Raw genomic sequence first — 72,089 nt, forward strand, 5'->3', positions numbered from 1 at the left:
GTGGTCATTTAGGTGTGTAGATAGGAAATATTTTATTTAATTATTTGAATGTACCTTTCTAGTTTTATATGCAATGCTTATTCAATCCCCAAATGCTCTGAATGAACTGGATCTTTCCCACTATCAGTTTTCAGACTCAAGGTAAAATCTGTGTAAGTGGTTTTCATGAGAATAACTGTTATCTGTTAGCTACTTTTGTATAGTTTTTATAAATACTGTAACCTGTTTAGTATTAGATTTTTAGGAAGCTATTGACGTATTTTAACAGTATACAAAACATTGCAAGAACAGGTTATATGACTTTTAAAGTAACATCAAGATAAATGATGTAATGAGAAAAAGATTCCACTTTACAACAACCATTGAACTGTATATCTTGTATTAAACATTTTTTTAGGTAGTAGCAAATTGCAATACACAGATATAATCAAATAAATATTGGGTGAATTGGAAACAAATGGCACATCCACATTGCAAAGTAAAATGGGACAAAAAACAAGCTTGGTCACTGATAGTCCACTGATACTTTACACAGCAGAATAGATACTATTTTCTCTGTTACAGGCTTTTTCCATAATCACAGTAGTCAGAATAAAACTAAATATGGTCTGGGGGATAACACATATATTGTCCATGCTCCCAATAAACTTTCGTCCTGGTTTCAGCTAGGACAGAGAAAATATTCTTCCTGGTATAGTGCTATGTTTCAGGTTTGTGAATACTGTTGATAGCACATCAGTGGTTTAGTTATTGTTGAGAACTGCTTACAATAAATCAAGGACTTTTCATCTTCAAAGTTTTCCCTACCTAGTTTTAGCAAGGTGGATGGAGGTGCACAGGAAGCTGGAAGGGGACATAGCCAGATCAGCTAACTGGCTTGTTATGGCTTAACCCAGCATATGTACCAAATAGTCATTCAATCATTCTCTCCTCCTAAAGGCATAGGGAATAAAATCAGAAAACAAACAGCAAAGTAAAATGTGTGGATTGAGATAAAGAAGATTTACTAAAGCAGGAAAAGGAAAATAATAATAGTAATGTTAATACTGTATTTTAAAAACACATGAAGCACAATGCAATTTCTAGCCACTCACAAGCTGATACTCAGTCCGTTCCCAGGAAGGGACTGCCCCCTCCCCTCCACAAACTCTTCACAGTTTTTAAAGGTTTTTTTCACATGATATCATATGGCATGAAATATCCCTTTTGCCAGGTTAGGTCAGCTGTCTCCTCCCAGCTCCTTGTAGCCCTTCAGACCCTCACTGGTAGGACAGTACAAGAAGTTGAAACATCCTAACAACTAGAAATATTGTTGTGTTATTAACATTATTTTTCTCCCAAAGAAAAACATAGCACCGTACCAGTCAATACAAAGCTAATCAACTCTGTTGCAGCCAAAACCAGAACATGGCCAAAGGGGCGTTTCACACCATATGACATTATGCTGAACAATAAATCTAAGGGGGGTTGGCCACGTGGGACAAGGATTAGCTGAGAATCACTTGACAGGTGATGAGGAATACATTGTATATAATTTGTTTTTTAATTCTTCTTCTTATTATTTTTCTTACTATCATCACTATTATTACTTATTGAACTGTTTTTATCTCATTCCATGAGTTCTTGCACTTTTCAGTTTTATTTCTGTCATGGTTTTGTGATTTTTGTTTTTTTCAGAGGGACCTCAACAGGCTGGAGGGCTGGGCTCGGGTGAATCTAATGAGGTTCAACATGGCAAAGTGCAAGGTTTTGCACTTGGGCCGGAAGAACCCCAGGCACCCGTACAGGCTGGGAGGAGTGGTCCTTGAGAGCAGCTCGGCAGAGAAGGACCTGGGGGTCCTGATGGACGAGAGACTCAACATGAGCCAGCAGTGCACTCTGGCAACTCGAAAGGCAAATGGGATCCTGGGCTCCATCAGGAGAGGGGTGGTCAGCAGGGAGAGGGAGGTGATTGTCCCTCTCTACTCGGCTCTTGTGAGGCCCCATCTGGAGTACTGTGTCCAGTTGTGAAGCCCTCATTACAAGAAAGACATAGAGATTTTGGAAAGGGTCCAGAGGAGGGCGACTAAGATGATCAGGGGGCTGGAGCACCTCCCCTATGAGGACAGGCTGAGGGAGTTGGGCTTGTTCAGCCTGGAGAAGAGAAGGCTGCGGGGTGACCTCATTGCAGCCTATCAATACCTGAAGGGAACCTACACCCAGGAGGGGAGTAAACTCTTCCAAAGGGCAGACAACAGCAGGACTAGGGGAAATGGTTTTAAGTTGAGGGAGGGAAGATTTAGGTTGGATGTTAGGGGGAAGTTCTTTACAAGGAGAGTGGTTAGGCCCTGGAACGGGCTGCCCAGGGAGGTTGTGGATGCCCCGTCCTTGGACATGTTCAAGGCCAGGTTGGACGGGGTCCTGGGCAACCTGATCTGAATGTGTATGTTTGGTGGCCCTGCTAGGCAGGGGGGTTGGAACTACATGATCCTTGAGGTCCCTTCCAACCCGGGGGATTCTGTGATTCTGTGATTCTGTGATTGGTATTCCACATCATAACATCATGTGGGGCACTGGGACTTTAACTGTTAATGCTGAAGCTCTGGGTGCCTGCACAGAAGAGAAGAACTACATTCCCCAGGGGATTTTGCGGTCACAGAGAGGAGATATAACTCTTGGCAAGGTCACCTGATGCGCTCTTTTTCGTCCCCTCTTCTCCATCAGCTCTCCTCCTGTCTCCCTGCTGCTTAACTGGACTGCGCATCTCACTTCAGCGTTGTGTTGAGACCTATGCACCTTTCGGACGTTCTCTCATTGTATTTGATTTATTAGTTTCAATTCTGATTATATTGTATTATGGTGTGTTATCTTGCATTCTGATACTATATATTTGTTTCTCCTCAGATCATCGCCACTGTTTTTAATTATTTTGGGGTTCCCCTGTTCCCTTTTTCCAGAGGTGTGGATTTTGCGAAATCCCTCTGCTTCGCTGATCACGGAACTGGGCCGAACCAGCCCATAAACCATTGACAATTTCTCATCCCACTCTGGATTATGGGAGTGAGTGAGCAGCTGTGTGGCATTTGACTGGCAGATGTGATACACCACAACAGCAGTACAGACAGATTTGGTCTGTTTTGACTTCCTGTTCTTCCAAAATTATTCCATCATTTTGCTCACTCAGGCATCACTCAGTACTCCAATTCCATACACATCCTAGGCCATATCTTTGGTATCAGGCTATTAAAACAACAACAACAAAGCCTGCAGATACTACAGATATTTTCAATCTGTAAAATAATAGGATATACGCGTATGTATGTGTACATACATATGAAATACAGAGGAGACCCAGAAACAATGCTGTGCCACTTAACTAAAACCAAACTTTTTCTCTTGGCCTCAAAGTTGAATAGCAGACGCTATCCCTCTTCATTTAACAATATTGACTTCATGGCACTGCACTCTTTATTTGAGAAGCTTACTGAAATCAATGGAACTATTTGTACTACTAACTGGCTATGTGAGCAGAGTTTGTAAAAAATTTCCTGAGCCATTTCTGAATTTAGTATTTTTAAAACCACATGCCAGAAGTAGAATAATTTCCATGTTCCAGTATGTTTTCCAAAATTATTTTAATGTTTGACAGACTGAAAATTGTTTTACCATATTGATGAAATCTGCTATTAACAAGAGAAATAATCAACTACTGAATAAAAGCAAGCCCAAAATTGTCTTTCTTTTATTCTTTTATTTAGAAATAAACTTTTTGCTATTCAGTCTATGCTGTCTTAAATGACAGTAAAACCATGAGACAATGACAAATCTGGTGAGTAGGCAAGAAAAAGTCACTTTAAAAAAATGAAATAGTATTCCTGTACTCAGAAGCCTGGAGGGAAACATCCTACTACAAAAATAAAGAAAAAGGCTGTGGAGAAAAGCCAGTGCCCAGGAGGAGTTTCTGACTAATAAACATTTATTGTTTTTGTGACCAGACTGAATCCTCACTTTGAAAGGAGGGCAGTAAAAAGAGAAAAATGTGTTCTTGTAGAAAAAGAATATGGTATGAACTGTTTTCCTGAAATGTAATGATCTTTGTTCCCATCCAGATGCTGAATTGAATTTACTGTAGGGACAACTATGTATCACATCTGTCTTACCTAAATATATCAAAAACCAAGATGTTTTCACATTTTTATTTCAGCAAGAAAAATATCTCATAATGTATTAAACCTGACATATAGATACACATACCAATTCAGAAGATCATTTTCTTTTGAATTAGCACAAAATATATAACTATTCTTGTAAGAAATAATATTCAGAGTAATCTTACCACTTTATATTTTAAAAGTCTTTCTCTTTTCCAAATGTCATACAGATATAAAATTTATCAGCTGCAAAAAATATAAATACTTCATTTAAATTAATAAGTGACTGACACTTTCACTTCCACCTCATTATAAATCTTTGAACTGACATCAGTCAGTTCAGTCATTCAAGGAAGAATTTTATCTCAAACAGGGCTGAGCTTCTGTACAAAAAAAAATATATATATAAATAAAAATTAAAAAAAAAAAAAGAAAAAAGAAAAAAAAGACATAGTTTTTGAATTTATTTATTTATGATTTATATTGCTTTTGTTCAGTTTTCTTATGAAAATCTATTCCACTAAAAAAAGAAAAATGAAATGAAGCATTGCTTGTTCTAAAATAATAACAAAAACTCATAGTTTACACAACCAGCCACTTGCACTAATTAATCGTCTTGGGAAAAGACCTTATCTCCTACACATAATACATAAGTTAATGAAAGTGCAGAGCTCCTAAGAGAAGGATTTTCTTCTTCCTCTGTTTTGAGCATTTAGATCATTTATTGATTCTTGATGGTTATTTTTAAAATAGGTTATTTAGACAGTGTATTTTTTATTCCAGTGTGTGTTTGTTTTTTTGTTTTTGTTTTTTTTTCCTTTTTTCTTTTTTCTTTCTTTTTCTGCAAATAGATCAAAATTGGATGCACATAAGATGGAAACAGACTATTTTCAGTTGTGCCCATCAAAAGAGGTGATAGGTACAAATTGAACACCAGTAAGCACTTTAATGTGCAGATGAATGAGTACTGACTGGAACAGGTTACCTGGAAAGGTGAAGGAATATCGTCCTTGGAGATCTTTTTTTATTATTATTTCCTTGAGCAGGACTCCAGGAGCCCCTTTCAACCTTAAACATTCTGTGAAAAATACAGAATTTCAACCTGAGAAAAATTTCCATTTAAACCAAACAATCTACAGTGTAATAGCAAGTAATAAAAGAAGAAATGTATAAAAAACATCATACATGCTGAGATGAAACCAAAAGGTGCTAGAACACTCTTAGATGTTTTCTTCACACTTCCCTATGTACTCTTGACATCACTGTAATACAACAGAATGTAACTTTGTTCTATCACTAGCTTAGATTGTAAATATGGGATTCAAATATACATTGTTTCACTAAAAGGATTAAAACTGTGAATTGAATAGCTAAAAAAAGACGCAATCAGAATCCTTCTGATCTAGACTTTTTTTTTTTTTTTTTTTTTTTTTTTTTTAATGAGTCTGTTAGACTTTGATTATGAAAAGGAGAGACTTTCACACAAATAATAGCTGCACACATTGCAGAGTCAGTTTTGGATGCAGAATAGGCTCCTAAAGTGGTCAACTTTGATTCCTCTGAGTGCTTTGAAGACAAGTTGCATTGAGTCCTTTACCAGATATAAGACCTTCCTCAATTCATAAGGAAGATAGAATGATACCTAGTTAGATTTACTGCTATACAATCAACTAGAAAATATTCTGTCAGTAGGAAACTCTTTCAAAAACTGAAGTTTGCCAATGTTACTACGTTTCATGTTAGTTTCCATCAGAATTTTGCTCTACCCTTCAATTCCCCGTTTATAATTCGCAATAAAGAGAATAAAAGTACTATTTAAGGAAAAAAAAAAAAAAAAAAAAAAAAAAAAAAAAAGAAAGAAAAAAAGGCAAAGAGAAAGAAAGATCTCATTTTCTATGTTTCTTTCCATACAACTCTCTAATGTTGCTTGAACCATGTTTTTTAGGAGTGGCAGCAAGTTTCAGGGCTTATGCTTACAGTCTACTTTTCAATATTTGATTAAATTGCCTGGAGCACATTGCTAGTACTTCTGTATCATTTCCTTTTAAATTGTAGGACTCAGAATAAATAAATAAAGAAATACACACATAAACAAATTGTAAAATAATCTTCAAGCTTTGCTTTAAATTTACTCATTGAAATATACGAAAAAATATAATTTATAAGCAAAGTGCAAGTACAAATATTTTCAGAAGTTAAATTTGCTCGATAGAGTCTAGAGGATATGTAGAAATTGTAAAGGCTATTTATACCACTGACAATTTCTCTTAGCAATAGAGCTAACTGATTTATCACAGCTATGTCAGCATTCATCTATTTCCAGTTTTTCTAACACAGTCAGGGAAGGCATAAGAGACAGAGTGGATTTTTGTAACAGAATTCAGAGTACATATATTTTGCAGCATCAGTGATAAATAGTTACAGATCCACACTTACAGCACCATTCTACATCTGCAAAAATGCAAATTATAGTGAAGTAGTTAAGATATTTTGTAGATTTTAATTTATAAACTAAAAAATTTCTGAAGACTCACAGTCCTGGCCTTTTAATCTGTTTGCTCCTCAGAATATGCATCATCTTCAGGCACACCTTCCTGAATTAAAGTTTTTATGCCGTGAACAAGGAATGGCCAAAAAAAAAAAAAAAAAAAAGAGAGAGAAGGGGAAAAAAAAAGATCTATTTTTTTGGTCACTGTACTTCAAGGATTTGATTTAGCAGCACCTACAGAAACAGTAGACCATGAAACAACTAATGTGTTCTGAAAAATAAATAAATAAATAAAATAATAATGAAAACTATTCCTAAAAAATAATATGTATATACAGACTGTACATAGAAATATAATACAAAATTTTCAATAGAAATGAAAGCAAACTAGATGACAGTCTTGAATTTTTGACACTCATGTCACAAATACTATTGAGTCTTCATTCAGCCAGAATCATTTGGATCAAGAAGTTGATACCTGTCAGAACCCATCAAACCAATGGACAGGTTTAAATTTTAAAGTAAAATAATTCCAACAGAACTCTCAGATAATGAGAAGCTTGAAAACATATTCTTCATCTTCTCTGAGTGTCCTAAATAATGGAAGATTATCTGCTCTTTATTTTTATTTTTTAAAATTTAACATGAGTCTGTGAAATCTTAACTATCATTTTGGAAATAGTATGACTTATAACTGGAGATGCAGCATCGCCCTGATGTCTTCACATTAAAAAAAGAAAGAAAGAAAAAAAAAAAAAGTGTTCTTCCAATCCAAATTCTACACTCTTGGTCCAGATTTGTTTCAGATTTAAATACTTGCATTTTCAAACTCTGAAGGAACCATTCAGTACAGATCAATGCTTTCATTTCAACCTTTTCTTACCTTTTCTTCCATTCTTCTAATGTACCAATTATACAAGAAAAAAACTTTCTTCAGTTCTAGTCCGCTCAAGTATTCCCTGACCTGATACTCTTCCATCAAGACCACATCTTCCTTGCTCCAGACTTTACTGGTAGTCTTTGGTATCTGGGACTCCTGAAGATTTGTCTGGCCAGTAAAGACAGAAGAAAAGAAGACATTCAGAACCTCAGCATTTTCCCTGTTCTGTGTAAACAGTTCCCAGGTCTTGTTTAGCAATGGGTCCATATTTTTCCTAGTATTCCATTTGTTTTTGATCTTGTTTTTGGTTACTGATGGTAGCCCTTCTTATTTTCTTTGACATCCCTGGCCAGATGCATTTTCAGTTGGGCTTCAGCTTTCCTTTATCCCTGGGTGATCAGACAAGGTCTCTGTATTCCTCCAAGGTAACCAGTCTTTGCTTCCACCCTGTGGATGCCTACTTTTTGAGCTTCTTATTCATTCAGACAGCTCTCCTGGTATTTTTTTTTTTTATTTTCTGTTCACTAGATTGAAACATTCTTTATCTTGGAAGAGTGATTCTTGAATATGAACCAGGTTTCTTGGGTTGTTATTCTCGCCTGGGCCTTATCTCAATGAGCTGCTCCCATTAGACATTAAAAGAGGCCAGAGTCTGCCTTCTGAAATCAAGGGTTGCTAGCTTGTTTACCATTCCTCCACATAAGAACCTAACCTCTATCATTTCATGAAGACTATAGCAAAGGCTGACTTTGGCCTACACATTTCCAGTTAGATCTTTGCCACTGTTGAGAATGAGACCCAACAGAACACATCTCTCTATTGGATCCTCTATCAATTGGAATGAGAAGTTAATGTCAATGAACTCCAGAAATCTACTGCATTGCTTACACCTGTTTTTCCCTCCACCAGATATTAGTATACTTGAAGTTTCCATGCAGATCAGGACCTATGAAAGTGAGGCAGCTCCTAACTGTCTGTAGAGGTTCTCATCCACTTGTTCTTCTTAGTTATGTGTCCTGTGGCAGATACTAGGTATAACATTTTATTAACCCATCCGCTCTTTAACACTAACCTAAAATCTCTCAGCTGCTCATCCATCCCCAAACCATTCTCCAGGCATTTCAGCTAGTCTGTCATCTAAAGAACAAAGCTCACTTCTCTTCACAGCCTGTCCATTCTAAAGAGCCTATAACACTCCAGTGCATCATTTCATCCATGAGAGTCTGCACAGCATGCCTCTGTGATCTTGACAATGTGTATAAGTACATGATAGAAAGGAATGAATGGCCATTCTCTTACTGTTGCTCAGCAGCAATAAGGGGAGATTCCATTTATATGTGTAAATACTTTTGTGTGTATGTGGGGTGGAGGAGGTAGAGAGAGAGAGAGGGATAGAGAAAACAACCCTGCAGACACTTCTAGGTGCTTTAAGTGCTGGAATATCTGTAGCTTTCAAGGGAATAGGTTGCAGAGTTGCAGCCTTGTACGCTTTCATATGCCCTGATATGACATCAAGGAATGATTAAATTAGTCATCAATACAATGCAATTAAATTTTTTTTTTCTTGTTTGAAATACAGTTTTTGTCTAATTTCAAACTCCGCTAAATGAAAAACTCATAAAGCAATGATACCATTTGATAGGATCTGCAGTCCAGAGTGGGTGTAATCATAAAAAACCAAGTGTTTGTGTTTTCATCCTGCTGTAGCAGGTGCTAGCTTTATGCATCATAGATGCGACAAACTGGTTGAATTCAGAATCAGAGACCATTTATGAACTTTTGTTCAGCCTTATAGGCAAAGTGATGTGAAATGAAGCATATAATCCACAAATGAAGCATATATGTCCACAACTGAATTAGAAAAGTGTAACTCAGAGATAAGACGTGTTTTTGCAGACTGGTCGTTAGGCAAATTTGAGTCTGATGGCCCTTCTGTCAAAAGAACTCTGATTGCTTACACTACACTACCACTAAATTTTCCCTTAGTTCAATTTTTGGCTGTTTTACCTGGTAATCTTCAAGGGGAGGCCAGGGTTGAAAGGAAAGATCCATTCTAATGGATGGTAAGGTTAATACATTTGGCTCCTTTCACTTCTACAATTCTCCATATTAATACGCTCAAGTCATGCAGCACATTTTCACATTCTAGCACACAATTTGCACAGTTCATGGTGGCCCTACATGTCCAGTAAGAGTTTTAGACCAGGATGGCAAGAGCATTGCAACAGCATAGGTGTAGATAATCTTAAAAGGTCTTACTCTCAGCAACGTGTACCAATCAGTATCCCTTCACTTTTGCAGAAAAGGACTCTCTTTTGGATTGATAAGTACAGGAGACTTTGTGAAGGAGAAAAGTTGAATTGTAGAGCTATACTACTTTGCATTCTAAATCACTTAGCAGAACCATATTTCTCAATAATTGGAAACAGTGTTCAATTTCTTAGATATATTTGCCAAGAGAACAACTAGCTGGATTTTTATTAGTTAAAAGTTTTTCCCTACTGACAAATGGGTAGATTTAAACAAACTCAAAGGCATCTTCTTCCACAAATCTAGTACAGAAGTAAATTTGATCCTTGCCCAAAGGATTAAATGTTATCCAAGATTACTTAAAAGCTGCACTTTTCTTTCAACTCTACTCAGTTCTACATTTCTCATCTCACAGAATAAATATGATTTTTCACTAGCTACTAAATGCACCTGCACTGTCTTTAAAAAGGGATTGAAGATCCATTTGGAATTCAGAATGTGTATTATAAGAATGGAGTGATATATACAGTTATGAAGGTGACATGTTATGCCCTGAAGCACAAATGCCCACTGAGATAGCTCAGAAAGGGATAGACCATCTCTAACCTTATCTAACTGTGAAAAGAGACCACTTTCCTTTTCTCAGATATAATCTTTAATGATCTTTGGCAATTTTTGAGAAATAGATGACAAGAAGGCAAGGTAACTGTGACAAATATAGAAAACATGGGAAGGTGACTTTGCAAACTATATCAATCATTCTTGCTGTAGAAACTGTAACAAACTTGTTCTTTTGTTATCTCATTTTCAACGTTTTGTGTTTTTTTGTGCTTATTTTAATTTTTATTTTTGAACATTTGCTTGAAAGCAAGGAAAAGGCTAATGTCAGGAAGTACAACTTAGTCAAATTAAGCAAAATTTGTTGTGCATTTACATTTGTTTTGTTATATATTTCATTTCAAAGTCTAAAGTGCAGACCACTCACATGTTTTATTTCAATCACCTTAGGTATTGATTTATGTATTGATCATCAAGGCAATCAGAATTCATAACGAATATATTGTACTGACTAGGTTAATAATTGATTTTCTATCCATAGCAGCATACTATGATCAGCATACAATATGTGTTAACATTCATTGCTTTAACATATCAATTTTTGGTATTTCTTGGCCATTTTCATCAAGTGTTACAATATTATATTAAATAGGTGAGAGTCAATGAGTCCTATACCATTCTTTTTTTGTTGTTGTTGTTTTGTTTTGTTTTTGTTTTTTTATTATTATTATTATTTTTACTAGATAGAAAAAAAACAAAGAGGGGCTGAAAAAGCAGAGATTATGAGAGTCATTAGCCTTTTATTAATTCTGCATCTATTCTATGTACAATCCAGCCACATATTCTATTTCTTGCCTACTACTCTCTGGGCATATCATATTGTAATACAAGTAATAGCATCTTGTATATATATTAAAAAAGGTTGTATTCAAAATATATACATTTCAGCTATCAGTACTACTGTAGCTCCCATCAAGTCACAGTTTCTAGTTTCTAATAAGACAACCAGCTTCATTTCATTATACTGCTTAAAGCATATTTCAACATGAAGATATATTCTTAAAGATGACTAAAGACAAACTGAGAAATACCAAGGAGCAAAGAAGCAGTGAATATTTTTTGTCTCCAGTGTTTGTTGCTAGAGGGAATATGTAGACATCTTTTGATGTTTCAAACATTAAGAGCTTTGTTTATGAAACATGGAAAATATATGACACTGTAGCATGTGATCACTTGTTTGAAATTGCTTATCTTATATACACAAAATTAATAGCTAATAAAAATGCCTATTTAAAGATATTTAAATTTGATACCTTCTACTTTCATTGAAGTACCTGGGATTGTTCTTATACTAGACAGCATAAGAAATATCTTTTAAAGAGATTGAAATTAAATTATTAAAATTTAAGTGGGTTTGTTCAAAGTTTTATTAACTGTGATTAAGCATTGTGCACTGGCGTACGACTTCATTTATCAGACAAAATTGTAACTTGTCAAATATTGTTTGAAAAACAGTATTTGTATACATCCAAAAAGCAGTACTAAGATATATATATTCATATTATTAACATCACCATAATAGATATAGTATTCATATACTTTGTAAAATAAGTGCATGAATCTCTATCAGTATCCATGTGCTTTTTATCAAATTGTAATGCATTTCAAAAATAAATTTTGGCCAACATTGTATGATCATATTCCTTTCATATGATGAAAGTACTAAACAAACAAACAAACAAATGAATAAATAAATTGAAAGTTAAAACAAAGAGAAAATCTTTTTCATTATTTTACTGTCCTTCTGTCAATCACTACTACCAATAAGCATTAAAGAAGAAATGATGGTCTCAAGATACAGAAAGCCAGGATATGAGAAAATCAAGTTGGATAAGGTGAACATAGGGAAGAACAAGTTTTCTGTTATTAGTATATAAACAAAACAAACAAACAAAAAAAAAACAAGGACAAATTTTGGGACAAAAATGAAAGAAATCTAAAGAAATAGTCAGGAGTGGAAGACATAAAAACAATTTCAGAAGTAACCTCAGGGTAGCTGGGTGAAAAGAGAGATTACTGATGAAACAGGGTCTTTTGAAAGTCTGGGAAAGATGAAGGTTTGAACATATTGTTTTTTCCCTTGACAAACATATTTATTCATTCATTGTATTTTGTTGATTTTGGAGGACAGTATTACTTGATATGTTACTTAATATAATGCCATGTAACTTGGATCCAGTATTGGCTATTTCTGAGCAATTTAAGTAAATATGAACAGAATATGTCAGAAAACCATTGTATTTTCCTGTTCCATTCTATTCTGGAACTTGGAAGGCGTTATTTTAATGCTCTTCAAATTCTCAGGTCTTCTATCTTCTCCCTGGCATCGGATACTTATGCAGTAATAAATGACACTACCCTTCCATTCCTCCTTCCCTTTTTCCTCTCTCCCTACATCCCTTCTTTCTTTCTTTGCTTCCTTCCTTCCCTCCCGCTGAACTGTTGCCCACATCCGTGTGATACCTTTTAGAATCCCTCATGATATCTTGTTTTAAACTTCTGCTGCCATTACCGAATGCTATGGATGCTTCACAACTTCCATCATAGCTGTAAACCCCATGGATTTGTTATAGCTGTTGTAGGACATAACCAATTCCAGTAGGCATGTATTCATCAGCAGAATATTCTGTCTTTTACAGCATCACATACCAAAGATCCACTTTTATGAAAGAGAATCAACTGGCAATTCTTTACCAAACCAATATAAACATATCAAATTCTGGATGACAAAGGACAGTTAACTCTCTAATCCTTCATTTTTTTTGCAATTCTCATACTTAATGGAAAATGTGTCAAATCATTAATGTATTAACACTTTCTGATCACCCTGACCAAGCTATACACATATTTCTCCATTCCAACTCTGTATAGGCTTTCTCCTGTCAAAGTTTGACTACTAGTGTTCAAGGTCAGCTCTGATATAAGGCAACTGTGAAAGCTCAGATCAGACTGCTGGGAAAGCACTGCAAAATAAAAGGATCAGTGAGAAGCCACATCTCTGGGATCTCTGTTGGCACAGCGGCTGCATTTATCCTCAGGCCTTCAGTTCTTGCCTGAGGTCATCAAGAAGTTTTGTTGGATTTTGCATCTTGCAGAAACTAAAGTTGTATCATATTATTGCACATAGTGTTTGTCCTGCAGCACAGCTGTTACAAATCAACATGATAACACCAAGTCGGGAAAAAGTTTTGATCACTTTGAGGGTAGAAAGACTGTACATAGGGATTGGAGTAGACAAGATCAACAGGCTGAGGTCAGTTACATGAGTTTTAATAAGACTGAGTGCTGGGTCCTGCACTTTGGTCACATCAGTACTACAGGCTTGAGACAGAGTGAATGCAAAGCTGCATGTCAGAAAAGTTCTTGTTACATTTGGGGTGTTAGTTGACAGCCTGTTGAATGTGAGCCAGTGGTGTACACAAGTGCTGAAAAAGACCCACAGTATCCTGACTTGTATCAGGAATAGTGTAACCATTAGGACTAGAGAAGTGATCATTTCCCAGTGTTCAGCACTTGTGAGGCCACCCCTTGATTACTGTGTTGGGACCCCAAACCACAGGAAGACACTGAGGTGCTGGAATGAGTCTGAAGAAGAGCAATGAAGAACTGGTGAAGGGTCTGGGACACAAGTCTTGTAAGGAGTAGCTGAGAGAACTGTGTTTGTTTGGTCTGAAGGAAGCACAGAAGAGACGTTATTGCTCTCTACAACTACCTGAAAGAAGGTTGTGATGAGGTGAGGGTCATCCTCTTCTCTCAGGTAACAAGTCATAGGATGAGAAGCAACGGCCTCAAGTTGTCTCAGGAGAGGTTCAGGTTTGATATTAAGAAAAATTTCTTCTCTGAAAGAGGAATCAAGCACTGGAACAGCCTGCTTAGGAAAATGATAGAGTCACCATCCCTGGAGGTGTTCAAGAAACATGTAGCTGTGGCATTGAGGGACATGGTTTAGTAGATGTGGTGGTATGACCTTAGAGGTCATAGAATCATAGAATCATAGAATCGCAAGGTTGGAAACAAGCTGCAAGATCATCTAGTCCAACCACCCTCCCATTCCTATTAGTACCACAAGCTACTAAACCATATCTCGTAGCTCCTCATCCAGGAACCTCTTGAACACTGCCAGGGATGGCAACTCCACCATCTCCCTGGGCAGGCCATGCCAGTGCCTGACCACCCTGTGAGAGAAAAAGTTTCTCCTAATATCCAACCTAAACCTCCTCTGGTACAAAAGGTCCCTTTCAAGTCCCCTTCCAGGTCCCCTTCCAGGTCTCTTCCAAGCATAATGATTATATGTTACTATAATTCTGTGATGAACCTCTATAACTTCCTAAAGTGATTTAGATTTTTGAACTCTCTTTTTGATTGATAAAGAGTAATTATTCTAGAAGCTTTTGGTTCCAGAAGTCTGTGCATTTATCCACTTGGCAAATATATACATAAGAATATACGCCACCTTCTCATGCACACACAAAAATAATTATTTCAATTGCACTTAAAACAGGAAAATGGTTAATGAAGTGTCATGTTGGAAATATAAACTCCATAAAAGCTGAAGTTGAATTAATTGATTATTTTCACTCTACTTAGAGAGAGATGTGTTTTTCCTTATCACATAGTCCATTCAGCTAGAAAATATAGAATCAGTTTACATGTATAAATTGTCAGAAAGAGAAAAAAAATTATCTTCAGTGAAATAATAACTGACATGGCACACGGTGGCATTTAATGAGAAGTTATAAAATAGATTTTACAGAAAGTCTTGAGATTGAGCTATTTTATCAGACAGGGTCATAAGGAAAAAAAGACAAAAAGCAAAGAAAAGCAAAAGGGAAAGCAAAGGAAAGTGAAGGAAAGCAAAGAGAAGGGAAAGGGAAAGGGAAAAAGGGAAAAAGGGAAAAAGGAAAAAAGGAAAAGGGAAAATGGAAAAGAAGGCATTAACTAACTCAGCCTTATCTTGTAATCATAATGTTAATGGTATTCATTTGTTTGCACTAAACCTGAACTAGCCATGCAACATGTGCATTCATTTAGTTGCACCAACACAATGCTGTTAATTATTTAATTAGTACAGTTTCTAGATGTCAAACTTTATAGTATTCGGATGCATTACTTCATCTATAAGCAATACACAGTCACTACTGGCATGGACTATATGACTTTCATAGACCACAAGTGAAGAAAAAGAGCCAGTCAGTTTAGACCTTGATCCAGGTGTGGCTGAACCAGGACAGAGTAAGGAAAAAAAAATGATCACCTCCCTCAACCTGATGGCAGTTTTTTTTTTTTTTCTCCTAATGCAGCTCAGGAGGCCATTAGTCTTCCTTGTCCCAAGGTTATAATATAATAGGTAGTGCACCAGGACCTCCATGTCTTTCTCTGCTGTGCTATTTTCAAGACAATCAGTTCCAAGAGAAGTTCCCTCAGAATGGTAGCAAAACCATGTAGTATATCAGCCATTCCTCACAGAGTTTTTAATCTCAAAATCTGTTGAGGGGGTAGCCTGTTCCATTGCCTAGGTCAGAAGTGAAGAGTCTAAAAAGTGTTTGCCTCAGTATTAATCACTAATGACAGATGTCTACATGGACTGTGACACTGATTGCAATCCTCTGGGCCTAGCTTATTCAACCAGTTTTTAGTCTGCCTGAAATTGGTAGCCATTTGTTTAACATGTATATGCAGATGTTGCATGCAGGAGGTTATCAAGAGTAGTCAGCACGGGTTCATCAGGGGGAGGTCGTGCTTGACCAACCTGGTAACCTTCTATGATGTTGTCTCTGGCTGGGTGGATGGGGGGAGAGCAGTGGATGTAGTCTACCTTGATTTCAGCAAGGCGTTTGATACTGTTCCCCACGACATCCTTATAACAAAGCTGAGGAAGTGTGGGATAGATGAGTGGACAGTGAGGTGGGTTGAAAACTGGCTGACTGGCAGAGTGCAGAGGGTTGTTGTTGGTGGTGCAGAGTCCGGTTGGAGGTCTGTAACGAGCGGTGTTCCTCAAGGGTCGGTGCTGGGTCTGGTCTTGTTCAACATCTTCATCAATGACCTGGATGAGGGGATAGTGGCCACCCTCAACAAGTTTGCTGATGATACCAAGTTGGGAGGATTGGCTGACACACCTGAAGGCTGTGCTGCCATTCAGCGAGACCTGGACAGGCTGGAGAGATGGGCAGAAAAAACCGGATGAGGTTTAACAAAAGCAAGTGTAGAGTCTTGCATCTAGGGAGGAATAATTGCATGCACCAATACAGGTTGGGGGATGACCTGCTGGAGAGGAGCTCTGTGGATAAGGACCTGGATGTCCTGGTGGACGACAGGTTGGCCATGAGCCAGCAGTATGCCCTTGTGGCCAAGAGGGCCAATGGTATCCTGGGATGCATTAAAAAGAGCGTGGCCAGCAGGTTGAGGGAGGTGATCCTCCCCCTCTACTCTGCCCTGGTGAGGCCTCATCTGGAGTACTGCATCCAGTTCTGGGCTCCCCAGTACAAAAAAGACAGGGATCTCTTGGAAAGAGTCCAGCGGAGGGCCACGAAGATGGTGAAGGGACTGGAGCATCTCTCCTATGAAGAAAGGCTGAGTGAACTGGGTCTGTTCAGCCTTGAGAAAAGAAGACTGAGAGGGGACCTGATCCAGGTCTATAAATATCTAAGGTGTGGGGGGCAGAATGGTGTGGCCAGACTCTTTTCAGTGGTGAGTGGAGACAGGACAAGGGGAAACGGCTGGAAACTGCAGCATAGGAAGTTCTGCACAAATGTGACCAAGAACTTCTTTACAGTGAGGGTGACGGAGCACTGGAACAGGCTGCCCAGGGGGGTTGTGGAGTCTCCTTCTCTGGAGATGTTCAAAAACTGTCTGGATGCCTACCTGTGCAACCTGCTGTAGGGAACCTGCTTTGGCAGGGATGTTGGACTCGATGATCTTTGGAGGTCCCTTCCAATCCCTACAATTCTGTGATTCTGTGATTCTGTGATGTAGTGGCAAACTGTGACTAAAGCCTTATTAAAGTAATGTTACTAAAAAGTAGCCCACTGCTTTTCCCTTGGGGTTATCAGGTTGAGTAAGCTTGATTTGCCGACATAAATCAACACTGACTTCATTCCAGTCCTTCGCTTGGAAATGTTTTCCAGTATTAGTTATCCACTTCCAGCCATGGAGCTGTGGTGAGATTGACTGGCCCACTATTCTCTGCAAATTCCTTCTTACTCTTCTGGAAGATATAAGTGAAAAAAAGGCAACTCTTCCTTGTTTCAGACTTCCCTGTGCTTTCAGAGGCCTTGGATATCTGAACGCTCATACTACTGGTAAAGACTGAGACAAAGAAAATATTAATTACCTTGGCCATTTGTATGTCATTTGTCACCAGATTCCGTGTCCTATTCACCATTTTGTGTATATTCTCCCTACTACTTATATGACTAAACTTTGATAAATTTTAGCAATTTATATCTGGATTCCAAACAGGTGAAACACTGTATAAAACAAACATACTAATTGCTAATTGTTGGAGGAGAGACAGGTGGTGAACTAAGAATCCAACAGATTTTAAGGCTTTATTTTGTATGGCTTTTCTTACTCATCAGTATCTCACCTGCAAAAAGACTTACTTCTGTATTGAAGTATGGCCTCAGAGTCCACAAAAGAAAGTGATAGATATGCACTTTGATTGTTTGCAGCTCTCTGAAAAATCAAATTTATATAAATAATTATTTCCATTATATCAACACACATAACAGACATATTCAAACTTTATAAATGAAACACAGGACTGGAGAGAAATCTGCAGTCATGTGTTCTAGCTTCTTCTACCCTGATTGTTGGAAGTATCCTTTCCTGCATGTGGCTACGAATTTCTTAAAAACATTAGTTTTCCTGTTAATATAACTTCTCACAAATCAATGATCCATTCAATTATGATTATGTTACTAAAGAAAATTATAAAAGTTCTTAAAAACTTTTCAAAGTTACAACATAATCATTTGAACCCCAGTCTAAATAAACAAATGAATGAACAAATAAATAAGGACCAAAATTTCTGTAAACAAACAAACAAAAAAACACCAAACAAACATGCCTTAATCTTTAAGAATGAAAATAGAATGACAATATACAAATAGAATGTTTGTGTCATCTTTTATGAATTATTATCATGTAAAATGAAAAGCCTAAGAAAAGCTGGACAAAACTAGGGAAATATTGCAGTTCTCTAATTATATCCTTAAAGTTTCCATGCTCTGAAGTGTGAAAGTAAAATCTTGTTAGAATAACTGAAATCTATTTTTAAACAGCGAGTTAATTAAGCAATTGTTATGAAGAGACTTTTTAAAATAGTCTGATTTTAAAAATCGCTAAATTAATTTCAAAGAACATAGTCAATTTCTGAATATACAGAATCGTAGAATGGAATAATAGAATCAGAGAATGGCCTGGGTGAAAAGGACCTCAAGGATCATCCAGTTTCAACCCCCATGCTATGTGCAGGGTCGCCAACCACTAGACCAGGCTGCCCAGAGCCACATTGAGCCTAGCCTTGAATGCCTTCAGGGATGGAGCATCCACAACCTCCTTGGGCAATGTATTCCTGTGCATCACCACCCTCCAACTGAAAAAACAAATTAAAAAAATATATATATAATATTTGACAAAGAGAAACTGATTAAAATGAAATACCACTTGAATACTGATTTAATACTACTTTTCTCAAACAGGTGTTAACATACTTTCATTAATGTTTCATCCACCAATTTTATATGCAGTTTCATCATGGGTAAAGATGATAGCATAAGCATTTAATTTTTCTGTATTCTTAAAAAAAAAAAAAAGTATCTGTTTTGTTCTCTATAATGGAAATTTAAGTAAAAACATCATCTTTTTTTTTTCTTTTTTTTCTTTTTCCTCAAAGAGGAAAAAAAGACGTGGAAAGTCTTTTCTCAGACTTAGAATTTCCTTCATTTTCAGAGATCGATCAACAATGGTAATGATATCTTGCTCACCTCTTACTCTTTCAGGACTTTGTGTTGCCCTCATAGGCATTGGTGACTGCAGTCTTATTGAGGACCCCTCCCCTGGACTCAGGGGTTCTTCCCCTGAATCTTGGAGCCACTCCTCTGGACCTCTTTCCTCTTCTTTCTTCTATTCTAACTGAGTCGAGATTCATTTCATTTTCCGCCCCCTCCAGGGGCAACTGACATCAATTGTGGTGCCTCCTGTTGTTGATCAGGTTGGTCAGTTCTGGTGCTCTCACCCTCTAGCTCTGCTTGGAGTCTGTCTTGTTTGATTATGAAAGTATTTAGTTCAGACTGGAGGGTGACTCACTCAATTTAGAGGGTGCCCCATTCAGATTGGAGGGTGCAGAGTTTGGATGAAAGGAGTCTCGCTTGGATTCAAATGTGTCTCACTCGGATTCGAAGGTGTCTTGTCAAGATTGCAGATTCTTTCTCTCAGCTTGGAGATTTTCCCCTTCGGCTAGGAGACTTTCTTTCTCAGCACGGAGACACTCTTGCCAAGTTTTGAGATTCTCTCTCCTGGCTAGGAGAATCTCTTTCTCAACCCAGAGATTCTCTGTCTCACTCCCTTGAAAGGCAGTTTTAGAAGAGAAAGCATTTTTCTTTTTCTTTACATAAGCAAGATATCAGTGCTCAAAGTTTACAAATATCCCAGAATATTGGCAGTCCGCCTAGGACTTTCAAGGTCAAGTTTTCAGTGAGCACCTGTGAAAAAGATGAACTTTCCCAATGAAGCTCTCCGAGACCAGAGAGAGACTCGTTCTAAAATGCTAAAAAGCAGCTACTGCCCACATTCTCCACCAAGAATGTCAGTGGTTTACGGGCTGGTTCGGCCCAGTTCCGTGACCCGCGAAGCGGAGGGATTTCGCAAAATCCACACCTCTGGAAAAAGGGAAGAGGGGACCCCAAAATAATTAAAAACAGTGGCAACAATCTGAGGAGAAACAAACTAATTTACTAAATATAGTATCGGAATGCAAGATAACACACTATAATACAATATAATTAGAATTGAAGCTAATAAATCAAATATAATGAGAGAGAGAGCGTGTCCAAAAGGTGGATAGGCCTCACCATAACACTGAGGTGAGACGCGCAGTCCAGTTAAGCAACAGGGAGAAAGGAGAGCCGATGAAGAAAGCAGACAAAGAAGAGCACATGAGGTGACCTTGCCAGGAGTTATATCTCCTCTCTGATCATAAAGCCCCCTGGGGAATTTAGTTCTTCTTCTCTTCCGGACAGTTACCCAGAACTTGAGCATTAACAAACTCCCAGTGAATTACATGATGTTATGATGTGGAATATCGAAAACCAAAACTCACAAAACCATGACAACAGAATATGTCAGAAAATATGCAGAAATAATAAATCAGATGCAAAACTACAAATGATGAAATTCCAGTCACCACTATTGTACTCCACTTGAGAATGAACTCTGTATTCTGATGCCTTTTTGTTACTCAATCTCCACCCATTTTACTGTAGTTAGATTTGCACTGGCGAACTTAGGACCCAAAAGACTACTGAAAATATACAGATACCACAATTTAATGAAAAACAAGTCAGTGACAAAATATGTATGCAATACGTACTTCAGTTGGAGATGCAAACACATACTAACCTACTCCACCTATATAGCATTTTTATTAGCTCCTAATATCCAACTGTAATTGTAGGTTGACAATTTATCTTTTCTTAAAATGCTATTCACTGGGCTAAGAACTCAGAGACCTCTAGCCTCAGTAAAAGATCATAATATTTGGAAGGAAATTGTGCTGAGATTGAGATAGCTAACTAGGTGACACTGACATTTTGCATAATGGATTTTAAAGTAACTAGTTGAATTACTTCTAATAGTGTGACATTTCTTCAAAATATACCTAAGCCCTTCAAGAGCACCATAGTCTTAACAAGTTGCTACAAGTAACCACCAAAATTCTTCACTTGAATCCAAATATTACACCCTGACATAATGGTCCAAGTCTTTCCTGAGCTGATTTGATCTCATGAGCCCTCCCTTAGGTCATAAGGCTTTTTTATTTATTTGTTTGATTGTTTTTTTTGTTTGTTTGTTTTTCACTACCTTGATGTGAAGGTTATATTACATGGAACAACATAGAATGAAGGTGTACAAGATTACAAGGCTTGCTGGCTTAGCAATAGAAAGAAGCTTGGACTGTGCAGATAGCAAGACACTTGCTGAGGTCAGTTTTACAGATGACACTAAATTGAGGAAGACCAGATGATTAAAAAAAAAAAAAAAAAAAAAAAAAAAAAAAAGCAACAAATGCATCAGCAAATTGCTATTTTCAGCTCCACAATTATTCTTTGAAAAAAAAAACAAAAACCTATATATTATATATATATAAATCCTATATATATATACATATAAATGTGTGTATATTTATATACATACATTTATACACATATTTATATTATGTAATATATTACTTATATTATTATTATATTATTTATTATATAATATGATATATATATAATATAATATTTATATAGGATTTATTATTAGCAAGCTTAGTAAGTGTGGGATAGATGAGTAGACAATGAGGTGGACTGAGAACTGACTGAATAGTGAAGCTAAGAGGATTGTGATCAGCAGTTTAGTTGGAGGCCTGTAGCCAGTGGAGTTCCTCAGGTATTTGATACTGGGACTGTTCGTATCCAACATACTCATCAATAACCTTGATGAAGAGGCAAAATGCATTTGTCTCTTCATCAAGTTAGCTGATGGTACACCAGAAGACTGTGCTGCCAATCAATAAGACCTGAGCAGACTGGAGAGCTGGGTGGAAATGAACTTCATGAAGTTTAATAAGGGCATGTGTAGAGGTCTACATCTCGGGTGGATTCATCATATGCACCAGTACAGGCTGGGAGCTGACCTGCTGGAAAGGAGCTCTGCAGAGAAGGACCTAGGTGTCTTGGTGGATAAGATGTTGAACATCAGACAGTTGTGCACCCTTGTGTCCTTGAAGATCAATGATATCTTGACGTGCATTAAAAAGAGTATGCCCAGCAGGTCAAGAGAGGTGATCCTTCCTCTCTACTCTGCCCTATGGTGAGGCTATATCTGTATTACTGTGAACAGCCCGCTGCTCTCCAGTTTAAGAAAAACAAAGAATTGTGGAATAGGTAATCCAGTGGAGAGGAGCATCTCCAGTATGAGGAAAGACCTGGAACTCTGCAGTTTGGAGAAGAGAAGACTGAAGGGTGTTCTTATCAGTGCTTATGAATATCTAATGGGCAGGAGTCAAGTGGATAAGGCTAGGCTCTTTTCAGTAGTGCTCAGCAGCAGGACAATGGGCAATGAATACAAACTTAGAGCATTGGAATTTTCTTACAAACGTGAGGAAAAACATTTTTACATTGATGGCAGCACAGTACTAGGAAAAGCCGCCCATAGAATATGTGGAGTCTCATTCTTTGGAGATACTCAAAATCCACCTGGATACTTTCCCATGTAACTTACTCTAGGGAATCTGCTTTTGCAGGGGAGTGACTAGATGATCTCCAGAGGAGGTGCCTTTCAACTCCTATATTTCGGTTGTTCTGTGTAATTTTATTTCAAAGGAAGAAGCAGTTGGAATATTTTCTACAAGTTGGAAAAACTAAGCCCGAATATTCAGTGATAAAAAGAATAAGATAACAGAAATACAATATATATATATATATATATATACACACACACATATATGAAAACTTCCTATATTCCTTTATACCTATTTGGCCCATCATAAGAGAAACCTTACTAGTTTTTGTAGCTGTTGTTGCTCTTCTAATTACTTCATTTACTTTCTATTTTTATTATTATTATTATTTCTCACAAAGTCAAAAGACATACTGAGATAAAGATAATAGCTATTAACAAATTTTGGAACTCATCATCTTATTTTCTCTATCTCCAGTCCTGTCACCATACAGAAATGAGGAAACACCATAGAATTTTAGGAAGGCTGGAGTCACAAATGGTTAAGAAACAGAAATAAAATTTCTTTTTCACAGAATCACAGAATGGCCAGGGTTGGAAAGGACTACAAGGATCGTGAATCTCCAACCTCCTTGCCACAGGCAGGGACACCAACCTCCACATTTAATACTAGATCAGGCTGCCCAGGGCCCCATCCAACCTGGCCTTGAACACCTCCAGGGACAGAGCATCCACAACCTCTCTGGGCAGCCTATTCCAGCACCTCGCCACTCTCTCTGTAAAGAACTTCCCCCTGACGTCCAACCTAAATCTTCCCTCCCTCAAATCCATTTCCCCTCATCCTGCTGTTATCTACCCTTTCTAAGAGTTGATTCCCCTCCACTCTGTAGGCTCCCTTTAGGTACTGAAAGGCTGCAATGAGGTCACCCCACTGCCTTCTTTTCTCCAGGCTGAACAAGCCCAGCTCCCTCAGCCTGTCTTTGTAGGGGAGGTGCTCCAGTCCTCTGATCATTTTTGTGGCTCTCCTCTGGACCCTCTCCAACAGCTCCGTCTTTCTTGTACTGGAGGCTCCAGACTTGGACACTCCAGATACTCCAGATGGGGCCTCACAAGAGCAGAGTAGAGGGGGACAATCACCTCCCTGTCCCTGCTGGCCACCCCTCTTCGGAGGGAGCCCAGGATATTATTTGCTTTTCGAGCTGCAAGAGCACACTGCTGGTTTCATGTTAAGCTTTTCATTCATCAGTACCCCCAGGTCCTTCTTTGCAGGGCTGCTCTAAAGGACCACTCCTTCCAGTCTGTATGGATGCCTGGGAAACCTTGCACTTTGCTGTGTTGAACCTCATTAGGTTCACCCTGGCCCACCTTTCTAGCCTGTTGAGATCCCTCTGAATAGCATCCCTTCCTTCCACTCTGTCAATCGCATCACTCAGCTTGGTGTCCTCAGCAAATTTGCTGAAAGATGCACTCGATTCCTACATAGATGTCATTGATAAAGGTGTTGAAGAGCACTGGTCCCAAGACAGACCCCGGGGGGATGCCACTCGTTACCGGCCTCCACCTGGACATAGAGCCATTGATGACCACCCTCTGTCTGCAGCCTTTCAACCAGTTTCTTATCCATTGAGTGGTCCACCCATCAAATCCACATCTCTTCAATTTGGAGATAAAGATGTGGTGGGGGACCATGTCAAAGGCCTTGCTCAAGTCCAGATAAATGACACTGGTCACCTTTCCCTTGTCCACCAATGCCGTCACTCCATCATAGAAGGCCATCAGATTGGTCAAGTATGACCTTCCCCTGGTGAAGCCACTTGCAGCCATCATGCCAGGTGCTGAGTAAATTGCCCCATGGTCAAAGAAAAACCCACAAAATTCCTGTGTTTGTACCAACTTTTAAGCCATTTATTTATGAAGTGGGTTTTTTGGATCCTCTCAGTATCCTGCCCTGCCACTGAAGGTATAGAAGAAAACACCACCTGCATGCACACTCCATCAACTACCTGCCCCAGTTCCCTGAAAGTCTTTCTTGATAGTCCTGAGTCTTTTCTCAGCAACTTCATCACTGCCACCCTGAACTATCAATAAGAGGTAATAATCAGAAGGGCGAGTCAATCCAGGAAGTTTCCTAGAAATGTCCCTGACCCGTGCCCCAGGGAGGCAGCACACCTCCCTAATGGTAGCTCAGGCCGACATATAGAGCCTTCCCTTCTTCTCTGCTGGGAATTGTCTATGACAACCACCCTTCTGTCCTTCTGGGCGGAGGCAGTCTTGAGATGTGGGGTCGACCGCTTCACCCAAGGCAACCTTGGGTGGACTTCCCTGCACATCCCCACTCACCTTGAGTTCCAGGGCCTCAAACGTATTGTGCAGAGGCACCTGGGAAGCTGAGGATGGTCAGGATGGGAGATGCCCACTTTGCCAAGCTGGTATCTGTTTCTACTCCTCCTCCTTTCTCAAATTGTTGCTAGAGGTAGGAGAGAATAGGGAACTCACTGCAGCACTGTCTGCCTGCTGGTTCCCCTCTCCCACCTGTTTGCAAGGCAGCAGGGGGTGATGTGCTCCATGTGAAGCCTCAGCTGTGTGCCAAAATCTCAGGGCTGATAGGGACTGGTGCCACCAATCAATCTCCCTCTCACACTCCTTTATGGCCCTCAGCATCTCCATCTCCTCCTTCAGGTCAACCACAAGGCTGAGTAACTCATGTAGTTGGTCACATCATATACAACTGCCACCTCCATCACCTGGCACTGCAAAAGCCAGGTTCTAGCACTTATCATAGCCAGTGTCCTGCATACTAGCATCTTGTGTTGCGGCCTCAATCTAAGTCTCCACACTTGTCTTAGCATCAGCTATCCTTTCAAGCATGCACAAGACCTCAGTCTGTGTCTCCACGCTCTTTTTGGCTGCAGTCTTCCTTCTGCATGAGCATGGGACTTCCATCTGGTTCTCCACAATGTTTATAATGGTAGCCAGTGTGCAGCCATTGCCAACCAGCAGGCACACTAACACTACTAGATAGCCTTAACGGGGTGTGATTGATCAGCCCCGCCCTGCTGCCGGTAGTGCTGGCTCTGCCCTCGCCCCGTTGCCGGGTCGTTAACAGGAGCCCACGCACTTATCACTCACTTGACAGTGACAACAACCGTCCTCGCTGTGTAGCCCCGTGTATGGCTGGCTTACAGTTTCTCCTCGTTAAAACAGCCCAGGTGATTCTCACATCCCGACTCCTCCTCTCCGTCCGGGAGGCTTTTTCTAGGCGAGGGGATGGATGTAGAGCCGTTGCCCTGGCAACGCCCCTGCCGCGTCACCCTGAATGAGGGAACCGACCGAAACCCCTCTGTACCTCGCGGTCAGTCGCTGCGGTTCTGGCTGGAACAGCTCCGAAGCAGCGAACCTCGGCGATCAAGCCGAGGTTTATTCTTCCTTCTTCCAGTTTTCATTTCTTGAGTACAGCTGTATAAAATAAAGCATGAGTAAAGTTAGATATATAAAGATACAAATTTCTTTATCATTCTCATAGGAATAAGGTTTACTAATTACAAAATTTAATTATAGCATCCATCTTTCATTTTAGTTCTTGTGATTTACATGATGACATTGCATAAGCTAATCCATCATGTCTTTCTGGCTCATCCTCCTTCCTGACATTTGTATATGAAATGAAATTCCTGCTAAAAAATAAATAAATCTTTGTCTGACTAGATGTATTTTGTGCATAGCTAAACTGTAGAAAACTATCCTCTGATCAAACTCCAACTAGAATAGGAACAGACTCCACAAAACAGTAATTTCAGTGATCTTCATTATTTATTGACTTTGTAAGGTAAAATTTTCTGAAGGTCATGCCTGACTGAAAAAGTTGTTTAAGTGGAAAGGGTATGTAGAAAGTCTGCTCCTTTATGCACATTTGGTCAAGGACCTTTTCTAACACACATAAAAATGAAAAAAGAAAAAAAAAAAAACAAACACAAAAAACTAAGAAAGGGAGGAACTGATAGGAACTAAGTCTATACAGTTATACAAATCAATAAGAACATGTGAGAACATAGGGAGGGATATTTATTTCAACAGTTATCTGATTAAGGCCCTCTAAGCTGAGAGAAAGAGTCCAGAAAATCCTCTTCAGTTGTACTCATTGATAAGGAAAGAGATGAAATCTGGGAATTTTGATTCAAGTAAGGTTGTCTGTGTATGGAGAAGGGGAAACGATAAGTTAAATGCTGAGTCACAGACCTGACAATGCAAAAAATTGAGACAGTGTGAAGAAACAAACTTCACATTCAACTAGCTGATGATCTATCAAAATACAGATACCACTTCCTGGAAGATCAAACTGGACTTTTTAACTGACAAGATAGTGAACAGGGAGGGTGGGCAAGGCTGGGACTGTGCAGGATCTGCAGAGTTCTGCAACTTCAGAGGTGATGTGGAGGGGGAAGAGCTAACAAGAGAACTAAAGAAGCAGGATAGGTAGAAATGTGTATTAAAAGACTGTTCACAAATAAAATGTTAAATGTGTATTAAAAGACTGTTCACAAATAAAATGTTTCCAGTCAGTACATTTGTCTGCCTGAACCCTGTGCCTTGATCACTGCAGTATGTCCTGTCTTCTTTATATTTTCATTAAATCTTTACTCTCCGCGCATTCACGTTTCTCTCCTGTGTGTCTGTGTGCTGCAAGTTATATAATGCCAGCTAGTTACGAGGCCTGTTTGTGTATATGTGAAGGTTGGTACCAGCTCTTGGAGTCAGACTTAGGGGCTGATTACCCATGGCCTGTGATGACACTGGAGCAAGGGCAGGGTCATTGTGACAGTCACTGCTGAGATGTGTGTGTGAGTGGGACCACTGACAGCTACTAGAATCAGGCCAAGGACCATGTGTGCAGTGTCAGCTACTGAAATGAGTGGAGGTCACTTCCACTGGGGCTGAAACTGTGTGCTCCCAAACTAGTAACTGTGGAGGGCAGGGACCACAGTGACTCGTCTTTTGTGTGTGTATGTGACTAGAAAGGATTAAATACTAGCTACTGGAAGTACTTTTGCAAGTGGATTTGGTGCCAGCTATTGGAACCAGATGGAAAAGAAGGCTATTCCAAATAATGGAATGAGTGAGGGCCTTAACATCAGCAGCTGAGGGGGTTGTAGCTCTTTGGATCTGCAGAACTTGTACTAAGGAAACTAGCTACTGAGGGACCAGCATGAGTGAACTAGGTGCCAGACAATGGAGTGAGACTGAGTACAGGGCCTGCAGCCTGTGGTGCCAGCTAGTGGAGGGGGCTTCTGCCTCCAACCACTGGGACAGGAGCAGTGTGTGTTCTCAAACCAACTACTGGGGGTGTAGTGAGTTGTCATAAGTAAGGTGAGCAAGGAGCTCTTGTCCTTCTTGTCAGTGCTGCATGTTTGCAGCAAACTTCAAACTGGGCCAGACAGCAAGCGGAAAATATGCAAACCTGATAAGGGGTCTGGGAACTGGTTGAGTTCATTGGATGGAAATAGAGGGTGAGCCAGACAGAGAGGCTGCGCAAGTACTCGAGCAATCCAGGCAAGGGTGCTGGACAAACAGGGGGGGGCAAGACAGCTACTTGTGAACGTCTGTATTTTTGTGAACCACGAATGTTGTATGCATGCCTGCACTAGTGAATTTCTATCGTTACTAGCTGGAGAGAGGGGCCTTGGCTAGCTGTGTCTTTGTTTTACTTGAGCTCCAGCAGCACATGTGACCCACCATACCAGCATACTATTTCTTTGTGTCCCTGGGATAGGTGCTTAGCTTTGTGACTGGTTGAACCTATGAAGAGGAAAGCAGCAGTAGCATCCCCAAGCTTGGGCAGAGACATCAGGACCCCAGACATTGGGCTGGGCCCCAGTGGATAAAGGGGATTGGCCGTGGGCTGAAACAGTTAGAGAAGGTGGCAATACTCATCATTATTTACTTAATATAAGTATTTGCAGAAACTTCATTTAAAAGATTAATGATAGGTATTCTTTAAATATTGAGACAACATCATGTTATTATTTAAAACACAAATGGAAAGCTTTTGCTTTTATATTTGGCCTGAAATATAAGTTGTAAAAATAATCACTGCAGAACACAGTGTTCGTTAAGTACAAACTAAAATAGAGCAAAAGAAATTCAATGACAATAGAATAAAGTCATTACAGTCTAAGCAATGAAACTTCAATTCTGCTTTCATTCACTTCTGTGCCCATAGAAGCTTGCATTAAGCTTTCTGTGAAAAGAAATAGATGGAAGTTTATGCCTCCTCAGTTTAGTGGAACAGAAGAGATTAATGGCAGAAAACTCATTTACAGAGATCTTCAAAATAAGACTTTACATATCTTGGTCAGATCTTAAAACTGATGCTGCTTTGACTGGAGAGTTTAAAAACAATAATAAAACAAAAATAAAAATAAAAATTTCTCAAGGTTCTTTCCAGCCTGAATTATTCCGAGAGTACAATGACTGCCACAACTATTCCACATCGGTATAATATAATAAACAAAGAGTATGTTTAAGATATTAAGAATCTCCACATTTTTTACATTCTGTCATATGTATGTTGTCATTGTACTTTAGCTTATTTTAGGGCTTTATCTACAGTGTCATTTGTGACAGTGGAAGAACTGTCAGCCTTTATCTGCAGCTCTAAGTATTTATACTGCAGAGATAACACCAAAGAAGATAGCGCAGACTGCACAAAGCAGCAAAACTAGCTCAGGTCCTGGAAACTAGCTTATGATGTGCTATGCCCATAAAAATTGATCTTCACTGCTTTGATGTATCAATCCTGCTTCTGGCTGTAGAGCTTTTTCAGGTCATAGTAAGTTCAGTGCATGGCACTGTCTCACAAAAGGTAGACAAGCCTCCTATAGGTTCTCTTTTCTGACTTTGTTTTTTGCACAGAAGACAAGACAATTTTAAGCAATTTTGAAATCTTAATGAGTAAAACAATAGATATTACAGTTGGTGGTGTTGTAAAAAATTAATGAATGGAAGATTTGCTCTTGACTTCTGTATAATTAAGTTTAATGAGAAATTAATTTATTAACAGAGAAGAGAGGATGTGAAGGAGAATGAATAGGTAAATCTCTTCAAAATTTCAAACTATCTATGAATATGGACCTGACTTACAGTTTATTTTAAATAAATGAGAAACATTTTTTAAATAGATGAAAAACTAGCAGGACAAGGGGAAATGGTTTTAAGTTGAGGGAGGGAAGATTTAGGTTGGATGTCAGGGGGAAGTTCTTTACAGAGAGAGTGGTGAGGTGCTGGAACAGGCTGCCCAGAGAAGTTGTGGATGCTCCGTCCCTAGAGGTGTTGCAGGCCAGATTGGATGGGGCTCTGAGCAGCCTGTTCTAGTATTAAATGTGGAGGTTGGTGGCCTGGCCTGTGGCAGGGGTATTGTAGATTCATGATCCTTGAGGTCCCTTCCAACCCTGGCCATTCTGTGAGTCTGTGATTCTGTGATTTGCAAGAGTAGTACAGAGGTCTAGACAGTATAAATTAAACAAGCAAATAAAAAAAGCAAAGTCAGAAAACAAAAGAATAAGAACCTTTTTCAATGTGTTGCAGGGTATCACGGGTTCTAGAGCACAGCAAAGACAATGGAGACAATAAGAATTCTTTTAAAAGAAAGTTAACCTAAAAGAGGGGAAAACGAGTTCGTACAATGGAACTGAATGAAATATATAATGATATAATCAATGGTCAGGAGTACAGTATATTCATATGACCTTTTGGTTTAGTGATCACTGTAAAGCATAAACTTTTATTTAACTTTGCTTAATGTTCAAGTTCATATTTTGTAAGACAGAATGCTTATTCAGATAAGCTTATTGTTTTCTTTTGTGTATTGTAGTACTTTTTAGAAATAATCCAGAAGTGCAAACATAACATTGACTCTAAAATAGCTTTATATCTTATGAAAAAGAATTGGAGCAGTACATATGTGAAATTAAAAAAAAATTAACCTGTGATTGTGCAGAAATCACATACCATTTTGTTTCCAGGGATACAATGCATCTTAAAGTTTTCATAGAAATTTTCACTCTGAATCAGAACCTTCATATTGAATTTAATATCAATTTTGTATTGTATCCATTTTTTTTAAAGGAGGTCTATCTCCCATTTTTCTATTATATTTTATTAGCTGTGGTTAAATAACACATTAAAAAAAATCTCACCTGAAAATTGATATTAATTGCCAAATGTTTCTTCATTTTCTCCTACACGAACCACAGTCAAACCCTCAAACACCTTAGCAATACAATATTATTAATACAAAGTTCAATTTCAGAGATGTTTGTCCCAGTTACTTTCCTCTTAGAAAATTTTTGTTTTGAAATATATTTGTAAAAATGAAATGGAATAAATCACATATAAACAGAGGACATATTATAAATATACTTTCCTACAAATATTTCTAAACCTGTTATCAAATGGGCATATAAAGCATCTCTGAAAATATGTTACTATATGCCCATTAATATATGGTTTCCATCTGTAAAAAATCAGTAGTTCTTCTTAGATACAAGGTACAAAAGCATTTTGTATCCAAAGCAGTAGACAACAGGTATTATATTACAGTAACAATGTTACTTAATATTGTTAACCCAAATTCACATACTGTTTTTCTTTTGGCAGTAGTATTTCCTCAAATGCGTAATTGTTTTGTTTTGTTTTTGTTACACTAGGAATATGTATAATTTGTTACATTATATCAAATCAGAAAGCAAGGTAAGATAGAACTTAATTTTACATAATTTACAGTTTTGTTCAGTAACCTCTCTTTGTAATGTTTCTATCAACACAATACATGAGAAAAGTAGTCGTAAATTATACCTTACTAAAAAGCTTTCTGCATGCAATCGTTTGTAATAAATGAGTGAGTCCCAGAAACTATGTGCATATATACTGATTAATTTGTTTGGATCTATTCTCTAGTAATGAGTCAACAGGCCAGCAGGCAGAGAGTAGCCTGCGCCTACTCCTTTAAGTTCTCATATTCTCCCGGACAATGTGACTACATGCAGACCGTTTGCTGGGAATAGCAGCTGTTGAGCCACACTATTTGTTACAGATACTCACTGATATCAGCCAAAACATTGCCAGCAGCTTTTCTAGCAAAGTAACATTTTAGGGAAATGTTATAGCAAACTGTGTTCCACTCTTGCAAGACCAACGTGCAAGAATGATTTACAAGCTTATTGGATCTCAATTCTGAATCTCTGACACCGGCAAATACTAGCAACAGGGAGAAGGAAAAAAATAAATAAAAAATTAAAAGAAGAGAAAGGTTAGTGATGAGAAATTTCATAGCTTAAAGCAGGATAGAACCTTGATGATATAAAAATTTGCAAATTGATTGATGTTCACTTAAAATCCTCTTATATGTAAAGAAGCAAACATAATATGTCTGTTGACAATGGTAGCAGCAGTAGTAAAAGCAGCATTGCAAAGCTCTAAATCTATCTGCAAATGACTAAGCTTCCATGACATTTCATCAGTTACTGATTGCTTAGGGTACTGATGATTTCTTACTGATATTTTTTCTTGATATGAAAGGATTTTATGAAACTGCTGCTGGTGGTTTTGGTTACTGATTAACATCACTGGGCATGTTTCAGATCGATGGGAAATTGCATTGTACATTCTCTTCTGAGTGGAATGAGGAAAATATGATCCTAAAGACTTTCTGTGTGATTGATTTAAAGCCAGCTATATGCATCTTCTTAATAATATAATGCTTTGTGTGATTTGTTTCACTTACGTAAACTATGGCTTGCCTTATTTTTTTTCCAGAATGTTCAGTATCTATTTGATTTTATGTTTGTGTAATGCATTTCTGTTTTCTTCAAGATATTAATAAAAAACAAGCATATATGTAAGCAATGACCAAAAAAAAAAAAAATCTTCCTCAAAATGTACTTTTGAATTAAAGGCATTTTTTGTGAATTCCATTTCTATTCATCTTAGTTATTATTATTTTTAATTAATTAAAAACAAACAAACAAACAAACAAAAAAACAACCATATCCTTTATATTTGTTGCATGCTTTCAGAATTATAGTCTGACTTATTTAATGCCTTCTCCAGTTACAGTTCTGACATACAGAACAGGGATAGGAAGCAAATAAAATACTAGTTCTGTCACAGTAAAATACAAGAATAATGCCAAATATAAAGAAAACACCATTTAAATGTAGAGTTTTGGAAGGAAAGAAGGTGATCAATGGAAGTTATAAAATCTACAAGGCAGGCAAGCAGTTGGAATTTTATCACCAGTTCTTTAATTAATTAGTATACAAATATCTGTATTTCTCTGTGTATAACATGGTATAGACTGAGGCATTATAGATTCCATCTAATAATGCATGCATTTTATTTAAAGTACACAAAACATCCTGAAGTATTCTTTTTAATTTTGTGTTCATGTATGCATCATAGTGCATTTTTTTCTCTAAATACACCTACTAAAAATGTGTTAAATATTGATAGTGCAATATATATTTTATTTAGCTATTTGCTGTATGATTACTTCTTTTTTTTTTTTTACTTAATATAATGAATGAACTGAGTATGCTTAGCACCTTACATGGTTGGCTTCCGTAGAAGTGTGTACGTTTACTAATGAGTTAACCAGTTACCATCAGAGTATGTTAAATGTACTCAAAATAATAAATTATTTACAGAACAGAAATATCACTTTGAACAACTTTCCCTCTGTGCAGCACTACTAATGCTAACACTTGCATCTAAATGCATTCCTTAGCCCTCCCTAAGGACATACATTCTTACTTAGTATCAAAGAGACTGCTCCCATTGCTTATTATCCTTTAGTGATTTGTTTTCATTTTCAAGGTGAATTAAAAAAAAAAAAAAAAAAAAAAAAAAAGAAAGAAAAAAGACTAACAATTTCTAAAAAGAACACGTCTGAAGCTTGGATGAGTTTTAAGCTCACATTGCATTTTAATTTACTTTATTTTAATTTACCTTATTTTAACAAAAGCTCCATATGAGACTAAAATATAGGAATGCTCATGCACTGGATCAGAACAAAGATGTATCTTCTTCCATATTCCGTTTGAAAGGGAAGTTATATACATAGAACCATAAAGCAAAATCAATTTCATGAGCTATGTCTCCTAGTATGCTTTCTGCCTTCAGGATTGACCTAATTGGTGCGGAATCCAAGTGGAATGCCAGAATTCATTACATTCTTTAGCACAGCTTTCCAAAGAATGATTGCCTTCTTCTTTGAATCTGTCTCCTACTGACTTCATTTGATGCCCCTTAGATATGAAACTAAGAGACAATGTGAACAATCTCTCCTTGTTCACTTTCTTCATACCACTCACATAAGTGAATTTCACACTTACTAAAAGAACATTCTGAGTTGGAAAGGACCCACAAGGATCATCAAGTACAGATTCTGGAATATAAATGGAAAGATTAAAGACTTTCAAAGTAAAATGGAAAAACATGTAGGTGCTTTAAGATTGGAATCTATTTGGAAAAAAAAAAAAAAAAAGAAAAAGAAAAAGAAAAAAAAAAGAAAAAAAAAAGATAGTATTTTAAAGTATAAATATTATATTTTGTTTACCAAATACAGCAGAACAAAGCAGTAAGTCGTGTAGCAATTCAGAAGGTTTCTTTTTATCTTGTGTTGAGCAGTCTATTTTTGCTCAATGATAAAATCTGTAGGTGAAGGAAAATTTCCTTATCCTTAAAAGTAACTAATCGTGCTCAGATTTTACATTTGCAAATGTACCTATATGTGTTTGGGAAGGGGTGTCTGAGGTGTCAGAGAGAGAAAAGTATAAGTGGAAGAAATTGCCTTGCAGCTTTGAAAATCCTCACATGGCCAGAAGTCTATCTGCAGTTAAAGAACAAACCGAAGTAATATCTCAGAGGAAACAGCAAAGAAACTTATCTACAAAACAAGAAGAGAAATTCTATGAAGTTTGTTCAGCCCAGAAATCTACTGGAAATTGCTAGGCTGAAAGAAGAAAAAAAAAAAAAAAGAAAAAAAGAACAAATTGCAATGTCACAGTGAGAAAAGGAAATTTTCATATGTAATGCTTTCAATCAAAGAGGTGTCCCTATTCATCCAATTCTCTTTTACAGTATCTGTGTTCTGATAAAATACTCACTGTAGGAATTGAAAGTATTTTTAGACTGCTGTTGTTCTCTGTTCACAAAAACAACGAGGCATGATTGCATGTAAGGTAGCATGCCTCAGAGAAAGAGAGCGAGGAAAAAAATATCTAGAAATAATTTTAACAGTTTAAGTTTTCAAAGTGCCATTCTTGTTAGTCACATAGTCCATGACTACTTGTGAAATTAGTGTAGAACAAAAGGATTGGATAGACCAAAACAATCAAAATAGAGGATTGGATCAACATACTAAATACATCTCAAGGTATTTTATTTCTGAGTAGCTTCCTATGGACTGAACGCCCGGTTGCAGCTGAAGCACATTAGGTGCATACATGCAGTGCATCTTCTGCAGTGATTTCCTCTAAAATAATGCCAGTTCCTTTTCTCAGATATTGTTCTCAATTAACTGAAACAGATTTAGCAGGGACTGACATCAAGGAGATTTTCTTCAAATGCCTACTGGTAATCTAGACTAGATCTTTAATTCAGACATATTCATGATAGCTAGTGCCTATTCAGGACTTTTGTTCTTCTTACTGCTGTAACTCAGAAAGCTGAGTAATCTTCATCCCTATGTGTTGTTTTTTAAATGAGGCTCCATTTTATTAATTGCATGCTATGTAAAGTGCTTTGAGACTGAATAATGAAGGGGGCTATTAAGCTTCAAGAACTGTTTTAAGTGGTAGCTTAGTTCTACAGATTTACCATGCAGTACGTGTATGTATTACTGCTATTAGTTTTACAGATTTCCTGTTATAGACCGAAGATTTCAGTATTTATTTGCATATGTAGTACTTTCAGGCATATAATTCACAGACTGCATTCCTTTGTATATTGGATCTGTCTGGAAGGGAGATTATTTTCTTCATGGCAGCCTGTTTGGTGATGTGCTGTGGAACTACGACCGTAGCAATCAATCAGAAACTTGCTGGGCATTGGTCTGCTTGTAAGATGTGGTGAGTGATTGTTTTTGCATTGCTTGTTTGTTTTACTGCTTTTTCATCTTTCTTTCTGATATAAAATTGAGTTTAAATTGAGTTTTTCAGCTACTAAACTGAATTTTTTCTTGATCCACAATTTCTCTTTCCTTCTTTTGATTCACTCTTCCATCTTCTTGTGGGACGAAGGAGTGGGGAGTGGGAACAAGTGTCTTCTAGATGCTTAGTTGATAATGTGTGTCAGCCTACTATGCCTCGAAACTCCTAGTGTTTTAAATTAAGTCCTAGAACAGCCAAAACAGAAGAGTACAAATATATATATATATAAAATGCTACTGATATAAAAGAAAAGTGTCAACAGTTTACGGTCACAAAACCATGACAAAAAGAAAGAGAAACAAGGCTATACATAACATTGGTTAGTTGTTAGGAAAGAAGTAATGTATTGTGAAGAACAGAAGGTAAAATTCTACTGTGGGAAAAAGTTTTATAATCATGTATCATAAAAATACAACCAATGCTTAGCCAAGCAATATTATTTTATTAATACATGACTTACATTCTTATGATGTTATGTATATATGTGCCTCTATTGTTCAGCTTCTAATGGTTCCTGTACCTTATACATAGAGAAAAAAATTGATCATTGTGTTTCCTGATGAGAAAGTGATTCAGAGCTGGGTAGTGCTGTTTGCGTTGGATTCTCAGCTATCACTTCATAAGGGAAGTAAAAGACATGTGAGTAAGAAAGACCATAAGACATCTTTCACCAGGAACTACAAGGATTACTCCAAAATTAATACCTCCCATTTTATTGTGTTAGTCCACAAAATCAGACAGGGATGTTGGTGGTATGTCAGTAAAGTAGAACCTTCCTGCCAATATTGTCATGTTTTGTTGCCATGTGACAGATTGCAGCAAAGAGGCAGTCTGACAAAATGTGGTGTCTAACATGTAAATGCATATGAAGCAAAGGTGTGTCACTGAGTTCCTCCACTGGAAAAAGAAAATGATAGTTTTGAAGGTAAGGAAAGCGAAAGAGCCAATGGGATCTTTTCCAGACTGGAGGGTGTAGCTGTACTTTCCCCTTTGCAGATTCAGACAGTAACAGCACTGAGCCTCGTAGGACGCTGATACTGTTGGCCACACGGATTGCACCAGATAAGGCAATGATAAAATAAGGATGGAGATTCACCCTAGCCCTCCTCTTACTGTTGATGTATTTATAGAAATATTTATTGCTGTCCTTCATCCTAGTGCCCAAGTTCAGTTCTAACTGGGCTTTAGCCTTTCTAATTTTCTCCCTGCATAGCTTCTCTACATACCTGTAATCCTCATAAATTCCTTGCCACCTCTTCCTAAGACCATAAACTTTCCTTTTGTTCCTGAGTTCCAGTCAAAGATCTCTGTTCAGCCAGATTGGCCTCCTTCCATGTTGATTTGTCTTCACTGACTTGGGGATTGTCAGCTCCTGCACCTTTGAAATAACTTCCTTAAAGTATTCCAGCTTTTCTGGGCTCCCATGTCCTCCAGAACTGCTTCCCAAGGGACTGAGAGTTCTTAACCATAGGCTGAAAAAGCCCAAAGTCTGTCCTCCAGAAGTCCAAGGTGGCAGTTCTGCTGACTCCTCTCTGGTTCAACAGGGATCAAAAATTTTATCATTTCATGATCACTTTGCCCTAGAAGCATCCAACCTTTACATCCCCCACAAGACCTTCTCTGTTAACTAACAGCAGGTCCAGAATTTTCTTCCCCTTGTTGGCTCTTCACCAGCTGTATCAGGAAATTATCTCCTACACAATCAAGAAATCTCCAGGACTTTTCTCTTTCTGCCGTATTATAATTACAGTAGATGTCTGGGAAGTTGAATTCCCCCATGAGAACAAGGGGCAGAGACCTCAAGACCTCACCCAACTGTCTATAAAGTGTCTTATATATGTCTTATATATATGTGTATATATAATATATATATATATGTGTGTGTGTATATATATATATAATATATATATATATATGTATGTATATATGTCTTATAAAGTGTCCAGAGAAGGGCAACGAAACTGGTGATGGGTCTGGAGCATAAGTCTTATGAGGAGCAGCTGAGGGAGCTGGGATTGTTCAGTCTGGAGAAGAGGAGGCTCAGGGGAGACCTCATTGCACTCTACAACTTCCTGAAGGGAGGCTGTGGTGCAAAAGGGTCTGGCCTCTTCTCCCAGGCAAATAGTAGGACCCGAGGAAATGGCCAGAAGTTATACCAGAGGAGGTTTAGGTTGGATATTAGGAGAAACTTTTTCTCTCAAAGGATGGTCAGGCACTGGAATGGCTGCCCAGGGAGGTGGTGGAGTCGCTGTCCCTGGTAGTGTTCAAGAGGTGCCTGGATGAGGAGCTACGAGATATGGTTTAGTGCTTGTGGTACTAATAGGAATGGGAGGGTGGTTGGACTAGATGATCTTGCAGGTCGTTTCCAACCTTGTGATTCTGTGATTCTTCTTCATCCTGGTTGAGTGGCCCCAACGGGGGGGGGGGGGGGAAGGAATAAATAAATAAAAAGGAAAAAAAAAATCCTGAACCAGAAAGCAGAAGAATGAAGAACATATTTCTGTTATGTATGATTCAGAAGTAGATGAAATTGAATATCCTTACAACATACAACTCTTAGTTTTAGTGTTATTTTCAAAAGGTCAAATTTTGTAACATTCAAGTTTTGTAAAATTACTTTAAATCTTTTATACAACAAAAATACTTACATAAATGTATACATAAGGAATAATAAAAAGTAGAATAAATATATATCTCCCTTTGCCCAAATTTATTTTGGATTAATAAAACTATGCATATACTGTTACTTATGAGACAATAAATCGACCAATTCATCTTTCTGGTGCTGACCCTAATTAGATACAACCGTGTTTAATTAGATCTCATGCTAATACTCTCCTGGCTACTTTTCTTGGAAGTTATTCCAAAAATAAGTGATGAAAGTACTAAAAAATAAGCTCATTTCTAAGCTTTGTACACTTTATTTCACTTTCATAATATATCATACGGTAAAGTTTTTGAATTGGTGAGAAGAGGCATTAGAAACTTACATTCCTTCACAAGTTATCTGATTACCTCATACCTCTTGTGTTTAAGAATGTCCTTCTCTTTTAAGGCAAAAGAGTGAAAATACATCCTACTGTATTTTGCCTTTGGATGCCTGACTTACATATTCAACAGAAGATTTAAAATACTTTGTTTTTTACTTTTTCTTTTTTTTTCATGTGAAAGACGGTGTCTTACTAGCAATGAAAGCTAAGATGTTTGTGTATGTGGTGATTTAACACTAAATGGGCAGCTAAGCAACCCCCATGGTACTCTCACACTATCTGTCCTCAAAATGACAGGAGAAAATATGACGAAAAAAACTCATAGATTGAGATGAGGATAGACAGTTAACTCACTGTCAAACACAAAACAGTCTCATAATAAGGGACATTAGTGCAATATATTGTCAATTGATAGCAGATTAGAGCAACGAGAACTAAAAGCAAAAGTGAAAATATGTTCCTCTCGGGAAAAGGGAATACGTACCACAGCCAGTTCATAACATTTCTTCTTTACTGCTCCTTCTCTTCCCTCATTCCAGAATATGTTCCCTCCCATGAGTTGCAGCTCTTCCCAAAGAGCTAAGCATCCCACAGGCTGCAGTTTTTTAAGAAGTGCACCATGGGATCCATCCTTTAGGAACAGACAGCTCCAGCATGGGTCCTACCAGACCTCGTGCTCCACTGTGGGTATCTCTCCATGGGCTGCAGCTCCAGCCCTTAGTCTTCTTCTGCAGGGGCTTTCCTGAATAGCAATTTCCTTCAGGCCATATCCAGCTGCTCCAGCATGGGCTCTTCCTCAGGCTACAGTGAGGATATCTGCTTTGATGATGCCTCATGGGCTACAAGGGAACAGCCTGCTACACCATGGGCCTCTCCTGGGCTGCAAGGAGACTTTGCAGTGTCTGGAGTACCTCCTGTCCTCCCACACTGACCATGGGTTTCTGCTTGGCTGCTTCTCTGAAATTTTCTCACTTCTTTCTTCCCCCTGCTGCTGTGCCAAACAAAAGGATAATGAATAAGTGACAGACAGAAGACAACTGAAAGGAGGAGTAGGAGTTATTGAGTAGTTATGAAGAGAGACTCCTACTGACTGATAATAGTTTAATCTGGATGCCATATGCAAACTGAGACTACTTCTTAACAATTAAAGAACCACATGTACTTTACCATATAGCTGTAAATCAACATTTCCTTACTGCTAAAAGCAATATAGGAAGTCTGCTTCAAATGCTTCAAGCCACTCCAGCATTTTACCTTCCTCCTTTCCTCAGAAATGTGCGTCTGCTCATTATTTGGGAAATTTACTTGTTTGTGGAGTTGCTGAAAGATATAGTTCTTTATAGCACCAAAGAAAATTGAAAGGCAGTTACTTAAAATAAAAAATTATCATATACTTTTTAGACTTCATACAAGATTCATCAGCTACTGCAATCCCTTGTCTATGTTCTGCTCAATTCCTCCTTTACCTCAACATTACCCACCCAGTTATGTCCTTTTCATCATCATCACTTGCTAGTCTTTATCTTCTATAGTTCATAAAGCTATTTTTCCTGTTTTGCATCTGTTTGATTTTTTTGTTTTCATTCTTTCCCACTGTAGATAGCTCTCATCTAACAACATCCATTGCTAACAACTTCTATTTCAAATTATTCATTCTAATATATAGCTGGTAGAACTCCATGTCCAAATTGATATGTTCCTCCTAAAATATATTTATTTTTCTAAGATTCAATATTCATTTCTTCATTGTTCTATTCTTCCAGTTTTCTGATAGAATTTCCCTTATCCTTGTTATTAAATTTCATCTCAAATTCAGAAGAATTGTTAATCTTTGCACTAAAATATATATGTATATATGAAATGGCTATCTTGATCCTGTGTCACACTAAGTAAACAGGAATGAAATCTGCTGAAATAAAACAACAATTTCTACATGTAGTGTGTTGAATATGATTTTTTCTGCATTAAATTTTCTCAAAAGTTTTTGAGATCTATATCTTTTGTCATAACTCATATCTTCACAGCCTTTCAGTTTGCTAAAATCACAGTCTCAGGTAGGCCTGTGAAAAAATTTAAATCTTTACTTTTTCCAAACCTTTCTGAGAATTTCTGTGAGTGTCCTTCCACATCTTCAGGACTTGGTAATATCCTAATCTATGGTACTCAAGAACTTAAAACTATTTTTATGGCAAACTTTCAGACTAATCTTGTCTTCTCGAAAATATGTTCAATTAAGAAAGATTAGAGGGTACTTCCCAGGGAAAATTAAGGAACTCTGAGCTAAATGTAACACTTCATGAATTTCTGTTAATGAATATTAATTGTTTTTTAACTTTATGTAGGAAAATATTTTCTAGAATACTTAGTTAGCTTCAAGATTCTTAATTCATTAGTTCTGATGGTTTTCCTCCACTCAAAATGAATCTGTATTCATTCTGTTCCTTATATTAAGCTTTTGTAAACCTCAACTTCATGCCCCTTGGTCCTCCTTTACTCTGTGGAAATGAATTACTTTCTTTAGTATGCAGATCAGTTCATCAATTGAAAGGCTGATGTCATCTTTTTAATCTTTTATATCTGGACTTTGTACTTTCATTTCTGTCCTTCAACCAAGCAAAATTATTCCTAATAAATTAATTACAATGAGTAGCTCTGATGAGAACCCAGACTAGCAAGTAAAAACACATTTTATTCTCAAAGAAATAAGTATGACACTTTAATTGCATTCTTTAGAAGCAGAATCCTCTGTTTTCTTTAGAAAATTATGTACATGCTTTAAAATTGTTAAACATACATTTATTAAGCTTTTTGGTGTTTCAACATTGTTGTTTTTGAATATGAGTGTTCAATATTATAGTGTGAAAACTGTGGCAGCATTCATTATTTTAAAACTTGATAGACAATGTGGATGTATATGGATAATTAAGGTAGATACCCTCATCTTTGTAAATTCTTTTTTTTCAGGACAACTGCTCATAAGTGTCTCTCTGTAAGAAGTGAAGCATAGAAGCATTATGTGTGGTAGTTCTGAAACTTTCCATTTCAGCATTAGCGTGAACAGTCTTGTTGTTCTTCAATAATTTTGCATTGGGGATATAATAAAATACTTCTATCTTCTCCTCAGTGATTTTGTCTCACAAGAAGTATTGGAGTCACAATCGAATACTTTTTTTCTTTTGTCTCAGAATGAGTAAGGACATTTTCCTTGGGTTCCACACGGATTGTTTTTAAAAGGTGGCTTACTGTGACCTAGTAAGCAATGGAAATCCTCCAAACAGGGGAAAAGTAGATGGAAGTGGGTCAGAGGCTTCAGTGATGGTGAAAAAAGGGAAAGAAGTAGGTGAGCACTTGACCACCCTAGATACCACTGAGTATGCCCAAAGGGACATTAGCACATATCTATCAGACCTTGAAAAACAATGAACATGTATGCCAAAGTACTGTATATGTATGTCTTAACTGCATAAAAGTAGAACCAGAACTCTGAGAGGGTGAGCTTCCTTGTCAAATTGCCTGATGCTCATCATGAGGAATAAAGAAATGCTGCTTTCTAACACCACATTGGAGTCAGAGAGTTTTCTTCCCAGATTTTGGATGACACCATGGGGTGCACTAATGAACTGCTCCATCATGGGTCTCCCACTGGCAGTAGCTTCAACCAGGCTTCTTGCTTCAGCATGGGCTCCTCTCTGCAGTCTGCATCTTCCTTCTAGGGCCTGCTTCTGTGTGGTTACTCCATACACTGCAGCATCCTCAGACCAATCCAATCTGCTCTTATATGGACTCCAGCTTGAGTTGCATTAGGAGTCGTGATATGGTGCAGTTCATGGGCTGCTATGGTCTGCAGGGGGACAGACTTCTCTACTGTGACCTCTCCATGGGCTGCAGAGAACCTTTGTTCCATGCCTGGAACACCTCCTGCCCTCCTCTGTACTGACCTTTTCACCCTGCAGGGTTGTATCTCTCACACTTTCTAATTTCTCTATCCCAGCTGCTTCTGTGCAGCAGGATTTTCCCCTTCTTAAATCTGCTGTTATAGAGATGCAATCAGTACAGCAAGTAGTTCAGTTCTGACCAGCAGTAGGCTCCTTTTCAGAACTGCCTGGAAGTGCCTGTTCTCTGATATTTGGCAGGTTCTGGACTCTTCTCACAGAGCTCACCCCTGCAGTCTTCTCTACCAAAACCTTTGCCAGCTAAACCAAATACAGTACTTTTAGGGGATGTACTCACAGTGATTTGACCATCATAACTATATGAAGAGAAAACGGAAACTGAAAAGCATTACATAGTTTAAGTAGAAGGATTAAAAGGAAATTAAATTATTTTTAACTTTTCCAGGTTCTTTTCTCCAATCAACCAAATTTTAATGCCTTCTTGGGCTGATAAAACCTTTTCAAGCCCTTTTTGTATCACTGTGGCACATGATTATGAATCTCCTGAAAGCTAGCTCTGTCACCTTTCATCTGCTACCTTCTGCTCCTGCTACAAGCATCTCTGTTTTATTCCACTGACTGTCTTTTCATGCTGTCATAAACTAATTTTTCTAAGTATCTTAATGAAGGTACAATACTTTTCTCCCTTTAAAGGAATGCTCTTGATCTGGAGTCTTTAAGTCAAGACAAGGTGAATCCCTGCTGCCTAGCTTCCTTCACCTTTGTTATGCAAAATACAAAACCAATTAGAAGAACTGGAATAAACAAGTTTAATAGCTTTATCATCCATCGTGCTCTGCATCAACTCTCATTCTCAGAAGAGGACATTAAACTTCACTGAGCTGCAGTACAATTACTCTCTGATGAAACAACTAATTTGTTTTGTATTCTTGGAACAATTCATTTATAGCCAGTTTAGTCTGCAATGTAGATATGAGCAAGGAACACAAATCTTTTCAGGGCTTCTTATTGGAAGCTTTATAGCTTCCTAAAGGATATCTATCTGTCCCTCTTTTAAGTTTAACCTCCAAAGAATAATAAAAACAAAAATAAAAATGCATTAGCAAAACTTTACTGAGAACTGGTGTCTTACTTTAAGCTGGAGTAGAACATATTCTTTTCCCTTAGTACACAATGTACATCCTAAAGTCTATTTAATGACCCTATGGTATAGCAGTAATTTTGTTTGTCTTCTTTCTTTACTTGTATCTGGTTTTCTTAAAAAAAAAAAAAAAAAAAAAAAAGAGACTTAATCTTCCACACTATGCTTCCTTTTCTGTCTCTGATAATGAATCCTGTATTTATTTTTCATCTGAAGATATTAAAGATCTAAAATACAACAATTTCAGTTTCCTTCTCCACTAACATTTTTATGTCAGCAGGTAACTGTTGATCACCTGTACACATTCCCTTATCAGCATTTTAAACTGATTTTTTTTTTTTTTAATGATAAGCCTGAAATAGAAGAAACTTAAGAATATTCTGAGGGCTTTCTTAAATAAGCATGTATCTTTTAGTCTAAGTCTAAGTGTTTTTCTTCTCTCATTCTTTACTTTCTCTAAATATGCTCCTTTCTTTTTAAATAAAACAAATGATTAAAAACTTATATTTATCAGTAGGTATGTGGGTTTGTTTGTATGTTTGTTTCTTTGTTTCTTTGTTGTTTTTTTTTTCCCCAAAACATTTATCCACATACATATCGGGATAATTCAAACTAACATATTAATTAAAAAGTAATAAACTGGTGAAAAATTATTTGAAATTGCTTTTTGATATCCTTAACCTATTGTCAAAATTATGCATCAACTGCTGCAGTTTTCTGGCTTATGACACTTAAACAGCAAAGATTTTTTCAGTTAATACAAAATGAAAAACTTAACAGCATATTTATATACTGGTAAGAAACCTGAGTGGCTTACTCTTGCAAAATGTTTCTGGTCAAAATCTACCTTAAAATCCTTAAGAAAATGACATACTGAAGCATGAAATCTTCAATGCAACACCTTATCTGACTAGAATGCCTCATATCAGCACTTCAGCTCATAAAAAAGCAGTTTTGAAATATGTATATTTTATTTCTAGTTTGCATGAGCACATTTATCTCAAATGTTTGGCTTCTCAGAGCTGACAGTGCTTGCCATGCATATGTCAACTCTAATACTTCGTGGATACTGTGGATGTTGTTATTGCCATGTTGTTGCTCAGTCTAGGTCACCTTTTGTTATCAGCTCTTTTAAAATGTGCCGTTAACTTGACAAAGACCTTGCAGCCTTATAAACTTTTTTTTACAGGGCTATGTTAACAGCAAGTTTTTTATTTCTTAGGTAATATAAAGTCTCCTTGATAAGCTATAGGGATACCAATAAAAATTGCATATCTACAAAGAAGTCTACTTGAAAAGCACCCTCACTGTTTGGCTTGTATTCTAAAGATGCAAGTACGGGGTTGTGGGTTTTTTTTTGTTTTGTTTTGTTTTTTGTTTCTTGTTGCTGCTGTTTGTTTGCATTTTTTTGTTTTTGTTGTTGTTTTATCTACTTCATTCTTATTTAGTTCCTTATAATGTTGCAAAACATAACCTAGAAAATTATTAGTTTAGTTGCAGTATCACGTCTTGAACTGATTTGAGACCAGAGTCAAATCTCCAGGGAGGTAGTGAATGATGACAACTTTATAAGTCATTTATATATAGAATATTAGAATAGTCTGCTTCCCCCAAAACCAAGATCTGGGGCATGAAAACATAGAAACAGAGTAAAATCCTGTCCATTTTACTTTGTCATTATTCTCCACAACTCAAAATTTATTTCCACCTGTCACTGAACAGAGCAGGTTTCTCCTCTCTGGATCAGTATAGAATTGGCGAATTCAATTTCTGAAATGGCTGGAATGGACTAGATAGTGTCCAGAGCTTCCTTACAGCCTTGAGCATTCTGTGATTCTGTGCACGGTCACTAGCTTGTACATAAAAATATTGATGATCTTATTACGGAGGCAATGAGTGCGTTTTTTTCCGTTTATATTTCATAGATTTTTATTTATTTATTTATTTATTTATTTATTTATTTATTTATTTTAAGAACTGCAGATTCACCAGTTCTGGGATCTATTTTTCAGCTGAGAGTTTATAGAAAGAATAAGTCATACCTGATTGCCAACTAATAGAGCCTTTTCCTGTGAAGTATGGCTGACATCAGCCATAGCATAACAGAAACAAGATACTACACCAGCTGGGTTATACCTGTAATACAATCTTCCAGTTCCTATGCTACCAAGAGTACCTTTTACTACAGTTTATCTTTGGTTCAGTACAAAGTTTTGGTTTCCTTTTCATCAATTTCATCTTCACCTCCTTTCCCCCCCTCTCCTTTCTTGCACTTGGATATATTTTTTCATTTTTATGTCTTTGACTTTTTTCTTCATTCAAGTTTTTATGAGACTTTCCAGCAAATGGGATTTTTTTGTCTGTTAATTTAGCTAATTCTCTGAGACGGAGAAGCTGACTGTGGCTAACAATCTCAAACATCAGTCGCAGGAAATATGCAGGATTTTCCAATGGCAGATTCACGTAGATAGAATTGAACTACTGATTTGACCTCTTTTTCTGTTGGAATTAATTCATGTTGGGTGATTTGAGTAACTGATTGTCACGGAGTTGATCAGATCAATCTATGTCCGTGACAGGGGCGACTGGCCTCTGCCCTCCCCTCCCCACCCCGGTCCCACAAAAAAAATGGGAAGGAAGGAAGGGAGGAAAAGAGCAGTGGCAACAATCTATGGAGGAAAACTTATTTTACTATAATATTGGAATACAAAATAACACAATATATACAATTTAATTGAAATTGAGATGAATAAATCAGACAAGATGAGAGAGAGAGTTCCTGGGACCGATTCAAACCTGAAAAGCTTGGAACGGCTAGGAAAGCACCTCCAGCACCCACTGCCAGACAGCAAGAGAGCGCCCCTCCCACCCGGAAGGGCCAGATCCCGTGACTGCTGTAATGTACAGGGATAGGTACTTGGAATTGGGGCAGTGACACTGCAATGCTCCGTACACTACATGATGTTTTGATGTGGAATACTAAAATCCAAAAACAAACAAACAAAAACAAAAACATAAAAACATGACACTGATAACACTGATCATTTCTAAGTGCTTGCACTTCACCAAGTAAAGAAAGTAAACCCCTACTTAATTTTAAGATCCTTCTTGTAAACCAATCTCTCTGAGAAGAGTTTCCAGAGTTTCCAAATCATTTGAAAAAATCCTAACAAAGTAAATACAATAACCTAAGTAAATTTCAAATATCAGCCATATGTAAAATATTACATTACAAATATGTAAAATAGTAGAAAAGCATTGAAATACCAGCATCAGTAACAGTGACTGGTATTTGGAAGATTGGGTGCCACAAAGAAGAACTGTGAAATTAATGTTATAGTCTGTCAGTTCTTTCTTCCTTTGAGTCTGTTGATTATAAAATTGCTATTGCAAACATGTAGAACAATCTTACACTACTAACCATGGACTGCTTATTAGACACTTATGCAAAGCCACATTGTACATCCTCCTTCCCGTACCAGGGAGTTCTATCAAAAGGCAATTGCAAATAGTAAAAATAATTCCGTGGTTGCTGTTATATGAAAATATCTATCCGGAAACAACTTTTCAAGTGTCATTGCTGTAGAAGAACCAGCTGACTTCAGAAGAACAGATATTAGCTCAAGATTGTGTGCAAGGTACTGTGATATATATCACACGTATGATGACTCTGACAGTTATAACTACCCAGCATTTTTCATTACAGTGTTCTACTCTACCCTCATGAAGACCCATCTGGATTACTGCTTCCACATCTGGGGCCTTCAATACAAGAAAGTCCACAAGTGGTCCAGTGGAGGGCCACAAAGATGATCAGAGAGCTGGAGCACCTTCTCTACAAAGGCTGAGGGAGCTGGGCTTGTTCAGCCTGGAGAAGAGAAGGCTGCAGGGTGACCTAATTGCAGACTTTCAGAACCTAAAGGGAGCCTACAAATGGGAGGGAAGTCAACTATTTAAAGGGCAGATAATAGCAGGACAAGGGGAAATGGTTTTAAGTTGAAGGAGGGAAGATTTAAGTTGGACATTAAGGGGAAGTTCTTCACGGAGAGAGTGGTGAGGCGATGGAACAGGCTGCCCAGACAGATTGTGGATGCCCCATCCCTAGAGGTGTTCAAGGCCAGGTTGGATGGGGCCCTGGGCAGCCTGGTCTAGTATTAAATGTGGAGGTTGGTGGCCTGGCCTGTGGCAGGGGGTTGTAGATTCATAATCCTTGTAGTCCTTTCCAACCCAAGCCATTCTATGATTCTGTGTTTCTTGTGTTTTTTTTGTTGTTGTTGTTTTGTTTTTTTTAAGTGCTATAAGTGAAATACCATTTATACTGTTACACATGTATCTCTCTGAGAGTATATTCCATATTACTGTGACTGCTAACTACATTATAGTTGGGCGGTTACTGAGATATACAGTCATTCATGGATTGTAGCACTGAATCACTTCATCATATATTATCAGTGTTTCATAGTCAAGTCGAATAAATTGTGGCATATATGAAATTTTATTTACCAAAACCTAAGGAATTAAATTGGAAAACACTGCCAGGTACACAAACTTCAATATTACTATTGATTAGGTACTACTACAGTATGATAGTCTAGATGTCCATTCTCGAGAAAAACTAAAAATATCCTACTTATTAACATGTTACTGCTCTTTGCTTCATACATTGCTATTTTTCCTTGTAATAAATTGATCTAAAAAATTATAATAATGATGCATCAAAAAAATTGCTTGCAAACCTCACATATATGTTGTCAGGAGAATTAGAATAGATAGATGTAATCATTAATAACATAATTTGAATTTTAAAAGCCTATTTGCAGTAAGTATATCATTATTACTTCACAATCTCAAAATTAAAATGTATTCTGTATTATCTCCTACTAATTTTCATTTAAAATTAGATAACATGCTATGCATAGTTAATACAGAGGAACATAATTAACCTCTACATGGTTGATGTCTTCCTCAGCATTCTAGTCTAAACACATTGGAGTTATGTAATTACACACAATTATAAAGTAATAAAATAGATGTTTTTATTATATACTAATTACAACAGAAACCTATGTGGTTTATCAAAAACTACATAGCATTTGTATTCCTAAGCAAGAATTTTCAAGCTTGTTATTCTAGAAATAACAATTACTAAAAAACATGGGCTTTACAGAAAATCATGTTCAGTATATTAATAAATACAACTGATCTAAAAACCATGCTTTTTATTTCACAAAATACTGTGAATTTTAAATTTAAATGGATGGTCTCTAAAATTTTGTTATTGCAGATAATAGGAAAACAACTAGAGGAGGCATACACAACATTAGCATTTGATAGTGTAATAAAGATTAAAATTAAATAAGAACAGAGTTATCACATTAAAAAGATATATGTATTCTTTATTTTATTCTTATTTTCTTAATACAAATGTTTCACAACTGAACTACAATGGTTTTTTTATTGTGAAGATGCTGTTGTTTTGTAGGGTTTTTTTGTGTTTTATTTTTAATATTCATAAAATATGAATGTTAATATTAACTTAAGCTTTCCTGCGAAGTCAATGAGATTTCTTTAAAAAATGACTCTGATCATTCAGAATTTATAACTAAAATATCTGGTGATTTGTTTTCATTAAGTTTTCATTAAGCTTTAAGCAAGAGATTAATAATGTGTGCAGAGTAAAGAGAATAATCAATAATTCCTATTTGAAGGAAAAGACTTTACAATCTCAGAATAATTCTAAACCACCATTTGTTACAGTGCCCATTCTCTCAGGAGTCTGAGACACTCTTAATGGTCACTGTTTAATTCTTCATCAGAGTTTTGATTTATTTTTGTTGTAGGCTAAGCTCTGATTCACCTCTTTCAGTTCTCACTTTTGGGATTCATACTGGAACAAGTCATAGGTCACAACAAGGGGCAGTCATTTTGTTCTGACTTAGGCACTAAAGATGGCTCACAGCTGAGCTACACGTTTGCAAAACTGAATCTCCATTTTTGTTTCAGCACCAAAAGTGAAATCTGCCAGACACTGGATACAGTCAATGCCAAGACAATACGCTTCTATCTAGGCAAAATTAAAGTTAGTTTTATCAAGAAAAATAAATGTTTTATGTTTTATGATATTTATTTACTTAGGAAGGAGAGCAATTAGGAAACAGAAGGATAATCTCTACTTGAAGAATCCAGCTTATTTCTTTCCCTGTCAGTCAGGAAGGAATAGAAATCTGCAGTTATTGAGATAGGACTCCTTCCTCTGCAAAGTCAGTCAGCTTTACATTGTCACATTTTGCTTAGTGACAGCAGGAGTTAATGAGGAAAACCTATAATGAAGTTACGGAATATGTGTAATAGTAGTGAGAGCAGCAAACGTAATATATAAATCTTGTCTCTTACGGAGACTTATTAGAATATTTGTGAAGAAAAATGTAATTCCAGCTGTATAATTACATTTATATATACATATATATATAATTACATTTATATATACATATATATATGTATGTATATAAAAGAAATATTATACAGATTTGTTTAATGATGACTAAAAAAACTATCACCTTTCCTACACTGTTCTTTTGTTTTGTTTTGTTTGTTTGTTTTTTCCCCCTGACAGTTTCAGAAAATTTTATTTAGAGTATGAGCAAAGATATCTAGATTTTCCTGAGCTTGGAAAAAGTGACTGTTAAATCCAGGGACATGTGGAAGTGCGAATGTCCTCAGACAAAATCCAATAAACTGTAATCAATCATTTCAATTGTGAAATAAAGGCTTGAGAAGACAAAGCTTTGCCACCAAGATGTGACATTGTTTTCCATTAAGTAATGAAGTAGTTACTGCTACAGTAATCTTTTGTCAAATAATAGGGAGTAAGGACAATTCTTCTATCATTATGTTATTGCATTTTGCTGAAGTACTTGAAACAATAGAAAACAATGTACTGAAATAACAGCAATTGGAATGTTACAAAGGATTTGCCTTTGCAATGAGAAAATGATTTGCTTAGTTTGCATACTTATTGGTTACAAAAGTATCTGTCATTTATTGTTATTAGTGCTGCTCTGAAAATCTTGACAGAAACTACGGATTATATATTCTACTCTGTACACTGAGGAACATGAAGGAATTTAAAGGGAAAAAAACCACGAAAATACAAAGGTCAGAAAACCTTGGAAATAAAAATAGAAGGGGCAAGAGAACAATATGAAGTATCTGAATTCTGTAAAAATCTTTATGAATGTCATTTATCTGTCATAGACATTGATTTTAGAATCTTCCTGTTTTAATCCCTACTACTTCCTACCTCTTAACGGATTAATAATACTCAGCATTCCATCCCATTGTCTCCATTTGCATGTTTTGTGATTTTCGACTTTAGTCAGTTGCTAACATAAAGGATTCCTCTTATCTATCTTAAAACAATATTCGGAGTAAATTTATATGTCCCAGCTAATCACTTTGTTATCTTTACAACATGTAATCAGAGATAACTACTTTGAAGTCTTGATTCACTCAATCTTTTTTTTAGGTGTTTCCTTCAAAATGAGATGAATCATCCCATGGCAATGTCTGTTCACCATTAGCTATGTTCAAATGTAGGCATCAACAGTATGAATGTCTAAATTTGGTCAAATACTTGCTTCTGGAGCACAGTTATTTTCCTTACTTATCTCTCCTACTCTCTTATGAGCTCCATCCTCTAAAGTGTGATGACTTGATGTCTTAAATAATCACTACAGTTTACAGCACTGGAAACAGATGCTTTCTTGGTAACTGAGTAAAAACATCACGGTGGAGACCTGGGACAGATCTAAGAAAGCTAATTTAGAAAGCTAAATCCACAGTCATTTTCTCCTTTTATGTTGATGCTTGATCAAAAGCCAAACATGAAAATTTCCAAATAAAAATACAAAATTTTTGTTTTAAAATAAAAATCTAAAGCAGAAAATGGCCTCAGGTAACATAATAAATTCCAATCTGATTAGAACAGTGGATGTGGTAGAGTACATAACAATACACAATATTTCCTGGGGGGGGGGGGGGAAATAAATTAATAAATAAATAAAAAGTTTCTGTCTTTTATTAATTTAATTTATAGTTTGTGTAACCATAACAGCTGCAACTAGACCTAGAACTTTGAAAAGTCAGTTTAGCAACAACACTGTGAAGTAATCAGAGAGAAAAACTCATAGCAACTAAAAAATTCAATACTAATTAAGTTTGTTGTTAAGAGAAATTTTTGACAGTATTTCATTAGTGAGTATGACAAAACTAATGAGGAGAAAATTAAGAAAATAAGAACTAAGCCTTTTTCTAACAATGAATTAAAAGTGAAACTTTAAGAAAGGCAGGATTTAAGAAGGAAATGAAATAGAAAACATTCTAACTACTAATATATATATTAGTATATATATACATATATATATTAGTATACATATATAGGTACATCTATATTTTTGTTATCACATTATGACCAAAACAAATGACATTTTACATACATAACTCTAATATTATTTTCTATGATAAATAGTTAAAAGAACAAAGATTTTTTCCACTTGCGCTATGTAACAAGGGACTCAAATATATAATATCTGAGATCAAGTGGTAATATAAAAGCTTTTAAAGAACAGGAATGATGTAGGTAATATTTTTATTTCTTTATCTTTTAGCTAAATGTCTATTGGTGACTAAAGAGGATAAAGAAAAAAAAAATCAGAGGAAAAAAGTAAACACTATCTATTCGTTATTGATAGGCCCTAGTTAATCCATTTCTCCCAAAGCAGATAATTTAGGGATTTTAGATGCCTTGCTGGTGAATTCAGTTTGACACATTAGAGTTTATAAACCCTGCGACCTCAATTATTGAATATGAATGATGGCAAACACTACTAATGCAAATGACTGGTGTCTTAATTTTTTAATAAAATCCAATACTTAGTTAACTACCTGTGAATGAAGGTTATCTGAATCACAAAACACCACACCCTTCATTTTGAAAGGAAGAAGAGTGTTCTGTCTGTGAAGGTCACTGCTTTAACAGCACACATTCCTTATACTTAGTGATGTGCAGAAAAGAGGTACTATTTTTTCTGTTTGCTTAACTTTTACATAATATAAGGTAATTGAATTTTGTTGTTGTTGTTGTTGTTGTTTAGAGAGGTATTATTTTTTAATGTTTTCTATTTTGAAACTTCAGTATACCTATTCCATATGCATCTCTATTGCAGTACAAAAGTCCTTGATAGCTTTAAAGAAACAAGCAATGAAGCAGGAGTTACTGATCGAAGCTGAGAGTCTAACTCTTGTGAGAATTGCTCACAAGACAATAACTTAAGCTCAGGTAAGGAATTCAGTGAAAGTATTTTATTTCGTGATTGCAATGTCAGGTGTTCTGCAAGCCAAACCACACAGTGCAAGTAAAAGCAGGATCTCATACTTCCTAGTTCCTAACACTTGAGTATTTTCCCTGTTTCCCTGAGTCCTCCAGGTTGATGCTCTTCCCAAGGAGCTGTGTGGTGCTTACCAGGGTTAAGTAACAACAATTTCAAATGAGTTTTCTGGACTCAGTATTTAGTCTACTAAAGAATATGGAAAAGACCTGCATTAATTTATATCTTCCTTGAGAAGGATGAAATTTACTAGGAAATTTTCTGTGTTTCTAGATCATAAGGAGAACCATGTCCACTAATTTTCTATGAAATACAGTAAATGGTATATACTAAATGAATTAGTAATTGCATTACTTTCTCTAGAATATGAATAGTTACGATTTCTTACAGCTAGGGAAAAAATGTGCTACAGCACAGATGTTGTCATGGTGTATTCCCTGTTTGTACCTATTTTTCCAGGAGAAGCTCTATGACTAGATGGCAGTTAACATTCTGACTGAAACTTTCTTTCTCTTATTGCTGTGGTTTTCGTAAATCTTCCTGATAATGAGAGCCTAAAGAGACTTAGATTAGCCTGTGGTCTCCAATGATTAGTTTCTCCATCAAAGTATAGTAAGATCATCAAATCCTATATGCAAATTTACTTTAAAAATTTTTTACACACATTGAAATAATATTTCTCCAAGACAAGTAGGGATTGCCAGAGTTAGGAAAAAATGTTATTAAGTATGAAGAATAGCATACTTATTCGTAGATATGGATCACAGAAAGGAAGATTGAAGCAAATAGCATAGATGCAGTTAGAAGTTAGAAGCTTTGCAATCCCCAGACCAAAATGCAGGCTGTTCACAAATTTACATGCTTGTGAAAAACAAAACTTGTCCTCTCTTCTTGAGCAAAAGATCTCTCAGTCATAATACACTACAGTGAGGAAAATGCAGTGCTCTCAGAAGATTCTTCTTGGCTACTTATGTGAAATTGTTGTTTAAAAAATGACTATGCAAAAAGTGGGTTTATTGATGCATACTCTCATCACACATTCTAAGTTTCTAGACTTTGAAATAAGCCGGAAGACACATAAAGTCTTTGTGTGCTTTAGACATCAACATTTAAGCTTTCTTGTATGTTTCTATGCTAATGACAGCAGTGATGCACAAATATTGAATCTATCTTCTAATCACTCTGGTGAAGACAGCCCTTTTCCTGAATTTTTCATCATCCTTAGGCTTCTACTATCAACCAATGTAAACAATTATAAAACATTATGCTATAAATGAATGCTCATGTGAATGCCGGTGTGAGAGTAATCAGCCTTTTATCACAATGCTTGAGTATTGCTGTCCAACAAAAACAAGTAGTAGTAGAACTTTCTGTTGCACTGAGGTACTAAGTTTGCACCCGTGAAAAAACAATGGCTGAGATATAGTACTAGTTAATTAAAGCTTCCTCTAAAGTAATAAGGAGATTTAATATAAATTAAATATTTGAATAAATAAATATAATTTAAAAAATCCTAGTATAATAAGGTATAAATGTAATGTTGACTTCGACTTAATAAACAATGATAGTAATAGCAGTAATACTATCTCTACAACAAAGTGTTTCTGGTCTACTCTAATTATATTTATTCTCTGTATTAAGCAAATTTCAAAGATGAATTGTTATTCACCTGCTTTCTATCCTGTTAGAAATATGATGAAAAACTGAGAACTTGTGCACCTTGGACTAGATTGAGTATGTAAGAAAAAGGTGTTACTAAATTTTCTACGTAGGTAATATTCTTTTTAATGAAATTACAATCTCTTCTGAGCTTATACAGATCACTCCTACAACATTAAGTGTTCTGTTAACCTGGTCTGGTTATTGAAGTTGAGCTGGAGATCTGTGTTCCTTATAATTATTATGCTGAGCCCCCCAAAAATGTACTCTGTCCTGGTGTACAGCCAAGTCCACATTGCACACTGAAGAAGGGATTGACACCAAGAATCCAAAACATCAGTCTGTACAGACCTGTCACTTTGGAATGAGGAGGGCTCAGCTCTGAAACTAGCCTGCATTTGGGACTCAAATGTGTATCAGTGCACGAGGCTTTACCAAATGGCTCCTCCAGCTCTTGTATAACACAACTGAGAAGGGTAAAACTTGCAGACCATGGCTGCATTTAAGGAGACACCATTAAATCATCAACCACCAGCCCCTCATCCTTTCCAGACCACTTTTAGGCTGTGTCTCTGCTTTTGCTTCTTGACAGCATGACATGATGAAGACTGAAAATGTAGGCATGGTTTAGTGGGTGATACTGGTGATAGGAGGATAGTTGAACCAGATGATCCTTGAGATCTTTTCCAACCTTAACGACTCTATATTATGCATCAATACTTGTTTTTGAAAAATCAGCATTTGTAAAAAACAACAACAAATATTTAATATATGTTTCTAGCTGGTATAAATGTAAAGAGTTCATAAAGATGGAGTTGGACTCAATGATACTTGTGGTTCTCATCAGATTCAGGATGTTCTATGATCCTATGATTCTATGATAAAAATCAATACCAAATGAGATAGTGTTATTTACATCATTTTGTTAATTTATTTAAAATAATATTAAACCAGAAACAGAACAGAATTTGACCAGAAAAACTGTATAAATGTCACACTATCACACCTTCTAATAGGAAACATTATAACTTTAAATAAAGTTATACCATGAAAATAACTAAAGTGAAAATATTAGGATAAAACTGTTGAGATTGGGAGATAGTTTTCAAAGATAATTTGCAGGTAGAAATGAAAAAGCAGTTTACAAGAAGTAAATGATATTTCTGGACTTTATTTCCATTAGAGCAGATGTGCACTTCAAATCAGTGAAGTATAGATTTTTAATATAACTTTGGTTTGAAAATAATATTGAAGTTTGTAAATATATAGAGCTTACTTTCTAAATACAGCTTGCATTCTAAAATTGCTTCCATAAAAGATTGGAAAGGTTTGAAATATACATATTTTCTTCCTGCTAAGAGCAGCAGAATTGTATCTAGCTTTTCCCACTGTTCAGCATCTGATAGGTGTTCTTTGATTAAATTTCCTATCCATTCCTCCCCACACCCCATAAAAAAACCTCACATGTGAAATGACAAAAAATGAATAACCTCTATATTTAGATAATAGGAATTTCTGAAAATATCATGTGCAATGCAAGTTTCTGCATGCATGTCATAATGGATTGTTAAGCAGGGTTTGATTTCATCATATTTCAATGTTGGATTTCAAAGAGCAGTTATATATTTTTTCACTATTTAACACAAACTGATATCTTTTGGAAAGATTCAAGGTTAGGTCTTTTGTTCTATATGAGACAGGATCTGCTTGTCTGCAAAATGCATATTTACGTGTTTAAATGGATGGACAGCAAATGATTGAAAATGTGTTCACTATACAAAAAGTTTTGTGATTCATTTACTATTGAACATCTCTCAAAATCATCATATGTCAAAGCAGCCTGCCTAAAATAGAGTAAGAAAAATTCATACAGAGGTTGGTTTTACAGCAGATTCCATACTGATTTATGAAGGCATTAATTTGCCATTTAGCTTTTAAATTTGACTATTAATAATTCTTGACATACAAAATATAATGGGTTTTTTTTTTTTTTTTTTTTTTTTTTTTCAGTGCTATAACTGGTGACCTTCTTAAAAGTATTACTTCCTAGTATGTATGCATTTCTTTAAGGAGCAATGGATATTTCAAAGTTTCAGACAAAAAAAGATTTTAAAATAGTTTGCTTCTAGCTTCCATCCCCTCTCCCTCCTTTTTTTGAATTTATTTCAAATAACTTTCTAGCAACTATGGCACTATGCATAATTAATTCCATAAGTACCAAGTTGTTACATCATTAAAATACCAGTTTACTGAGGCATTGAAAAACTCTTGCCATGTGTTTTGTTTACTATGTAACTGAATTATTTTTTTGAGCTATATTCAATATGTACAGTACAAAATTAAAAAGTGAATTTTCCAGGTGTTAGTTGATGTGTCATATGTAAAACCATATATTTTCTTGGAATCAGCTTGAAAAGCTTTATTTCAATGTGTTACTTTATAACAGAGAAAATGAAATAAGCAGAAGTAATAACATAATTCAGCAATATTATGATAAAGATAACTATAAATCAAATACTTTGGTCTAGTAGAATCACTTCTAAATCATAAAGAATCATTTAAGTTAGTAGTTTACCAGAATACATATTGTCAATGTTGTATTTGTGAAAAATATTGCATTCACTTTAACGCTTATACACAATATATTTTTCTGAGATCTCTAATTTTTTTAAATTAAATTTATATCTTAATATCTCATCAAATAAAGAAGGAATATGTATATATTGTAAATTAATATAAAATGACAATTAAAAATAAGGAAAAAGAAAAACGTCTGTGAATAACAGTGCAAACAATAAAAACAACAGATAAAGACAATGCAAGATAACAAACACCTCTAACTTCTGAAAAGAAGTGAGAACATTGCAGTAAGCCATGATGGTTGACACTGAAAATATGTTCAGACCCTGATCAGCAAGAAAACTGGAAAAAATGAGTGCTGGGGTAGGTGAGAAATAAATGAAAAAGTGTGAAAAACTTGTGAATAAATACAGAAATTGTGGTTTACCAAGACAATAATAAAGACCAGATGCAATCTGAAAAGGATTGAATGTTTATTTTGAGTCTCCATTGGAATCTCAAGAATTTAGCATGGTATATAGAAAACAAATAATTTAAAATACATAATTGCATTTCAAACTGCTATTTATTTATTTATCTATTTATTTATTTATTTATTTTCTTTTAATGCCATAAGTGAAGAAATTGTATTTTCAATTTTTAAATAGTTCTTCAGGTATTTATAGGACATTTCAAAAATTTATCTTCCATATACCTTTGAGGATTAGAAACACAGGAAAAAACATCCTAGTATGAGGAATATTGAATAATCTTTGACATAGTATGTCATCTTTATTTATTGGATGCTATGTTAGAGAACAAACCTTGAGAGAAAAAAAATAGGAAGGTTGGTTTTAGAAATGTTTTATATTCACAGAGTACAGGAACAGACAAAAACAATGACAGAAAATTGGCCAAGAGCACAGCAATATACTGCTTAATGGTAAAATAACCAGTGAAAATGAAATCCTATTTCTAATTGGGAAAGCTGTGAAGCCTCCAGCATTCTGTAACACTTCAGTTCCAGGTTTGTCAGTTACAGAGGGTCTGGATGACATCTGTCATAAATGTTAAATTTCTAATTTAGTTTAATAGAAAAATGAACTGCAAAAGTGTCATCTCCTGCACTTTAAGCACTGTGTCCTGAGTGGAGCTGACATGAGTCTTTCAAATACAGGGCTAGCCACACTTTTAGAAACTGTACTGACTTCTTGAGAGCAGCAGTAGAAGATGAGGTTTTGAAAGGCACTCTCCTAACAGTCTTTAATAACATTTCTGATAGCTTGAGTGAAAATAGTCATACTAAATATGCAATATTTCCTCCAAAGCACATTAGCACATTCAATCCTTTGCCCTGATGATGCTTTGATATAAGATAATAAGAGAATATTTAATTAATTTCAGTTATTTTAAGAAGTATTTAGTCTTGCATTCAGAGCTCAGCTCTGAGACAACAGGGCATGTAAACTGCAGTGGAAAAATCAGAAATAAAAACAATAAGAACATATCAATTATCATGACTGATATTAGTATTATATTTTAAAATGACCTCTCTCTCTGTGAGGAATGTTAAGGAACCTAAACAAATAATTGGCTTTTTTGTTGCTGTTTTTTTTTGTTTTCAAAATAGTTTGATATTAAAATGCATGCAAAACTAGGAACTTTTATGATAATATACTAATAAAATAATAGTATGTGGTAATATTCGTCCCCTTCTGGCATCTACATTAAATCTTATTATCTTTCAATTGATGTCAAAGATGCTTCAGAACAGCCAAGAAATATTTACTAATTATAAATGGCAAAAAGTATAGTCAAACAGTAAAGTTTTCTTTCCTTGTGGAGATCCAGAGGTAATAGCATATTGAACTTCTGTAATTTAGTGAACAAGAGAAAGTGATTAATCAGATATGAGTTGCAACCTTATAGGTTTTATTTTTACAGACAATGGAAGAAGAAATATAAAGCCAGGTTTAAGCTTAATTTAATGAACCTTGCAAAACGTACAGAATGCAAAACATTTTCTCCCTCAGAGAATAAAGTAAAAACTTAAATTTCCCAAAGGGCAAAAATTCCATAAAAACAATGAGTACACTCTCCTCACAGCCAAGATTGAAAACGATTTAAAATATGAATACGAAAATTTAATTTCACATACAAAGAGATAGAATAAAATTAAAATGAACAAAGTTTTCTGAAGCTTAAGTAATGACGAATTGCCACCATAATTCTATTTTGAGGGTTTTTCAATGAACTTGAACAAAAGAGAAGTACCAGTGGGAAAACTGAAATAAAAAATTAAAAACATATATTTATAGAGAGAGAGAGAGATGAGTTTATAAACAGTGTCACACCCCTTAAAATACCTGTTAGCCTTCATGGATATTTGAGCACACTGCTGACTCATGTTCATAACTCCCAGGTCCATTTCCTCTACAAGGTCTTCCAGCTACTCCGCTCCAAGCCTGTAGCATTGCCTGGGGTTCTTGTGGCCAAAGTGCAGGAGCCAACACTTGGCCTTGTTGCACTACATCCCATTGGCCACAGCCCAGCTATCCAGCCTGTCCAGATCCCTCTAAAGGGCTTTCCTAGCCCCAAGAAGATCAGTGCTTCCAATCAACTTGGTGTCATCCCAAAAACTCACTGAGGGTGCACTCAATGACCTCATCCAGGTCATCAGTGAAGATATTGAACAGGATGTGCCCCTGTACCTACTGCTGGGGAGCACCACTCGTGACCAGTTACCAGCTGGATTTTACATCATTCACCACCATTCTCTGGTCCCGGCCCTCTTCCCAGTTCTTTACCTAGCAAAGAATGTACCTGTCCAAGCCATGGGCTGTCAGCTTCTCTGGGACAATACTGTGGAATCCAGTGCCAAAGGTTTTGCTGAAGCCTAGTTTGACTACGTCAACAGCCTTTCCCTCATGTACCACGCAGGTCACTCGTTCACAGAAGGAGATCAGGTTGCTCAGCAGGATCTGCCTTTCACGAACACATGCTGGCTGCGGCTGATCTCCTGGTTGTCCTGAACACGCAGTGGGATCTCCCTCAAGATGATCTGCTTCATCTTGCTTCATTAAGGTTTTACCTGGCACCAAGGCCAGGCTGACGGGCCTGTAGTCCCCTGCATGAACTCCTCCCCATCTGTGCAGAAAGTATCTCAGCTACTATATTCCTGTACTCAAGGGGGAGCATAGGGTAGGTATATAACATGGTTTAGGCTGTGATTTTAACTGAATGACCATGGAAGCGATATGACAAAAGGAGATGGAATATCTACCACAAACCTACAGGCACAGGTATGCGAGTTGACAGGAAAAATATTAACAAAAGAGGGTTCTGTTTCTCATGCTACTCTTCTACTCTGCTACTCTGCCACTGAGGAGGGTGGAGGTGCACAAGAATCTCAGAGGCTACCCAGACAGGAAAACTGACTCAAAGAATATTTCATATGACATCATGTTCAACAATAAAACTGGGCAAATTGACCAGGGTAGCTGACACTGCTAATGGACTGGCTATGCACTGATAAGCTGATGGTAACCAATTATATTGCTTCACTTGTTTCTTGATTGTTTATTTTTCTTTCTTTTCTCATTTTAAACCATCCTTGTATCAATCAATACATTCTCACGCTTTTTTTTTTTTTTTCTTTTTTTTTTTTTTTAAAATTCCCCTATTACACAGACAGGGACAGGAGTGCTCTGTGGTCTTTTACTGCATGCCAGGTTAAATCACAAGAGTGGGTAATGGTTATGACAAAGGATGATGTTAAGAATGTGAATGTTCTTTACATTTAAATGAATAACTTCTCATGTTCCAAAAGAAGATAGATTTCTCTGATAGTTAACCTGTTACTGTTAGTAGCTATGTTCATGTGCAATAAATTTAGTACTCTTTAGGATGCAATGGAGATGTCTATGAAAATAGGTTATTAAAGACAGAATAATATATGATAATAATAATTTTGTAAAAATATGTTCCTACAAAAATGAAATTTTCATCAACACTAAGAATCAAATTTATATATACTACTATAATTCATCATCTCAGAAAACAAATTTTTGATACTCATTAAAATAACTTTGTGGGTAACAAATATCAGAAACTATTCTAGATTACTCCCACAAGTCTCTTATGCTTAAACTTACTGTAGTTCCACTGAGTGATTAATAAGCAAAATACTGTGCAGTAATGCGATGACAAAAAGATGATGATAAAATGATGATGTGCAGCTATACGGAAAGAAAACATGCATATATATTTCTGAAGTTCTACAAGTATTGGGACATAGAACTGGGACATTTATATCCCAGAATCTGTAAGTTGTTTCAGATGTCATTCTGAATTAGCATACTTTAATATTATTAACAGGCACTGAAATACCTGTCATATGCTCTTGAAGAGAAGTTTCAAGGCTTGCCTTGCTGAACAGCTACACATCTTTGCATAGTTGCATTTTCTCAAATATAATAGTATTTTTAGAACTTATTTCAGTTTAAGAAATAAAAATAGAATAAGCATTTCACCTCTGAGCTCGTCTAATTTGTCATTACACTTAATAATTACCTAGATGCTAATTCAGTTGTCTATATAGACTTCTATTTCCACTGGGTTACTAATTTTTCTTCTTCTGGTCTCCAGCTGCTGAATTGGTAGTGTAGCGCAAAAAATCCTATCATAAACCTATTCAGATTTATTAAATAGCGCAGGTTGCTCTGGGCTCTGATTAGATCTTTGTCTAGCCTCTGTTGTACAGTAAAAATATATAGTTATTCTTTAGGTCATATTTGACATCTTGTGTAATATTTCAAAATCCTGTGTTCACAGATATGTTAATAGTAGGCAGTGATATGTGGAAATCTGAATCAAATCTAGTAAGCAAAGACTAAAGAACTATTAATCTCCAACAGATGTGCACACTCACATTTAGTTAAGTAAATCATAAAATATGTTTTACTGACTATTTTTGCAATTCATTTGTGCTGTACTTTTAATTTGCCCTAATAAATATAATTGAGACAACTCAGCATGTCAGAGTAGACAGATAAAACACAAGGTGTGAAGAAAATGTATGGCTTCTGGAACCCAAACAGGAGAACTTGCTAAATCTGAAATATCACTAAACAAATTAATCTAGGTTGAGTAGCTGATTTGTCTAACTGTAATTAGTTTCTCGTTCAGATGTGAGCATTTACACTTTAGATAACTGAATTCAGGGAAGAAAATTCTTCTTTCCCAGGATGATGATGATGATGATTATTATTAATCTTTCCAAAACAGAAACTTTTTCAAAAGTTTTTAATATAATCTTACCTAGTTATAATGTAGAACCAATAAGGGGAGAAATCTGAACCTGGCAGATGAAGATAAGAATTGTTAAACTATCCTCTGGAATAGCAGTAGAACACCATTTTTCTTGGAGTGGCTTAACTTCTCTCTGATGAATAATGGGTCAGAGCAAATACAGTTGGTAAGAACTGAGAAATTCAGAGCATCTTAGAACAAACTTTATTATTTCCTTGTTTTTGTATGGAAATTTCATATGCAAATATGGAGATGTGAGAAGGACAAGGTCTGAATATGCAATTAACTTCCCTTTCTCTGATCCCACTAACTACTGAAAATTTATAGTTTTGAGATACTAGCTAAACTGAAGAAATAGGAATTATCATACACATTGGTGAAAATAAACCAAGCAAAACAAAGCAAATCTTGCTAAAGATTGAGAAGTGAATCAATTTTTAAAGTTAAAAAAAATATATACATTTTGATGTCATTTCAGTGTTCACTTTGATGACCTATGCTAACAGCAGTGACAACAGAATTTAGAGTACAGAAAGAACACAACTTTCAGAAAACAGAAGATAAATCTGATACATCATTTGCATTAATGCATTTCTTTCTAAGTTATCCTACAATACTGTTAATTTTCTTCTATAAACATGATGTTTGTAGTTAGAGTAAGTAATAAAATGTAGCTTTCAGGAGAAAATGAAGAAGAGCATTTGATCAGTGAGCTACCTTTAAACTCAAAACAGTTCATGGTTCACATCTGACTGGAAATCTCAGTATGATTCTTAAAACAAGGCTTGTAAATCCACAGAGAAAATTCAAAATCTTGCTTTTCTTGGAAAGATTTCTTTTAAAAAATAAGTGTTTGCTTAACTTTTTCAAGTATTAGAGATACAATCTTCTATATTTTTGGGGGCTAAGGTATAGACTTACTAATCTATTTCAGCTAATGGTCTGTTTCAAATACCTTATTTTGTATTTCAAACTATTTATTTCTGTGAGGATATGGTTGATTATGGTGTGCATCATCCTTAGAACAGTAATGTTAAGCCTCACAAAGGATAGAAGGTCTACAAGCTACAGAAGATTTGTATATTACTTGTAACTTATAGGAAAGTGAATTTGAAGATTGTAAGAAATATTTTGTAATATTTTCCATTGATATTTGTGAAAACATTGTGGTAATTTCAGAGGACACCGATTTTTACACTAAAACTATATGCATAAACACATTTATCATTTATTGTGTAGCAAGATAGTAAAGTTTACTATCAATATCACTGTTCCGCATCCTTATCAATTTTAAATTGATGTAATCCTGTAAAACTATTCATTGTTTTTTTTTATCTGTGGAGGATCTTTTTATAATATGGCTTTTATAAAACATCAACTCCAGATCATCTTATATTTATCACTCATAATAACAGCATGCATTATTGTAGACCTTTTATTTAGTTTTACCTTAATAATTGCTAAAAATTAATTTGAAATACTCCAATTCATGTAAAATATCCATAGCATAAGTTATAAAATGTTTTCAATCACAGAGTGCTCTAATACATGTATTGGTTATTGTTTTCATTATAATATAAAACAATAGGACAGTAATAATAACTGCTAATAAAGCTGCTCTTAAGTTTTCTATTCGGTTGTCGTCATATGGATTTTGAAGGTATGTATATATGTTTTTTTTTGTTCCTTACATACCTTCATTGTTTTGGAAACTAATGTTTTATTACACAGTATTTCAGAGACCACGATGATTATTCTGTAGCTTCCTCCCACATTACTGGGAGAAATCATGAAATAGGATGGATGCAACACATACTGAAGACATCTAGCACTATTTTTTCTTCTCAAGTGACAAGTGCAGTACTTTTACCTAGATATCACCTAGCACAAGTATATTAAGCATGCACATGAAAGAAAGTTGGCTCAAAATCAGTAAAATCAGTAAAGACATAACTGACAGGCTTTTGAAGCCTAACCAGCAGAGAAGAGGAATCAATATGACTGTTTACTTGGACATGCATTCCCTGTAGTTGCATAGAAAAGATGAATTCTGGTATTGCTTATATTGCTTATATTATATCACTGCTAATAATGAACTAGGGATGTTCTCTTTCTACACCCAAATTTTATTATATGAAGATTGGTAAAACAGTAACACCGTGGGAAACAGAGTTTACAATTGACTTCCATTAAGGTTAAAATATTTTTATCAACAGAATTATAAATAACATATTTTGCTGTCTTTAGATCTTCAGTTTTCAAAGATTTCAACTGATTCATCATAAAACAAGCTTAAAGCAATTGATTTAACATTGCAATGGAGATCTCTGCTTAAGAGAAAAAAGAATCATGGATTCATATAATTGAATAATAGAATATTGTAAGTTGGAAGGGACTCCCCTGGGATCACTGAATCCAACTGCTGACTCCACGCTGGACCACTCAGAAATTAAATCCGATGTTTGAGAGCATTGTCCAGATGCTTGCTGAACTCCATCAGGCTGTGTGCTGCGGCCTCTGCTCTGGGGAGTCACTTCCTATATTTGACCACCTACCCAATGAAGAATGCAAAGGAGTTCAACAGAAAAACTAGATCTCTTTCCTACTGAAAACGTCCTGAGAAGAGCAAAATAGAAGATCATTTTTAAAGAAGAATTTTATTTATTTATTTATTTATTTATTTATTTCTGAAAAGGTACCCCAATTTATTTCAAACTTTAAAAAGGGTTATGAAACTTTGTTTAACTTTAGGGTTAAATAGTGCCATTTTACTTAAGCGAACTACTTTTCCCTATGTTGTATTTTCTGTTTTATTGATAGAAAACTAATGATAAACTTTCTGATTTTAGATCTAACTTAATTTATTCTTGTGGTCCTGAGTAAGAACACACATCTTAATGATTTTTATTCAAAAATACCTTGAAAGAAATGCAGATTTTACCTCTGGAAAGTGGAAGGTAATAATTAAATATCACATCGTTGCTGAAGTTCATTGTGTATACATTGTATAATACTACTGTTTGAATGGAAACAGATTTATTTTAGTAACAGTAATGATTAGTTCTTCATCACAGTGCACAGGGAATTACTGTCATCTCTGCTTATGCTAAAAAAATTTCACAGACATTCTAAATATAAACCTGACTCGTATTCTGCATAACCTTTTTTGAAGCGCTCTCTAAATCTGGTCCTTTTTTTCCTTTTTTCTCCCCTTGTTTTTCATCTAAGAATGAGTGCCTGTTTACATACAGAGGTATCTTTCTTTTCTGTGTTAGCATGTCTCCTACTGACATTGAGTAAAACGTAAATGTTGAAAATAATCCATCTTAGGACTTGAAGACATTGCTGTCTCCTAAGCCCTCATTTCAATTTATTTTGGTGATGTAGTATCAAATTAACTGGCCAATGAAGTCATATCTTTATGAAGCTGCACTCTCAGTATATATGAGGGGTGCTCTGAAAGTAATACCTCCTATTTTATTATGCTGGCCTGCAATATCATAGGCAGATATTGATGGTATGGCAGTGGAGGCCGAACCTTCCCACTAATATTCCAGTATATTTTGTTGTCGTGTGATAGATGACAACAGAGGGACAGTCTATGGCATCTGACTTGAAAGTGCATATGAAGCAAAGGCATGTAATTGAATTCTTCCACACAGAAAAGTTGCACTCATTGACATCCATTGATGCTTGATGAAAGTTTATAGAGATCAATGTGTGCAAGCACAGTGAGGTAGCAGGTTGTACATTTTAGCAGTGGCAATAGTGGACCATCAGACATTCATGAAGTTGTTGAAAAATGAACTCTTTGAGTATATACCAGGTTGGTCTTAGAAAGTGGGAGTTTAGAATAAGCTTGACTATCAACAAATTTAAACATTACTGAAGAGATAGGTAGGATCTCAACATCACAGGCAACTGCCATCTCAAACTACTTCAGTTCCCCTGGTGCCCCTATGTAATAGGTTTGTGGCTCTGGAACTTGAGGGAGGTCATTAAAGACGAAGTGGAAGATCCACCCGTCAGGTAGTCTAGGGCGAGGCAGTCGACTCCACACCTCAAGACTGCCTCTGCCAAGGAGAAAAGAAGGGTATTTGTCATAGATGACTCCCTTCTGAGAGGAGCAGAATTCCTTATATTTCAGCATGACCCTACTCTTAGGAAAGCATGCTTCCTCCCTAGGTCTCAAGTCAGGATTATTTGTAGGAAACTTTCTACTCTGATTCGCCCCTCTGATTATTATCCCCTATTGATAGTGCAAGTTATCAGCAATGAAGTCACTGATAGAAGCTTGAAGACTATCAAAAAGGTCTTCAGGGGGACTGGAACAGTGGACAGAGTGGGCATATAGGTCATATTTTCCTCCATCCATTCAGTGGCAGATAGAGATAGCTTGATTGCCAAAATTAGTTGCTTCAGATCTGTCCAAGCCAGAACCACAGCGACTGACTGAAAGGTATGGGGGGGGTTCAGTCAGTTCTTTCATCCAGGGAACCCCGAGATAACAGAGAAGCCTGGCAGTTCTCGCGAGAGCGGATGATGTGAAGCAGGTGTTGCCAGGGCACCGGCTCCACATCAACATCCTCTGCCTCGAAAAAAGCCTCAGGGATGGAAAAGAGGAATCAGGATGTTTGAATCATGTGGGCCGTTCAGACAAGGGGAAATGGTAAGCCACCTATTTGCGCGGCTATACAGGGAAGTGGGTTATTATCTCACTGGGAAGAGAATGATTTTCAAGGCAAACCTTGAGCAAATCAGCAAGCAGGCAGGGCAGGCCATGTTGCCATATAGGAGGGGGGTTAGCACTGAGAGCTTAACAGGTCACTTAACAGGTCAACTGGACAGACCAAGATGCAACCATGATTACCACATGGAGGCTAGCTGCTGCTAAAAGGGATGTAGAGACTCAGACTGAAAGCATGAATGTCCATGCCACAGTTCAGGTCTCAGGCTGCAGAGAATGCCTGGCCCTGTCACTGCTACAGGAGGGCAGCTGGGATACCACCTGTGAGTGGTATGAGCAGGTGGATGATCTGCTCAGCCTGGTGGTAAAGCTAAAGGATGAAGTAGAAAGGCTGAGGAGCATCTGGGATTGTGGGAAGGGATTGGTGGAGTTGCATTCTGCCATCCCTACAGGAAGGCTGTGGGGTAGGTGCTCCTCAAGCAGTGGGGGATCGTCTGCCATCTGTCTCAAAGTCAGGTGGGAAGTGGCGACCTCAAAGACAGCAAGGGATGGAAACAAGTACTTGTTCAGGGCAACAAGCGGTCTGCCCTTCAGCCTGTCCCACCTTGCCAGGTGCCCTTACATAACAGGTATGAGGCTCTGGAGCTGGACAGACTGGGGGGGTGAGGATGTTGATGAAAGCCCATCTGTGCAGGAGAGGTTGCCCAAGGCTAGTCAGTCTGCTCCCCATTTTGCTACAGCATCAGTCAGGAAAAGAAAGAAGGGCTGCTGTCATAGGGGATTCCCTTCTGAGGGGAACCGAGGGCCCAGTATGCCACTCGGATCCATCCCACAGGGAGATGTGTTGCCTGCATGGTGCCCAGGTGAGAGATGTTGCTAGGAATATCACTCACTAGGTTAAGTCCTCCGATTATTATCCATTACTGGTTTTCCACATTGGAAATGAAGAGGTAGGCAAAAGAAGTTCTCAGATGATCAAAAGGGACTTCAGGGCTCTGGGAGGACTGCTGAAGGGATCGGGAGCGCAACTTGTGTTCTCCTCTGTCCCCTCAATTGGTGACTGGGATCTGCACAAAAGGAGGAGGGTGGACATACTGAATTAATAGCTTTGCAAATGGTGTCCCAGGGCTTTGTGTACTATGGCTTGGGAGGCAGCCCTGAGAAAGCGAGAATGCTGACAGCAAATGGGAGCCAACAGACTAGAAGGGCCACAAATATTCTTGGGAACAAGCTGGCTGTACTGGTTAGCATGGCTTTAAACTAGATATGATGGGGGAAGGGCGTGTACCAGGTGACAGAGAAGTGCATGGGAACACTTTCACCTTGGGAAGCAGTAAGGGAAAACCCCAGATTTGTCCTGGAGGTACTAGGGAGGGCTCCTCCGAGAAGGCAACAAGGCCAACAGCTAAGCTTAAGTGCCTCTATACCAATGCACGCAGCATGGGAAATAAACAGGAGGAGCTAGAAACCATGGTGCAATTGGGAAAGTATGACCTAATTGCTATCATGGAAACATGGTGGGATGAATCCCCTGATTGGAATACCCTGACTGAGCTCTATGTTAGGAAGTGACTAGATTGCAAAGAGCTGTGTCTGAGAAACAGCCATGATCAGGTTGAGAGCTTGTGGGTAAAAATCAAGGATCAATCCAGTAAAGAGCATGTAGTGTTTGGGGTCTGCTACAGGTCACCTGATCATGAGGAGGGTGTTTACGAGGCCTTCCTGCTTCAGCTGCAGGAGGTGTCGCGCTCATGGGCTCTTGTCCTGATGGGGGATTTCAACCACCCAGATATCTGCTGGGATAGTGGCATGGCGGTGGCAGACAATCCATGAGATTCTTGAAGGTTGTCAAGGATAATGTCCTGGCCCAGGTAATAGATGGACCAACCCGAGGTGAAGCCTTAGTGGACCTGGTGCTCACTAATGCAGAGAAGAGCTTTAGAGAGGTTAAGATTGAAGACAGCCTGGGCTGTAGTGACCGTGTCTTGGTGGAGCTTGTGATCTTGAAGAATGCGGGCCTGGCAAAAAGCAGAGCTAGGAGCCTGTACTTTAGAAGACCAAACTTCCACTGCTCAAGGAACTGCTGAGTGGGATCCCCTGGGAGACTGTCCTTATGGGCTTGGGCATAGAATAGAGCTGGTAGCTCTTTTAGGATGCTCTTCTGAGAGTGCAACAACTCTCCATCCCCTGGCAGGGGAGGCAGGTGACTGTTGTGGCTATTGAACTTGTGAAATTGAACATGTATAAGTCCATGGGGCTGGATGAAACCCATCCTAGGGTTCTGAAAGAGATGGCTGATGTGGTTGCCGAGCCACTCTCCATCATATTTGAAAAGTCATGACTGTCTGGTGAAGTCACTGATGACTGGAAAAAGGGAAACATTACTCCCATTTTTAGCAAAAAGAGAAAGGAAGACCCGGGAAATACAGGCTGGTGAGCCTCACCTCTGTGCCTGGGAAGATCATGGGGCAGATTCTCTGAGAAGCTATGTTAAGGCACATAGTGGACAAAGAGGTGATTGAAAACAGCCAGCATGACTTCACCAAGGTCAGATCATGCCAGATCAATTTGGTGGCTTTCTATGATGGAATGACGGCCTCAGTGGATAGGGGAAGGGCAGTGGATGTCTTCTACCTGGACTTCTGCAAAGCCTTTGACATGGTCCCTCACCACATCCTTCTCTTTAAATTGGAGAGGTGTGGATTTGAAGGATGGACTATTCAATAGATTAGGAATTGGCTGACTGGATGCAGCCAAAGAGTTGTAATTAAAGGTTCTGTGTCAGGGTGGAGGCCGGTCACAAGTGGTGTCCCTAAGGGGTTGGTCTTGGGACCAGTGCTCTTCAACATCTTCATCAGTAACATAGATGATGGTATTGAGTGCACTCTCAGCAAGTTTTCGAATGTCATCAAGCTGAGCGGTGCAGTCAATACATTGTAGGGAAGGGAAGCCATCCAGAGGGACCTGGACAGGCTGGAGATATGGGACCTAATGAGGTTCAACAAGGCCAAGTGCAGGGTGCTGCACTTGGTCGGAACAATCTCAGGTATTTATAGAAAATGGGGGAAGATCTCCTTGAGAGCAGCTCTGTGGAAAAGGACTTGGGGGTCCTGCGGGATGAGAAGCTGGACATGAGCCGGCAGTGTGCGCTTGCAGCCTGGAAGGCCAACTGTGTTCTGGGCTGCATTAAAAAAGAGGTGGCCAGCAGGGAGAGGAGGTGATTTTCCCCCTCTACTCAGCTCTTGTGAGGCCCCACCTGCAGTACTGCATCCAGCCATCTGAAACATCTTACAAATTCTGGAATATAAACATCCCAGTTCTGTGTTCCAATACTTATAGCGGGTAGTAGTAGTGTGAGAATGTATTGGTTGAGATAAGGTTGGTTTAAAATGAGAAAAGAAAAATAAACAATCAAGAAACAAGTGAAGCAATATAATTGGTTACCATCAGCTTATCAGTGCATAGCCAGTCCATTAGCAGAGTCAGCTACCCTGGTCAATTTGCCCAGTTTTATTGTTGAGCATGATGTCATATGAAATATTCTTTGAGTCAGCTTTCCTGTCTGGGTAGCCTCTGAGATTCTTGTGCACCCCCACCCTCCTCAGTGGCAGAGTAGCAGAGTAGAAGAGTAGCATGAGAAACAGAACCCTCTTTTGTTAATATTTTTCCTGTCAACTCGCATACCTGTGCCTGTAGGTTTGTGGTAGATATTCCATCTCCTTTTGTCATATCGCTTCCATGGTCATTCAGTTAAAATCACAGCCTAAACCATGTTATATACCTACCCTATGCTCCCCCTTGAGTACAGGAATATAGTAGCTGAGATACTTTCTGCACAGATGGGGAGGAGTTCATGCAGGGGACTACAGGCCCGTCGGCCTGGCCTTGGTGCCAGGTAAAACCTTAATGAAGCAAGATGAAGCAGATCATCGAGGGAGATCCCACTGCGTGTTCAGGACAACCAGGAGATCAGCCGCAGCCAGCATGTGTTCGTGAAAGGCAGATCCTGCTGAGCAACCTGATCTCCTTCTGTGAACGAGTGACCTGCGTGGTACATGAGGGAAAGGCTGTTGACGTAGTCAAACTAGGCTTCAGCAAAACCTTTGGCACTGGATTCCACAGTATTGTCCCAGAGAAGCTGACAGCCCATGGCTTGGACAGGTACATTCTTTGCTGGGTAAAGAACTGGGAGGAGGGCTGGGACCAGAGAATAGTGGTGAATGATGTAAACCAGTTACCAGCTGGTAACTGGTCACAAGTGGTGCTCCCCAGCAGTAGGTACAGGGGCACATCCTGTTCGATATCTTCACTGATGACCTGGCTGAGGTCATTGAGTGCACCCTCAGTGAGTTTTTGGGATGACACCAAGTTGGTTGGAAGCACTGATCTTCCTGGGGCTAGGAAGGCCCTTTAGAGGGATCTGGACAGGATGGATAGCTGGGCTGTGGC

The sequence above is a fragment of the Tympanuchus pallidicinctus genome, unplaced genomic scaffold, assembly GCF_026119805.1.
Source record: "Tympanuchus pallidicinctus isolate F22 unplaced genomic scaffold, pur_lepc_1.0 scaffold6, whole genome shotgun sequence".
NCBI classification, from domain to species: Eukaryota; Metazoa; Chordata; class Aves; order Galliformes; family Phasianidae; genus Tympanuchus; species Tympanuchus pallidicinctus.